We start from the raw sequence: 72,089 nt of genomic DNA, 5'->3' as shown, positions 1-72,089 counted from the left end.
AATTGCAGAACAGTGTTTTCGCCGCAAATTTACTGTCCCCTAGTATTACTAAATCGCCTGCGAGAGTTAAGCAAGTGAATTTGATGTCAGCTTCAGTCCGACCGACTTGAGTAGGCTTTCAGAGATTTTGTTTTTGATTCTTTTTCCGATTCCCTAACTACGTTATATAGGATGAGATCGAAGAGGATTGGTGACTGTGCATCTACTAGGCGACAATCGGTTTTAATTCCAAAGAGCTCCGATAATCGACTTTATGTCTGCGAGTGCTTGGTTTATGAGGCTTACTGTCTTTGGGTCTAAGCCCTCCTCTCCTAGGACGTCAAAGAGAATCGGTAAATCTGGACTTTTATTATTATTGTTACATCAAAACAATGTATATATTCTACTGTTATTGTTACCCCCCCCCCCCCCCAGAGTTGCGCTTGCAAATACGTCCTCAATTACCTGATGGCTGTATTCCTGTCTCTGTCTTCCTCTACAGTTTTTACCCTCTACAGTTCCTTCTAGTACCATGGAGGTTATTACCTGGGGTCTTAACAGATGTCCTATCATCCTCATTGGTTTCCATATGTCCCATCCCTTGCCGATTCTAGGTAGAACCTCCTCATTCCTTGCCTTAGCAGGCCATCTAATTTTTAAAATTCTTCTGTAGCAACACACCCCAAAAGCTTTGATTCTCATCTGTTTCCGTTTTCCCACAGTCCGTGTCTCACTACCATACAGTACTGCAGCCGGTCGTTGTGGCCGAGCGGTTCGAGGCGCTTCAGTCTGGAACCGCGCGACCGCTACGGTCGCAGGTTCGAATCCTGCCTCAGGCATGGATGTGTGTGATGTCCTTAGGTTAGTTAGGTTTAAGTAGTTCTACGTCTAGGGGACTGATGATCTCAGATGTTAAGTCCCATAGGGTTCAAAGCCATTTTAACCATTTTTACAATACTGCGCTCCAATTTGTTCCTCAGTTAAGGCCTATATTTGAAACTAGTGGACTTCTCTCGGCCAGGAATGACCTTTTCTCCAGTGTTAGTCTGCTTTTAATGTTCTCCTTCCCCTGACCATCGTCAGCTATTTTGCTGCCTAGGTGGCAGAATTCTTTAAATTGGTCTACTTCGTGATCCCCAATTCTGATAAGTTTCTCGCTGTTCTCATTTGTGCTACTGCTCATTACTTCCGTCTTTCTTCGATTCACTCTCAGCCCACATTTTGTACTCATTAGAATCTTCATTACAGTAAGCAGTTTCTGGAACTCTTCTTCGCTCTCATTGTGGACAGCAACGTCATCAGCCAATCTTAGCTCTGATATCCTTTTACCTAGTATTTTAACGCCACTCCTGAACTTTCTTTTATATCCATCATTGCTTCTTCGATGTACAAAGACTATATCCCTTCTTATGCCATTTTTAATCTGAGCATCTCGTTCTGGGTCTGCCACTCTAATTGTATCCTGATCTTTACCTATAGCTTACCCCAATTTTTCTCAGAATTTCGAACACGTTATACAACTTGATGTAGCAGAACGTTCTTTCCAGGTCGACAAATCCTATGAATATGTCTTGATTTTTCTTTAGTCTTGCTTCCGTTATCAATCCCTAAGTCAGAACTTCCTCTCTGATCCCCTTTACCCTTTCTAAAGCCAAACTGATCGTCATCTAACACATCCTCGATCTTCTTTTCCATTCTTCTGTATATTAATCATGTCAGCAACTTGTAAGTACGAGCCGTTCAGCTTATTGTGCAATAATTTTCGCACTTGTCGGCTCCTGAAATATCCGGAATTGGGTGGATGATGTTTTTCCGAAAGCCTGATAGTATAACGCCAGTCTCATACATTCTACATAGCAACGAGAATAGTCGTTTTGTTGCCACGTCCCCCAATTATTTCAGAAATTCAGATGGGATGTTATTTATCCCTTCTGCCGTAATCGACCTTAATTCATCCAAAGCTCTTTTAAATTCTTCTTCTAACTCTGGATCTCCTGACTCTCCTGTTTCGTCTTCTATCACGTTAGCAGAGAAGTGTTTCTCCTCATAGAGGACTCCTACGTACTATTGCCACCTATCCACGCTCTCCTCTGCATTAAATAGTGGAATTCCCGTTGCATTTTTAATGTTGTGGTGACTTTTCTATATGCTGAGTCCACCCTTCCGACGAACATTTCTCTTTCAATTTCTTCATATTTTTCGTGTAGCTGAGTTCCTACACTTCCCATTTCTTCCAAAAAAATTCAAAAACACAAAAATTACTTTAACGGAACAGAAGAAGAGTTGAAATTACACAAGTTTTAGGCCGTAGTGCTAAATACAGCAAACGACACTAAAGCTTCCGCAACCCAAGCTCTGTAAAACATGTCGGCGCAAGAGACCAACCTACGACAGTGATCAGATGCTCGCTGAGCATGTTTACGTTTGATGATACTGTCTGCGTCTTTATACACTCCGAAGATGTCTGCAGTATTGCGAAAGAGAAATGTTAGGCATTCGACTAACAAAAATTGCCAAGGATTAGTTATGATAACCAGACAGACGCTAGACTTCTACTTCTCCTGAAACCACTCTACTTTGTAGTTTGATCAGTAATTCTGGATGAAGTTGGATTCCAATTAACATTTGCACTCTTGTCACTTATATAATCAAAATTTCCACTATGGAGAATGGGGCAAATCATCTTTGTGTGTGTGTTTTTTTAACCTCGGTAAACTTCACAATTCTCATTCAAATACATTTTCCTTTAACAACTTCATCAGTTTATCTTACCAAGAAGAATTTAAATGCTAGTGCCGACTTGTTGATTAGAAAACCTTCGGTTTTCTTAAATACCAGATTAGGTCCTTAATTATGGGTATATTGCATCCCCCATCCCTAACTTCCAACAATTAATTTCGTGTTATAAACTTTAAAATGCAGTATAACATCTAAAGCTACAAAACCAACATCTTAAGGTGAACGTGGCATAGTTTATTTTTATAGCGTTGCTTTAGTATCAGAATGATATCTTACATTAGAACAAATCTTACATTAGAAAAGTGACCAACTGATGTACATTATGTCAAAAAAGAAGAAAAATTTAGAAGGTAAATGTAATAATTTCTGGAGATAAATTTCTGGAGGAAAGACAAAAGAACTGAAATGTGTCGGCAACGAAGTCAGGTATATAGATTTCCATATTACTCTAATGAACAAGGAACAAGATACATTACATACGATACATAATGGAAACAAAAGAATCATTGGAAAGTTAACTACTTACTGCAGATGGAAGAGACTGCTTTAAATCTGTTGTTATCAAAAGTAATCCTGTGCTTTCTATAAACCACTGAAGACGTTATTAAAAGTAATCCTGTGCTTTATATAAACCGCTGAAGACACGTCATTACAATATTAATAACGTTTATAATTTCACAAATAATTGCGAACGTTACCAGATGCCATGAAACATTAGTCTCATCGTGTTTATTAGAAACAGACTTTATTTAAGGAGGTGAATTTGAAAAATAATGGATCTTTGCTGGGAAAGACAGAGAGATATTCCATTTAAATGGCTCCGAGGACTACATAGCAGCTAAACCATTATGGTCGAAGTTGTTTGGCCTACATTTTCCACACTATATACACAGGGGTGACAAAATCCATGAGATACTTCGTAGTATCGTGCCGGTCTTCCTTTTCTCCGGCAGAGTGCAGCAACTCCACAAGACATGAACTCAGCAATTCGTCAGAAGCGCCCTGCAGAAATAGTGAGCCATGTTGCCTCTACAGCTATCCGTAACTGCGAAAGTGTTGCGCTTGTAGGATTTTGTGAATGAATTGACCTCTAGATTATGTTCCATAAATGTTGAATGGGATTCTTGTCAGGCCGTCTGGATGGCCTAATCACCCGCTCAAACCGTCCAGAATGTTCTTCAAAACCATCATTAACAACTGCGGCCCGGTAACGTGGCACATTGTCATCCATAACAATTTCATCCTTGTTTGGGAACGTGAAATCCACGAATGGCTTCAAATGGTCTTCACGCAGCCGAACACAACCATTTCCAGTCAATGATTGGTTCACTCAATAGGACCCACTTAATTCCAAGTGAACGCAGCCCACACCATTACTGAGCCACCATTAGCTTGCAGAATGCCTTGTTGGCAACTTGAGTCCATGGCTTCTTGGTGTCTGCACCACGCTTGAACCCTACCATCCGGTCCTACCAAATCGGGAAATCGGGACTCTTCTGACCAGGCAACGGTTTTGCAGTCGTCTAGGATCCAACCCAGACGGTCACGGACCCAAGGGGGGCGCTGCAGGCGATAATGCGCTGTTGGCAAAGGAACTCGTTTCGGTCGGCTGGTCCCATAACCCATTAAAGCCAAATTTCGCTGCAGGTTCATCGTACCTCCAATATTGATTTCTGCTGTTATTTCACGCAGTGTTGCTTCTCTGTTAACACCGACAACTGGTACACTCTTGAAATCGTGGATTACTGAATGCTGAATTCCCTAACGGTTTTCGGACTGGATTGTCCCACGCATCTAGATCCAACTACCATTCCGCTTTCAGAGTGTGTTAATAATCGCCGTGAGCCCATAATCACGTCGGAAACCTTTTCACGTGAATGACCTGAGTACAAACGACTGCCCTTTTACACCTTGTGCGCAATATACTACCATCATCTATATATGTGCACATCTCGTGATTTTTGTCGCTTTAGTGACTGCACCATAGGTACGGAAGGAGGATCGGCAAAACGTTGTATAATTATGATCGTAAATTGGTAGTATATATCTCATAGTGTGGAGCAGTGTCGGAGAAATGTTTTTAAAAAGCAGTTTCATTAACAAGACATAGTTATCGATGCACAAGTAGAATACAGAATAAACGTCCAGTATTAGCAATGAACACTGGCACCTGTGATTGCCAATAATGCCTGTATCTTCATTGTGTGAAGCACACACGGTAAAAGTACAATCCGTTGCAGGTGGCGCACTACTGCGGAAGGCGTCGGTACTACAGGGACGCATAGTTAACGGTGTCGAAGCGGAACCTGGGGAGTTTCCTTATCAAGTGAGTACTGATACCTAAATAGCCATAAAAATGCTTTACAGTGTAAACTACAAGTGCTGAAACGAGGATATTTCGATCATGTTTCGATTGCAGAAGATAATTGTTGCTATTGGTAATTACTTTGCTGCAGTACAACTCCCTAGTAACACTACTATCTAATAATGAATCTCTCTTTTACTCAGAAAGGAGTAATACATATTTGAAGTACCTGCATCTGTACACCTTTCGCAGCAAAATCTGTTTGGAACTTCAATATTGGCCGCTATGTCGATATGTTCTGTCCGACCCGATAACTGAGTGGTCAGCGCGGTGATCTATCCCGCCAAGGGGCCCGGGTTCGATTCCCGGCTGGGTTGGAGATTTTTCTCCGCTCAGGAACTGGGTGTTTTTGTTGTCCCCATTATCATTTCATCATCACCGGTGGAAGGCAACGGGAAACCACCGCTTCAATCACTTCCCTAGACACTCATGCAGTGGACCACTCTGACGAGGCTTCCACCATGACAAGACCTGCCGTAAGGCAGGACACAAAGTCTTTTTTAGATATCCTCTGAAGATGACAAACTAATGTATGTAGGAAAATAACTGGAAACAATTGACAGAGACTAAGGTTTAATACATTCCAACAATGATAAAATAGAATCCAAGGGGATAGGAATTTTTCCTTTGCTTATAGATGTTTGTCACTGTTAGTGATACAGACAGAGCTTCTGTTGTGAATTTTCAGGCTTTCCCAATGCATCTGTTACAATACATTTCAGAATATTTCGTTGGCACGAATCTTCGACATCCTCAGGTGGTGGTATATCTGCAACGCGCTGCATTCCATCGGAAATTTTCTGCCTTTCGTCCCATGGTCTAGGCAGGATATCTCTGAATGTCTTTAAGAAGACGATGGGGTGTGTGGATTTCTTTTCAGGCGAGTATACCCGAAACTGGGATACTTCAACAAGCTTTCTTCTAGAAGTATCGCCACTATGGTGGTTGTTCCCTGCACTCCGGATGGGAACTTACGGGCCCTACTTCATTTCAGAATGTTCGGGGATAATGATCACCCGACACATACAAGCTGCTGCAGGCGCGTCGCGATGTGGCGGTTTCTTATTCACCATAACCTCACGGTTCAAGTCTGTGACCTGAGCTGACACATGATCACGCCACTCAGAAATGTAATGTCAGTACATGATTTATGTCTGCAAGCTCATATGGAATGGCTTTCGAGTGTTGTTGTTGTGGTCTTCAGTCCTAAGACTGGTTTGATGCAGTTCTCCATCCTACTCTATCCTGTGCAAGCTTCTTCATCTCCCAGTACCCACAGCACCCTACATCCTCCTGAATCTGCTTAGTATATTCATCACTTGGTCTCCCTCTACGATTTTTACCCTCCACGCTGCCCTCCAATACTGAATTGGTGATCCCTCGATGTCTCAGAACATGTCCTACCAACCGATCCCTTCTTCTAGTCAAGTTGTGCCACAAGCTCCTCTTCTCCCCAATTCTACTCAATACCTCCTCATTAGTTATGTGATCTACCCATTTAATCTTCAGCATTCCTCTGTAGCACCACATTTCGAAAGCTTCTATTCTCTTCTTGTCTAAACTATTTACTGTCCACGTTTCACTTCCATACATGGCTACGCTCGATACAAAAACTTTCAGAAATGACTTCCTGACATCTAAATCTATACTCGATGTTAACAAATTTTTCTTCTTCAGAAACTCTTTCCCTGCCATTGCCAGTCTACATTTTATATCCTCTCTACTTCGACCAACATCAGTTATTTTGCTCCCCAAATAGCAAAACTCCTTTACTACTTTAAGCGTCTCATTTCCTAATCTAATACCCTCAGCATCACCCGACTTAATTCGGCTACATTCCATTATCCTCCTTTCAAGACACTATCTATTCCGTTCAACTGCTCTTCCAAATCCTTTGCGGGGGATAGGCTACAACCCTGTCTCACTCGAGTGTTGTCTCTGTACAATATCTCTCAACTAGGCAGTTAACTTCTCGTTACTGTCTTCGTATTTTTCTTCCAACCATTTGGTAAATTCGTGGGAAAATACTTCGCCTTGAGGGTCTAACGGTCAAGTACTAAACTCTCAACTCTCAGAAACATCTGGGATACATTGGTTTCTATCGTACACTACGCTATCTGCAGTGACTGTATATCGCTTGTTAATGTCTGTACTGCCTCCGGCATGCCTTCGTAAGTTTTCCTCAGTTCCAAAATTTCGGCAGAAATACTTGACAAACCGATATCAATGCGAAAGACTTGTCCTTGTCACGCTCAGAAATAGTAGTATTAATTTGCTCGGAAATCCGCGTGGCCATCTCCTGACCGTGTTCGACAAAGATCGTATTAATTTGCGCAAAAAATTTTGTCAAGTTCTGCCAGGATAACTGTCCAGTTGGGCTGACATTCGTGTAGTGCTCTCTTCGTCACGTTCGACAAGAGTGCTATGAATTTGCGCGGAAAACTGTTCACGTGCTCACTCTTAGTCACGCTTATTGATCGTTATCACAATTTTCTTAAATAACACTGTGAATGGAGCTGTATTTTCACTTATTTAAGAAATTTCCTCAGTATATAGTCCTTGTGGGTTTGATTCTATTTCAGAAATACCAGCGTTCGCTTATTGCTACCGGATTGCCAGTACTGCCAGCATGGGCATCAGATTCAATATTCATTTGATTTTCTGGATCCATAGGTACTTCTTTCCCTATTTTGGTCATTAAATATCAAATTTGCTTGCAACTGCATTATGTTTTGATCCAATTACAAATGTTGCAATTATACACAGCAGTAATTATACCTAATTGCTGTTGAACAAGATGGACCCGCCAGGTTAGCCGAGAAGCGCTAACGCGTTGCTTCCAGGACTCGCGTAGGCGCGCCGGCCCTGGATCGAATCCGCCCGGCGGATTAACGAGGAGGGCCAGTGTGCCAGCCAGCCTGAATGTGGTTTTTAGGCGGTTTCCCACATAGGCGGTTTAGGTGAATACCGGGATGGTCCCCACGTCCCGCCTCAGTTACACGACTCGCAGACATTTGAATCACATTCGCACTATTTCGTGATTTACACTAAACGGAGACAGCTGGGGTACACTGATTCTATCCCGGGGGGTACAGGGTGGCGGCAGGAAGGGCATCTGGCCACCCATTCAAATTGAGCTTGCCAAATCCGATTGTAACCATGCCGACCCTGCGAACTGCAGCACATGGCACAAGTGACAGAAAGAAAGAAGAAAGCAGTTGAACAAGATGGATACCAGTTTTAAACAGCAGAAAGTCATCTATGGGCCATTTTGTCTGCATGCTGCTAATAGGCTGCCATCTCGGTCACAATCTTCTACAACACTAAAGTCATAGAATTTAATGTCTTTCTGCACAGAACATAGAATCACTGAATTTCGGTTATGAAATGCTCAATGAGATATTTAGTGAAAGAAAAGATTGCAATGCGCGAAATGCAAGCAGTAGGCAAGGGTATCCTTTGCCTTCTAATTTTTCTCTTTTCTTTCGTGATGTATTACAGCTTCCTGATACTAAGAGTAGTGAACAAAATTACTTGTTTAAGTATTTTTCTTATTTTTCCAACACAGGTTTCTTCTTTCAGATATTGTCAATTATTGCTCCAACGTATATTTTCTAAGATGAAACAGAAAAGACATGTGATGTAGTCACAAACAATAATAGAAATTTATAGACTTTTTTTCGAGCTTCAAGTTTTGGACACCAGATGACGCAGTACTACTTGTCTCACAATTAGAGTTAATTAAAGTTAATGGTTTCTCAAAGGAGTGGAATGAATTCAACAATTAGCTAATGGTACAATATAAAACAATGAACAGCAGCGAAATGGAGTCAGCCCCTATTGATGATGGATAATTTTACAAAGAAGAGCACATTGTGGTGCGTCACTGGAAAGCTCCTTGCTGTTATACAGTTCACCTTACAGAAACCCACCATCGTGTGGTTTACTTGCAGATCGCCGTGGTATTATCCTACTGAGTAGGCTGCCAGACGTCTATGTTCGGAAACGGAAACCAATCAGATCCTATCAGATTGAATTGCAAAACATTGTCTACAGCCTAGAAATGATCGTAACAAATATTCAGGGGGGGGGGGGGGGGGGGCTTCGAACACTTAAATCAAAAGTAATTAACTAATGGATATAAATTATGTCCGATCGTTTGTGTCCGAACACTACGCTGCCAACCTCGCTTCCGCTATTCTGTAACATGTGGAAATTACAACATAAACGATTTAGACAAAAGATAGTGGCCTGAATCAGTGACAGAGCCGACACGACAAAATGTTTACTGATCAAATATGACGACAACTAAGAAACTTATGTCTGCTCAGCTCGAGCTCAAAGCGGCAAAATGCGATAACAAAAGCAAGAGATAAAAGAGCAGCGCTCCTTAACTTATTATCAATGGACTTGCATTGACCACTTACATCTTCTCTAAGTTTCGACATGTTAAATGCAATCTTCCATTAATCACAATCGTGTCTTCTCTAGAAACAAGAACTGGTTTTCTAATTATGCATTATTACATTACATTAGCAGTTCAGAGAATAAAAACTGGGAGAAAAATGAGTCATCATATGAAACATTTTAAGTTTCACTATTATCAAATGCTTGAAAATATTACCATCACTAAAATCAAATGATATTTCCGTACATTTCAAACAAGTTTCACATAAACTTATAACATTACCCACACTTTTCCTCTGTTTTCTTTCGCTGCCTGCAGAATTATAAAACCAGTAAGAATTCTGTTCCTTAAAATACTCACTAATTGTTAAGTTATTTTCCTCTAATTTGAGAATCATTTTGTCAGGCAATTCGTAAAATTTAATGAAAAAAAGAAGAAAGATCTTAATAACGCATTCTATAGAACCACCACTTTGGAAACACTGTGAAGGTAATCTGAACGCTCTTTAACTTTTGACGTATCTTGAAAGTGTGTCAGAGTCATCCAACAGTTTTTGTGCTACTTTTCCCAAAGAAAGGTGAGTATTAACAGTGATCATTAGTTTGAAACATTACATTTGCTGTGTCTACATAAACAATATCACAAGAGATTTTAGAATAGTTATGGATCACTTTATGTGGTGTTACTTCATCATTGCTCAATAACACTACCATCTATTCATTAGTAAATTCGGTATTCTGCAGTATGAGGAGGGAAATATAATAGGACACATAGAGTAAGGATAGTGACTGTTATAAAATTGGAATATGTCTGTCATGAATAGCTTTCATTAAATCGGTGTTCAATTTCTATATCCATTTCAAAAAATCACAGCAGAAAAAATAAGCTTTCCTTCACATAATAATTACCACGCACACTACATGGACTAGGCATTACTGTAAGTAGTCCCATAATTCACAACACTTCTTTTTCCAGCCCTTACATTTCTCTACTACACCACGTCCAGCTTGTAACTGACTGCTTTTCTAAGTCCACTGCAAAGGTAGTTAATTTGTACTTATTAATGCATCACATCTGGACTATACACTAATGATTACATTCCCAACTAGTACATGGTTAACAATACTGCTAAGAAAACTTAGCCACGTGGGGTAGCCGCGAGGTCGGAAGCGGCTTGTTACATTCGCAAATTTCAAACAAAACTTATTCCTTTAAACGTGGAATCTGTAAAGTACTTAGAAACATATTAAAAAGGTATTCAGTAGTACTCTTTTTCCAGACACGGAACACACGTTATGCCTCCTTTGATTTCTTCCTCACATGATATACATTATATATTCATAGCTCATCAACATTATGAACTCCTTTCATCTCTACTGTTCATTGATAATTACCCTACAGACCTTTTTTTTTGTGGTTACTCTACGAGATCTCCTGATTCATTAAACTTGTGAAAGTATTTCTTTAAATGTTTATTATTCTTGGAATTCTATCCACGCACCATTACAAACTCACCACCTTGGAATCCCATCCACCATTCAAGTGTTGAGTCGGAGGCTGATATCTCACTGTTAAACACTTCATTCTGCCAGCCATTACCTTTGCTATCGTAAGAGGTTTTAAAGTTTAATTTCACCTTTCCTCCTCTAGACACCAATCTTACAAATCTGCATTACTGTCATTACTATAAATACCTTTAATGTCCTGAGTGCCGCGCGGAGTGTCAGCGCGGCTAGAGGCACCGTGTCACTAAATCGTGCGGTCCCTCCCGCCGGAGGTTCGAGTCCTCCCTCGGGCATGGGTGTGAGCGTTGTCCTTAGCGTTAAGTTGGTTTAAGTAGTGTGTAAGTCTAGGGACCGATGACCTCAGCAGTTTGGTCCCTTAGCAATGCACACACTTTGTTTTGTCCTTAGTAATTACTTCCAAGTCATCTCTCAGAGCATTAAACTTATTTTCATGTTGGTGTTCGCACTGCGTTTCCATTTCGGTATGTCCACACTGATGCCAGTTAAGTCATTAACTAGGAATTCAGTTTACAGTTTTTAAGATCCACACTTACCTTGCATTTTAACATTTCAGATTCATATCTCAAGTCTTTAATTTTGTACGCAAAATTAAATTTTAGTGCTTGGTACTCTGTGAGTTTCAATTTTTTTCAATTGAATTGCCATGTTCGTTCAAAACAAGGTCACCATTTCTGCTATTTCAGCTTTATGTTCGTCTCTGACCTGAGTTTTTTTCCCTGTGATTCCTCGATTTGTCTCTCCATTTTTGATCGTCTGCCTAAATATCCAACAGCCTATTAACAACTTTTTTAACTTACTGTTTTGTTGCTCAAATTTACGATCTAAATCTGTCTTCAATCAGTTTTCAGATGACCAGATCTACAACTCTGCTGATCAATTTTACATTCTAAATACTGTAAGAATTCCATTAAAACTTTATCTCCATATACCTCACTTTAGAAAATTGTACACTATAAATCTTTTCTCCACAACTATTTTGAAGGTGCAGCTAACGGAAGTGGTAAAGGCTGCCAGTCGTGCTTCCAAGATGAAAGCACAGCTGACCATTTGCAGCATAGTGGAAAGGACCGATTGCGCACCTCTGGTACAGAGCCGACTGAACGGCCTAAATCAGAAGCTCAGCCGGTTCTGCGACCGTGAAGGCTGCAGATTTCTCGACTTGCGACAAAAGGGTGGTTGGGTTTCCGGTTCCGCTGAATAGGTCGGGTGTCCACTGTATGGCTGCGTGGCATGGACTGGGCGGTTTTTATAGGTTAGAGGGTCTCGGGAAAACCGCAGAAGGGCTTCAGCCACCAAGGGTGCAGGCCAAAAACAGGAAGAACGTAGATACAGGAAACATCGGTATAACAGTTGTAAATTGTCGTAGCTGTGTTGGGAAAGTTCCAGAGCTCCAAGCGCTAATATAAAGCACTGATGCTCAAATCGTTATAGGCACTGAAAGCTGGCTAAAGCCGGATATAAGCTCAGCCGAAATTTTTGCGAAGAACCTAACGGTGTTGCGAAAGGATAGGCTAAACACGGTTGCCGGTGGCGTATTTGTTGCTGTTAGAAGCAGTTTATCTTGTCGCGAAATTACAGTAGATAGTTTCTGTCAGTTAGTATGGGCAGATGTCAATGTTGGCAACCGTAATAAAATAATAATTGGATACTTTTACCGGCCTCCCAATTCAGATAACACAGTTGCTAAAAGGTTCAAAGAAAACTTGAGAGTTTGATTTCAAACACATACCCGACTCATATGATTATAGTTGGTGGTGACTTTAATTTACCCTCGATATGTTGGCGAAAATTCATGTTTAATTCCGGAGGTACGCATAAAAAATCATTCGATATTGTGCTACATGCATTCTCTGAAAATTATTTCTAGTGATTAGTTCATGAGCCCACGCGAATAGTAAACGCATGTGAAAACACACTTGGCCTCTTAGCTACAAACAATCCTGAGTTAACAAGGAGCATCAAAACGGATACAGGGATTAGTGAACACAGGGTTGTCGTAGCGAGATTGAATATTGTAAGCACCAAATGCTCCAAAAATAAAGAAATATACCTATTCAAAAAATCAGATAAAAATTCACTTGACGCCTTCCTGAGAGACAATCTCCACTCCTTACAAATTAATAATATAAGTGTAGACCAGATGTGGCTTTAATTCAAAGAAACAGTATCGACAGCAATTGAGAGATTTCTACCAAATAAATTAACAAAGGACGGAGCTGATCTTCCTTGGTATACAAAATGGGTCAGAACAGTGTTGCAGAAACCACGAAACAAACATGCCAAATTTAAACACACGCAAAATCCCCAAGATTGGCGATCTTTTACAGAAGCTCGAAATTTAGCGCGGACTTCAATGCGAGATGATTATAATAGTTTCCACAATGAAACTTTTTTCTTGAAACCTGGAAGAAAATCTAAAGAGATTCCGGTCTTATGTGAAATATGTTAGCGGCAAGAAACAATCAATGCCTTCTCTGTACGATAGCAATGGAGATACTATCGAAGACAGTGCTGCCAAAGCACAGTTTCTTAACACAGCCTTCCGAAATGCCTTCACAAAAGAAGCCGAAGGTAATATTCCAGAATTCAAACCAAGAACAGCTGCCAACATGGGTAACGTAGGATTAAATATCCCCAGAGTAGTGAAGCAACTTAAATCACTTAATAAAAGCAAGTCTTCTGGTCCAGACTGTATACCAATCAGGTTCCTTTCGGAGTATGCTGATGCATTAGCTCCATACTTAACAATCATATACAACCGTTCGCTCGACGAAAGATCCGTGCACAAAGACTGGGAAGTTGCACAGGTCACACCAATATTCAAGAAAGGTAGGAGTAATCCACTTAATTACAGGCCCATATCATTAACGTCGATATGCAGCAGGATCTTGGAACATATACTGTGTTAGAACACTATGAATTATCTCGAAGAAAACTGTCTGTTGACTCAGACTCAACATGGATTTAGAAAACATCGTTCTTGTTAAACACAACTAGCTCTTTATTCGCATGAAGTGTTAAGTGCTATTGGAAAGGGATTTCAGATCGATTCCGAATTTCTGGATTTCGGGAAGGCTTTTGACACTGTAACACACAAGTGGCTTGTAGTGAAATTGCGTGCTGATGGAATATCGTCTTAGTTACGTGACTGGATTTGTGATTTCCTGTCAGAGAGGTCACAGTACGTAGTAACTGACGGAAGGTCATCGAGTAAAACTGAAGTGATTTCTGGCGTTCCCCAAGGTTGTGTTGTAGGCCCTTTGCTGACCCTTATCTATATTAACGATTTGGGAGACAATCTGAGCAGCCGTCGTGGGCTGTTTGCAGATGACGCTGACGTTAATCGACTAATAAAGTCATCAGAAGATCAAAAGAAATTGCGAAACGATATGGATTATAAACCATGTGGCAAGAGTGGGAAGAGTGAGGATGAGATGGTGAGACTGGAACAAGCCCTAGGCCTAATCCTGGAGTGGCACGAGAAGAAAAAGGAGATTATCATCATTTTGCTACAATATGTTAAAACTCATCTTTTTACCAAAGTTCAGATTGGCTGAATATGAAGCCAAACTGACTGAAGATAGGTGAAATCATCAAATGCATTTTTAAATGTTTAGATAAATGCTGGACGCTAATTCATCAACCTCTTCACTTGCATCCAGATCAAAAAAAAAAAAAAAAGAAATCATCACCAAATAACTGCCACAAACACAGCACTCGCACTGGCCAAGACATTCACAGCAGAGCACTGGGAAAACTAGTCAACGTTCATTGGTTGTCAGAGGATGACGTCATCACTGATGCGCAGAACTAGCCTAAACTCGATCACTATCGTTCATGGCTCCAACAATAGTGATACAAGAAGTTTCCCCCTCCACATACCGTAAAGTGCTTGCGGAGTGTAGCTGTAGATGCTGAAGGTAACGGTGACGGTACGGCCTGTACAGTTCGACGCTGTTTCCGATGTTCGGAGCCACTACAGCTCTTTGTGTTTCAGGTGTCGCTGCAGAAGAACGCAACACACTGGTGCGGCGCCACCATCTTGAACCAAGACTGGGCACTCACTGCAGCTCACTGTGTCGAAGTGTGAGTATCTTTCTATGTGAAATATACGAAATAGTGGAAAATTTTGCGCCTTAATGTGTACTAACGCTCCCTGAGACGAGATTCAGCACTGAACACAGTTGGGCGATGCACAGCACTATTTAAAATTGTGGCTCGATACAGTCATACTGGAACTGAGCTGTACACTTCTGCTTTCACTCGCAGAAGCTGCACTTGCTGCAAGAAATAGTTGTGTAACCTGTGCTCCTTCAGTCTGGTAATCCAAACATTCGCATGTAATGCGAATTTTGTAAATTAAAACGGGTTGTAACGAAATAACAATGATGAAACAGGTGTTGTATTTCGCAGAACAACTGATGTACTTTACAAGGCACTAAATGGATTACGTTGAATTTACACAGTCAGTCAGAGCAATGAAGTCTTAAAAACGGTAGTTCTACAAAAATTTACTTGAACATGAAAATAAAATTATAAGAATAATCAAATGTTGTAACGTTTACTTGAATGCTAAATTATAACGATAACAGATTCTCCAAATGCTGTCTAAACATCACTGGTATGCGAAAACAGAGCCACCTTCTGTTACACTAAACGCAAAAAACTTTCTCCACCTCTTAAATACATAAAATCCTCTATGCTGTTCAGCATGCTAAAATTCTCTGAATTATTCGTCGATTCCCACACTCCATCCAGTAATTATTGTAAAATACAACCGAAATAAGTTAAAGCTCGGTACTGCACATCATGTAACGCTCGCGAAATGTTAAAGTCAGACTCAGCTCTTGGTAATGAAGTCCCACTTGGCTCAGACTTTTTCCAAATACGAACGAATATTAAAGTGCCTGTGGGGTTGCTTTCCGCCTAAAATCTGTCGCTTATACACGTCTCAAACCACTCTATCAGCTCCGCAACACGTTAACTCAAGACCGATCAATACAGACGGATCGCCAGACGCATGCTGCCCAGAATGATCACTCGACTCAGAATGACCACGAGTGACCATTCGCTGGCATTTTCAAACCTTCGGTTCCCGCTCCAAAATTCACGACGAGCTTAAAACATAGAAAATGGACCACAATTTAAAACAGACATCAGTTAGAAATACGTCGTACATGTTGAAACGAAAGGTCTTACTTTGACAGTCCCCTGCAGACCACACACGTAGGTATATACATAAAAGTTTAAGCGTAATTAGTTAAAACTTATTTTTACACAGACACGCTTACGACAAATAACAGATGAAGTCGTTGAAACATGGAAAACAATAAAGTTGGCCTTCTCAATAGATATATCTTCTCATGCTCTAGTCAGTGATGATATCAAATCATATATGCAAACTACCACTTTCAAAATGCGAGTGTTTTTAATACAGGCCGAATAAACATTCAATTAAATAAATTAGAATTTAAGTAAAACTCTACACATTTATTACATGGCTAACTAGATAGAGGCATACAGGTTGCGATGCTACATTCATTTGATATGTAACTTTGAAGAATACGTTGATGTGACATATTTATATAATTAAAAGGATATAAAATCCTTAGTAACCTGATAGATGAAATACGTAAAAATGTGTGTGTCTCAGTAATGAGAGCTAGTGTCCTAAGCTATCATCAAATACCTGGTTTCATAAGATCTCATGAAGCGTTCAACTGCTTTAATTGCAATTTTCTAATTTAATATTATTCGTTTACTGCGGGTACTTGTATAGTTTTTGTCATGTTCATAATATCTATATATGAATACATGCATTGCAGTCCCATGTATATCCTGATATGATTATTTTTGTGTTACAATGAAACTGTGAATTATTATTGAATTTCGAAATATTTCAGAGTAGTCACATTCTGCCGGCAGTTGCTTGGCTTTCTGTCACAGAACACTTGGCATCCCTTCACATTGGCCTCAGCAACTGAACCAACACAAAAGTACTACGAATTGATAACATTTACTTGGCTGATAGCTTGCCAGCATATGCGCTATGTTACCACTTTCGCACACTGGAGACAGGATGATGTGAGACCATACTCTCTGTTTCTCAACATTATTATTATTTTACCAAATTGCTGAAACAGATCAGTGTTTCCACCTACATAACAGAGAAATACTTCACCGTTCTGTTGCAGTACCACAGACTGTTCATTGTGTAGATTCTACAAGACTGTTTTATGTAGCATAACTAAATGATTGACATATATATAATTACTCTGCAATTCACAGTTGGATTTTAGCTGAGGGTACCTAAAACTAATTTCAAATTATATCTCTACTGTTCCACTCTAGAAAAGAACATGCAAAAATGTGCACTTAAATATTTTTTGCGAGCTATGGCTTTTCTTATTTTATCACCTTGTACTCGTCTTAGTGGGAGTAAACAAAATAGTCCGGCATTCGAAGGAGAAAGTTGGTGATCGTAATTATCATATTTGGGACAGTACCTCCCCTATTTCTTAATAATAGAACACGAGCTGCCCTTCTTTGAACTTTTTCGATGCCTCCGATTGTCTTATCTGGTAAGGATCCCATACTGCGAAGAAGTACGTACTATAAAAGAGAATGGACAGATGTAGTGTAAGGAGTCTAGTAGGTTTATTGCAGCTCCTGACAGCCAACCAATAAACCATGATATTTCAATTAAAGTTGTTCGTAATTGTAATTTCCAGGGATTTATTTAGTGAATCGACAACCGTGATTTATCATGTAACCGAAATTTAACAGACTTTCATATGTACACATATTGAGCACCTATTAAATTTTATTGGTCAGAATTAACTGTCAATTTTCACACCATCCACATAGCTTATCTGAATTAATTTGTAACTCATTTTGATCTTCTAATGACTTCACTAGATCATAAACGATGACATCTTTTACAGACAATCTAAAAGGGATGTTCACATCGCCTCTAAATTTTTTATATGCATTAACAAAATCAGAGGGCGTAAAATGTTCCTTGGAGAGCCACAGCTATGATTTCGTTATAATTAGATGACTCCCCATCAATTACTATGATCTGTGAGCTTGCTGACGGAACCACATCTCCATTCACACACCTGAGACGGTACTCAGTACGTGTGCAGCTGAACAGAAGCCGCTTGTAAGAAATGGTGTCAAATTCCTCCTGAAAATCTAGAAATTTGTTACCCACTTGTGATCCATTGTCAGTAGCACTCATAACCAAGTGTGAATAAAGAGCCAGTTGTGTTCCACAAGAACGATATTTTCTGAATCCGTCCTGTTCATGGGTCTACAGACGGTGTTTTTCGAGGTATTTCATAATAATGGAACACAGTTTGTAGTCTATTTCACCTTGTCCGTTAATGATTATGCATCGATTTTTAACTGATAGGAGAAAAGTACAGAAAACACGCAATGTCACTGCAGCCATAACTGGCAGGAATAACAGGCCCACAGGATCTAACTCTAAAGTGGACCTACTTGATGCTTTTACAGTTCGGTCCGGATGAGGATGGTTAGCTACCTGCATTGCCTGGTCGGCACTCTCTCTGACGTTGCGCTCCCGCTGGTGATAAATACACAGCCTTTGAATGAAATTATGCACCTCTGAATAGGATGGTTGACTAGCAAACAAATATCTAACGGATCTGGTAAAAACAAAACTATATTGTCAAGGTCATGGCTCTTCCAATTCAGTAGGTGTACATCGGTAACAGTTCCAAATCAAAGAGAAAAACATCTTGCCAGAGAATTTACCGATGCTTCACACCGTAGCTTTTACGATCTAGCGACCCCGGGCCGATACCAAATAAAATGTGCTTCATGAAGGACTTTGAAGCAGAAGCACCATGATAGTTCTAGTACGGCTTACCATCTACATTACTACCGAATTATCTACTACAGCACTGAATATATGCACAGTGACATAATAAGCAGAGTCCTACTTACCAGTACTAGTGTGAGACGCTAGGTATGGCCTGGTATAAACTATGTTCGTCTGATCTACCCAGGTGTAAAACTGTAGTGACTGACACAGGGAGAAGTATCGTTTTAAATCAGCAATTAAAGTCATTGCCCACGAGACTGTTCATAGTTATTCACTGCAGACGTCTGGTGATCTAACAAAATAGGGTAATGTGTCGCGAAGCCTGAGCTGCTATTAGCTGAAGTTCTGTCTTCAGTCAACACGCTTCGTGAACTGCCGAGAATAATTAGACGCTACCTCTATTTATAACTTTTTGGGGGATTGTGACGTCAGAAACATCACTCTTCCTTATATCCATAATTTAACTGCTGTGACAAGCCGCACCAGTAACTAAAACTTAAACTCACTGGGGAATCCTTTTATCTAAGAGTTTGCTTCAGGCCCAGAGCGAAGTCCCTACAGCTGCAGCAGAAGGGTGTCTTCTCACTAAAATTGCGTCTTACTTTTCAGTTTTAACGGAAGTATCCCTATGCCAAGTATCCAGAACGTTTCAGACGCCTCGGTTTATCCCTTCTTCGGGAGTCATGCAGCCGACTCATGCCTTCTTCCTCACAACCCTTGCGTGACAATGGTCCAACATGGCTACCAATTCCCTCCATGAATTCTGATGCGCTATTCATTTTAAATTCAAGCGACTCTTGAACGATCCATCGGATATAGATGCGGTTTGCATCAAACAACTGCAAAATTGACAAAGCATATATCTAGGGCATGATCTTGAAGGTATTCTGTACTTCAACTTAAGAATTTTTGTGATGATGTGGTCGAAAATGAATGTAATTTTGGGAAAAACATGTCCCTGCTCAACTCTGCATCCATTGCTTTTAAAATCGATATAGTCTTGGAAACTAATGCACGAATACAGACTTCATATGTAACCTTAAATTTTTTAAAGTCACCACAAAATCGTATTCTCAAAGAAGTTTTTTCACCCTGTAGTGATGGTGCATTTCGAATTTTCCCTAACTTAACTTACACTGCACAGTTTTGGTCGTATCAAGTAACACTTATCCAATTGCTATACAGATAAATAATACACACAAGATGTAATAGTGGAACGAAACGTGTGGTTGGTTGGTTTACGGTGTGATGCACTGCATATGCAATCTGTCACTTAGTGAGATATATGTCAGTTTTACCTTCCAAATAATTTTCAGTCGCCGTTCTTGAAGCTGAATGCGGTAATGGAACTGGTATGCAGTGCCACCAAACCATGCCGTGTTACTTTTTCTCCTTTTACAGTTGGGCAGGTGTTGGAAGAGAGCCCTCATATATTTCAGCTAAAGTAACGCGTGACTGCGTGTGAGATCGCTCTCTAAGTTTTCATCTATTTTTAGTTTTCAGATATATATTTTAACTGTTTTTGTGATAATATTTACTATATAAGTGACTTATTAGTGGTTTCTTCATTCACCTCTGCATTTCGTGTGTTGTGGCCTGATATTTGTGAGTGTTTCGTATCGAGCAACTTAACCTCTTACCCGTGTTTACATTCCGCGCTGACCAGTTGCAGCTGTAGCGGCGCATCGAAAGCTAAGTACTAATTAATTGTTTGTGTACAGTATTTTATTTAGGAACTTTAGTGGTCTTCAACCGGTGTTCTTGGTGTTTTCCGGTGAAATAACTTCAGAAGACATTTTTGCGAACTGCTTTCAGTTTCGTTACTGTCATTAGACGTTTGATTTTCTTTCTGTGTTAGTATTTTGTTATATTCTCATTTGTTGTTGATTAATACTTTCAATAATAGTAGTTACTTCCCTTGTAGAGCAAGTTTGTGATAATTGTAGTCAGTTTTTAACATCCTCTTATTGTAGTAGCGGAACTTAGATAAAGTTGTTTTCTTGTTTCAATAATTGTAAAATTTTACCATGAGTGAGAAGTGTGGGCTTTGCCGTAGGTTCGTGAGTAGTGGATTGCGGTGTGAGACTTGTTCGAAGTATTTTCACTGGGGGGAATGCAGTGGGGAAGCCAGTGGGCATTCTGGTGAGATCCTCTCCTGGAACTGCAGGTTATGTAGCAAGAGTAAGTTGATAGAGGAGCAGGAGCGTAAGATCTGTGCCCTTCAGGTGCAGTTGAAAAACGCACAGGAGGAGCTAGATAGGATGAGGAGGGAGAAGGGGGTTGGGGAATGGGAGCTGGCTGTTGGCAAGAGATCTGCTAGGAGAAGGAGATTTTCAGATAGTTTTACTATTGGTGTTTGTAATAGATATGACCAACTGTCAGAGTCTAGTGGAGAGGAATCTCTAGTAGCTGTAGATGTAGGAAGTATGCAGCAGACCTCAGCAGTTACGGTGGCTAGGACAGTTGCAAAGTCTAAGAGAAAGAAGAAGGTTCTGCTGTTAGGTAGTTCTCATGGTAGAGGTGTAGGCCAGCAGTTGCAGGAAGTTTTGGGGAGTGAGTACCAGGTCACCAGCATTGTGAAGCCTAATGCAGGATTGGCTCAGGTGACTTTTAACATAGGGGGGTTATGTAGGGATTTTACTAAAGAGGATCAGGTAGTGATTGTGGGTGGGGCTGGTAATAGTATTGATAGGGATGGGAAGTATGACATAGATGGTGACCTGGAAAAGATAGCCACTCAGACTGGCAACACGAATGTGCATTTCGTGGAACTGTTTCAGCGTCACGATCGGCCTCATCTTAATATAGCCGTCAGGCGTAATAACATGAGACTTGGGGGTGCGCTGATGACAGAAGGCATGAGTCACATTTCAGTGGTGTCGGTGGAGTCTATCAGTAGGACGGGTTTCACTAGACATGGCCTGCACCTCAACAGGTATGGGAAGGGGAGGTTGGCAAAACTTATAGGTGACAGCATAGGTGGGGGTGGTGGGATCACTCATGGGAAAATTCCGGTAGTTGTGGGTGTTAGAGCTGTACCTTTTTTAGATTGAAGTCAGCTGATAGGTATTCCTGCTTAAGGGAAGTCTCTCTAACAAAGAAACCACTTTCTACAAAGCTTGGGTATCCGATTAATGAGGGAATTAGTATATTTCATCAAAATATACAAGGTATTCGAGATAAAGTTAGTGAACTGCTTATAGATGTTGACTCTGAAATTATTGGTATATCTGAACACTTCTTAAATAAGGAGATAATTCAGAGGCTTCCTTTACCAGGATACAGGTTGGCTGGCAGCTTTTCTAGGAGCTCTTTGCGGTGTGGGGGAGTAGCCATGTATGTGAAAAACGGTATCCCATTTGAGTCAATTGATGTTTCAAAGTACTGCACTGAAAAGGTGTTTGAATGTTGTGCAGGTGTGGTTAAATTTAGTGGAGCTAAACTTCTTACTGTTGTTATTTATAGATCCCCAGACTCCGATTTCACAACATTTTTGCTAAAGCTAGAGGAGGTTCTTGGTTCACTTTATAGGAAATACAAAAAGTTAGTTATATGTGGTGACTTCAATATTAATTGTATAAGTGATTGTTCAAGGAAAAGGATGCTGGTAGACCTCCTTAATTCATATAATCTTATGCAAACCGTATTCTTTCCAACGAGAGTGCAAGGGAACAGTAGAACAACCATAGACAATATTTTTGTTCATTCGTCATTATTAGAAGGGCATTCTGTTAGCAAAAAGGTGAATGGCCTTTCAGATCATGATGCACAAATTTTAAGTCTAAAAGATTTTTGTGCTTCAACACATGTTAAATATAGTTACCAACTTTTTAGGAAAGCTGATCCAGTTGCTGTACAGACTTTTGTAAACCTTATCAAGGAACAAGATTGGCAAGATGTTTATAGTGCTGATACAGTAGACGATAAATATAATGCTTTCCTCAAGACTTTTCTCGTGCTCTTTGAAAGTTGCTTTCCGTTAGAACGTTTAAAACAGGGTACTAGCACAAACAGGCAGCCTGGGTGGCTGACTAAAGGGATAAGAATATCTTGTAGAACAAAGTGGCAATTATATCAAAACGTTAGAAACAGTCAAAATCTAAATGCAGCAGCCCATTACAAACAGTATTGTAAGGTGCTTAAAAAAGTTATTAGGAAGGCAAAAAGTATGTGGTATGCAGATAGAATAGCTAAGTCTCAGGATGAAATTAAAACCATATGGTCAGTCGTAAAGGAAGTGGCTGGTCTGCAGAGACAGGTCGAGGATATAGAATCAGTGCGTAGTGGGGATGTCCGTGTTGCTGATAAGTCGCATATATGTACAGTACTTAATAATCACTTTCTGAATATAGCAGGTGAACTAAATAGAAACCTAGTCCCAACAGGGAATCATATAGCGCTCTTAGAAAAAAGTGTTCCGAGACTGTTACCTGAAATGCTCCTCCATGATACTGACAAGAGGGAGATTGAGTTAATAATTAAATCACTAAAGACCAAGAACTCTCATGGATATGACGGGGTATCTAGCAGAATACTGAAGTATTGTTCCACGTATATTAGCTCAGTACTTAGCCATATCTGTAACTTTTCCTTTAGCAGTGGTCGGTTTCCTGACCGATTAAAGTACTCGGTAGTGAAGCCACTTTATAAAAAGGGAGACAGGGATAATGTTGACAATTATAGACCTATTTCTATGCCATCGGTGTTTGCTAAAGTTATCGAGAGGCTTGTATATACAAGGTTACTGCAGCATTTAAATTCACATAATTTGCTGTCAAATGTACAGTTTGGTTTTAGAAATGGCTTAACAACTGAAAATGCTATATTCTCTTTTCTCTGTGAGGTTTTGGACGGATTAAATAAAAGGTTGAGAACGTTAGGTGTTTTCTTTGATTTAACGAAGGCTTTTGACTGTGTTGACCACAAAATATTACTGCAGAAGTTGGAACATTATGGAGTAAGGGGAGTAGCTTACAATTGGTTCGCCTCCTACTTTAAGAACAGAAAGCAGAAGGTAATCCTCCGCAATATTGAGAGTGGTAATGATGTTCAGTCCCAATGGGGCACTGTTAAATGGGGCGTTCCCCAAGGGTCGGTGCTGGGGCCACTGCTGTTCCTTATTTATGTAAATGATATGCCTTCTAGTATTACAGGTGATTCAAAAATATTTCTGTTTGCTGATGACACCACCTTGGTAGTGAAGGATCTTGTGTGTAATATTGAAACATTATCAAATAATGTAGTTCATGAAGTAAGTTCGTGGCTTGTGGAAAATAATTTGATGCTAAATCACAGTAAGACTCAGTTTTTACAGTTTCTAACCCACAATTCAACAAGAACTGACATTTTAATCAGACAGAATGGGCATGTTATAAGCGAGACGGAACAGTTCAAGTTCCTAGGCGTACGGATAGATAGTAAGCTGTTGTGGAAAGCCCATGTTCAGGATCTTGTTCAGAAACTAAATGCCGCTTTATTTACCATTAGAACAGTATCTGAAATAAGTGACATTTCAACACGAAAAGTAGTATACTTCGCATATTTTCATACGCTTATGTCATATGGTATTATTTTTTGGGGTAATTCTTCTGATTCAAAAAGGGTATTTTTGGCTCAAAAACGGGCTGTTCGAGCTATGTATGGTGTAAGTTCGAAAACCTCTTGTCGACCCCTATTCAATAGTCTGGGAATTTTGACATTGCCCTCACAGTATGTATTTTCTTTAATGTCGTTTGTTGTTAGCAATATTAGCTTATTCCCAAGAGTTAGCAGCTTTCACTCAGTTAATACTAGGCAGAAATCAAATCTGCATGTGGAATGCACTTCCTTGACTCTTGTGCAGAAAGGAGTGCAGTATTCTGCTGCATCCATTTTCAATAAGCTACCACAAGAACTCAAAAATCTTAGCAGTAGCCCAAACACTTTTAAGTCTAAACTGAAGAGTTTCCTCATGGCTCACTCCTTCTATTCTGTCGAGGAGCTCCTGGAAGAGATAAAAAATTAAGCAAATTCCAGTGTTACATTCTTGATTTTCTTTATTTAAACTAACGACTTGTTTCATTTTATGTGTTTCTACAATCGTGTTATAATTTCATGTATTGACTCGTTCCATGACCATGGAGACTTCTCCTAAATGTGGTCCCACGGAACAATAAATAAATAAATAAATAAATAAAATAAATAATCAGGTTCCCGTTAAATCTTCTGGATTATAACGACAACGTTTCCACAGCACAGCTAGTTTTACATCGGCAGATGATGCCGATGGCTCATAAGCTGTAGCTCACAATAGATCGTAACAGGTTTGTGTACGCCGGTTTCCAAAATTAAAGCAGCAAACCTCTACTTCCAAATCCTGTGTCTAATTCACGTTATAATCATACAAACTGACAACAGATGTCCGTACTATCGTATTCTGGACGAACACGGTCAACGGAAAACCACGCCAACGATGATGTCAGGGCACCTGTCAATCGGAGTAGTGTTTGATAGGTAGTCCCATATCCACAATCGCTGTGTACACAGTCACAGATGGTGCAATATGGCACACAGAAGACGCCTACCAGAGCTCCTGCGGTGGAGGGCCACAGGAAGAATGGAATTAGCCAGAATATGCCCATGCATGGCAGCCCTATCACCACCATCTACCTATTCATGTGGCAATATTTGGTCGCGGTCTATACCACTTACACTTTTTCTAGGCTTTCCTATGCTTGCTCTTACTGCGAAAACTTGGGAAGCCTTTCCACCCTATTTACAACCTTCTTAATAGTCCTAGCAGAGTTCCATCGAAAGTAGCACCTGCGAAAGGGGTTCGGTCACTGCGATCCCAGTCCTGAAGGAATTCCTTGGTAAAAGGGAGGATGCCCAAATTGTATACATACTGCAGCAAGGTCACAGCTAACTTCCGTGCACGTTGGTTCGAGACTGAAATTTACAGATCAGATGCCCGAGGCAGTTTGGTACGAGCGCTACTGTGAGACTGGTACGGGAGTTGGCGTGAGATACCACTCGTTGAGAATGTAGTTTCCTTTCGTTTCGCACAATACTTGGCATTATGGAACAATTTATGAAAGCCTTACCAAAAGATGATGTCAAGTTTGTGACAAGTTAAGTTTACGCAGCTGTCAGAAGCTAATCGAATAGGAATTTTCGTCGGTCCTGACATTCGGAAACTAACGAAAGACCCAACATTCGAAGACAAAATTAAATTCACGGGAAGGTCTGCTTGTATATCCTTTAAAGAAGTTGTGAACACGTGTTTCAGCAACTACAAAGGCTCTAATTACGAGAATATGGCAAGAAAAGGAGGGAAAGTTATGGCTTAACGTACCGTCGATATCTAGGTCTTTACAGACGAACCAAGAGCTCGGAATGAGTCAAGAGTGGGCAACGAAATCGGCTGCACCCAGTCAGAGGAACCATCCTGGCATTTAGGGAAATAACTAAAAACCATTATCAGATGGCCGGACGCAGGTCTGAACCGTCGTCCTCCCGAATGCAAGTCCAGGGAGGTAACCACTGCGCCTCCCCACTCGGTGAGGAAACAGAAAGAACCGTGCTGGATAATTACAAACCACTGGGCGCCTCATTGAGCTGGAGACCGCGATTCCTGGAATCTCCCGAAGCTTTTCCCGTACAGTCTGTGTGCTGTGAGTGACAGACAGGGAAGTGGTTCCATCAAAATACTAAAGAAATGGAACTGATCTTCCAGGGCCAATGGGATGGCGCAATGACATATGGCTACTGCTGGATGCCGCGCAGAAAGTACTCTCAGGCAGTAGCCAAAAGGAAAAAAAAAGTTACAAACAGAGACATTCTTCTTAGTGCAGAAGATTAAGATAATTCATTATAATCTTTGGAGTACCTTAATTGTCAAGTTTCCTTCATAATATTTTTTAATGTACACGTTTTGTATAATTTTCTGTCTCGTTAGAATCACTTTGCGAAAAAGCCCTATGCAGCAACCGAAACCCTTTGCAATTCTGAACTTAAGGTATCAAAAATATTACGATCCTTTTAGATAGTCAAGGGAATGCAAAGTGTAAATTCCTGGAGTTGCCTGAGGCTGTCTGAGACATGGAATCGTTTGTTAGCTACCTGAGGTGGACTTTGCCAGTCCGTACAACATTGTTGCAGATAATCAGACTCGCCAAGAAGAGACGAATATTGTAGTACTACCGTTTCACGGCTCTAGTTGAACAAAATATCGTTTTACAGATTGTTCCATTTATCTGATCACCGCCTTTGCGGCGCAGTAGATGCCGGGCAGCGAGCGCAAAGTTGACCGTGAGATCAGAGCCCGGCTGGCCGGTGTGGCCGTGCGGTTCTAGGCGCGTCAGTCTGGAACCGCGAGACCGCTACGGTCGCAGGTTCGAATCCTGCCTCGGGCATGGATGTGTGTGATGTCCTTAGGTTAGTTAGGTTTAAGTAGTTCTAAGTTCTAGGGGACTGATGACCTTAGCTGTTAAGTCCCATAGAGCTCAGAGCCATTTGAACCATTTTTGAACCATCAGAGCCCGTGGCGCCCGTCTACTGCTACGGCACGACACGATAACATTTCAAATATAAGCAAATAAATTTTGTACTTACCCATGTCACGCAAGGAGATGCTGCAACTGCCTGCCATTATTTTCCACGCATTTCTGACATCTACCCAAGAAATTATTGATCACATGATGTAATTCTCACTGAGATTTTGAATTAATTGATTCACAGGTTGCCAGCCGGAATGGCCGAGCGGTTCTAGGCGCTACATTGTGGAACCGCGAAACCGATACGGTCGCAGATACGAAACCTGCCTCGGGCATGGATGTGTGTGATGTCCTTAGGTTATTTAGGTTTAAGTAGTTCTAAGTTCTAGGAGACTGATGACCTCAGAAGTTAAGTCCCATAGTGCTCAGAGCCATTTGAACCATTTGACTCACAGATGTTATTCTTGAGTTCCTGTATCGTGTGAGGATTTGTTGTGTGCACTTTGTCCTTCGGTGCACCCCACAAATAAAAAGACTTCTAACGGGCAAGGTATTGTTACTAATCACTCTTTCATCGAACATATCATGAATAGCGAACAAAGAAACATTTGCCATATGAGCCCCTGCCGAATCCTGTTCAAAAAATGCGAAACTGCGTTCTCTTTCACTCAGTTTATTTAAAAAAGTTCGCAAAATGTTTTCCACATATCTTTCACTTGTAACTGTTTCATTAAAAAAACAAAACTGGACTTACTATTCTGTCACCACTGCCGGCCGAAGTGGCCGTGCGGTTAAAGGAGCTGCAGTCTGGAACCGCAAGACCGCTACGGTCGCAGGTTCGAATCCTGCCTCGGGCATGGATGTGTGTGATGTCCTTAGGTTAGTTAGGTTTAACTAGTTCTAAGTTCTAGGGGACTAATGACCTCAGCAGTTGAGTCCCATAGTGCTCAGAGCCATTTGAACCATTCTGTCACCACTAACTGGGCACCACACCCCTATTTTCTGATAATGGAAGAGTTCTTCATGATGCACAACAGGTGTTGTGGATTGGCGAGAGAGCCAACCCACTAGGAGAGGAAGCCGAAAGGCACGCGTTTTAGCTCATGCAGGCTGGCGTGAGGTCTGGAACAAGACAAGGAAGTTAGACTTTAGCAAAAAAGGACGTAGCTGTTGGAACTTAACTTTAATCCGTAAATGGTGAACATCGCTCTTGACGGTACATGTTTTACAGCATCAATAGTAACTGGTAATGGCGCTTTGCTAGGTCGTAGCAAATGACGTAGCTGAAGGCTATGCTAACTATCGTCTCGGCAAATGAGAGCGTAATTTGTCAGTGAACCATCGCAAGCAAAGTCGGCTGTACAACTGGGCGAGTGCTAGGAAGTCTCTCTAGACCTGCCGTGTGGCGGCGCTCGGTCTGCAATCACTGATAGTGGCGACATGCGGGTCCGACGTATAATACGGACCGCAGCCGATTTAAAGGCTACCACCTAGCAAGTGTGGTGTCTGGCGCTGACACCACAACAGGTCTACCTGCGCTCCATAGTTTTGGGAATTAACATACCCTTGAAAATGGAACCAAGCTTCATCTATAAAAAAGAATGAGATAAGGATTCATTTCACCGACATGCACTTGTTTTTAAACCCGTTCGCAAAACTTAGCCCTTTGCACAGAATCACCAGGTCGAAGTTCTTGTGCTGCTGACACTTATTAGGGACCTTAGCCCAAGCAACTCAGCACCTCTTTGTACAGATGTGCACGATATTTCTGTTAGCTGTTGAAGAAGTCTAACAGGGGGAAGGCCTCAGACACGGCCAACTGATTCGGCTCAAATTTGGTAGGTCGCTTGTGTACAACCTAAAACGAGAGAATCTAAGATATTTTGGGTCAACACCCCCGCAATTTTGAGAAAATCACCCCTAAATGTTATGACGACCAATCAACTCATAATTAGATGAATCGATAGATAATTGTATATAGAACATATTTCGTCATCAAGTATGGGGTCCGCAAACGCAAACTTTTCCAGAAATCGAGAAAAGAAACTTTTACAATTGCCGCTTCTGTGTCTACAAGGTGAACGCTTTCAGCCGACAGCATCGATAGCACAACGGGCAAGGTAACTGGCTGGGGACAGGAAAACCCGGGTTGGAATATGGACGAAACCTAGCGGATGTTATTCTTTTCGTTTGTATTTTTCCATATCTCTGTTTATAGGAAAAGGGGGGTTAATAAGGTAAGTAAATCAATAAGGAATGATAACAATAAGGTAGGCAAACTAATTTTCGAAACGCCGTGAGTTAGTAAAGTATTAAACTTTTAAGCCTTGTCACATGAAAACAACTCCGAGTAAGAGTGCTGCCGATTCCTCGCGAGGGATCACAGATAGCTAACCGCGCGACAACTTGTTTACAGCGAGGCACGGGACAGAATGCACGAAGGGGAGAGTTATGTTGCCCCGCTTGCCTCTTCGTCACGTCATAGTTGCGAAACTGGAAGAGTGAAGGTGTCCAGCACGAGCCTTATAGAAGTCAGTCGGAAAGAGTTCGCTCAGAGCACTATGCGACTTAACTTCTAAGGTCATTAGTCGCCTAGAACTTAGAACTAATTAAACCTAACTAACCTAAGGACATCACACACATCCATGCCCGAGGCAGCATTCGAACCTGCGACCGTAGCGGTCGCGCGGTTCTAGACTGTAGCGCCTTTAACCACTCGGCCACCACGGCCGGCGGGAAAGAGTTGTTTTCCGTCATTAGGCTGTGCGAACCTCGAGAATACATGTAGCGATTTTTCCATCGTTAATGCGTCAAATGAAATACGTTTTGTGAATGCATACAGTGCCAGCCGTGTGATATTTATTTCTATCGCTATGTTAAAAACTTTATTTCCAGGCGTCAGAATTGTAGTGTGCTTCTGGAAACCCAGCGGTAATTGCACAACCGCACGGATGCAATAACTATTCACAGCATAATTCATAATCAACTTTCGGCACCGATTTTTCAGGCAATGATATCGTATGCGTGGTACGCATCAAAATTAATTCCCGAAAAAGATATATTTTTAAATGTAAACCAAGTTTGTTTTCCGCCAACTCTTCGGGAGGAATAGTGTAGCTGTCGAAAGATTGCATTCATTAGATGTTCTTGGTGCCGTGAGTATATTTGTTTCGAATGTTTATATGCCAAGTACCATCCATCTAGTTGTTCGAAGAAAAGTGAGGACACGTAACAGTGACTGGAAGAGCCATTGTAGAGTGACCTGGGGTAAGATTTTAATTGTTTACTATCCTAAGAGGTTTGAGAAATTTATTTGCCTACCTTTTCATTATCATTCCTTATTGATTTACTTACCTTATTAACCCTCCTTTCCCTATTAATTGAGATATGGAAAAATACAAATGAAAAGAATAACATCCGTTACGTTTCTTCCAGATTCGAACCCGGGATCTCCTATTCCCAGCCAGTTACCTTGGCCATTGCGCTATTTTTTTTTAAATTCTTTGTTGATTTCATTTTTGCTCTATTTTGTTCGTTGTATATGTTCGGGGCGGACGTCTTATGACACCCGTTCAGGTTCGTCGTTGATCCGTTCACTCAGTTTTTTTTTTTTTTTTTTTTTTTTAATTACAGAGAGTAGCTAACCCTCTGACCGAACACGCTGAGCTACCGTGCCGGCGCTATCGGCGCTGTCGGCTAATAGCGTTGACCTTGTGGTTACAGAAGCGGCAGTTTTTACCTCGACTTCTGGAAAAGTATGCGTTTGCGGACCCCATACCTGATGATGAAAAATGCTCTATTTACAATTGTCTATCAATCCCGCCAATTTCAGTCGATTGCTCGTCATAAGCTTTAGGGGTGATTTTCTCAAAAACGCGGGGGTGTTGACCCAAAATATCTTAGATTCCTTCGATTTAGGTTGTGCACAAGCGACCTGCTAAATTTGAGCCGAATCGGTTGGCCGTGTCTGAGGCCTTCCCCTTGTAAGAGATATTTAGGGGAATTTTCCAGGGGGTATCCAATGTTATCGAGACTAGCTTCTGTGAGCACTGTACGTCGTCATTTATGCTTCCTCTCTTGAACACTTCCTGTTTCACGAAATTTATTCACTAATTTGTGAGCTGCATCATGACTCGGAACTCGAATACCTGGAAACTTCTGTTCAAACAATATTCGAACAGTACGAGCGGACTGTGCGCACATACAAATCGTAAATAAACACTTGTGGAATTGAATAATTCGCTTTTGCCATGGTTGCGTTCGCAAGCTTGACTATTTCAATCGTCACGGCTGTTTCATTCCTCGAATGACACTGACCGACATGGCGCGTATCTTTGTACGACCTTCAGGCTAAAAACCCACAAAAAAATGGAGGGGGATAATGTGGTCCCCCGGGACCCATTCGACCGGCAGGCGCGGCTTCAGTGGCAATACCCCGTGCAGGCGGTTATCAGATAAATGGAACACCCTGTACTTTTTACTAGCGACTTATTCGTAATCTCATGTCTGAAACTGTTGCAGTACAAAATAGATACATTTCGTTCGAAGAACGCAGGGATCTGTTTCAGATTTAGCAGTTTATAACCACAACTGCACTAAAGAAAAATGCCATCTTGCTTGTGGTCTGCTTCCAAGTTGAGCTGTTGGTCCCCTCATAATTGGCAACGAAAATTTCTATGGTAAGAGCATAGCACCTCCAATATGGCCTTGCCTAGTAAATGTCTGTGGTGTTCTAACGAACTATCGAGTTAAAGCCCACATCAGTCTTGCGTTATTTTTGTATAACACATTTCCCTGCAATCCTGTGCATAACATAATCCTACAACACACACTGTGTGATTAAAAGTACCTGAATACCTAGCTGAAAAAGTTCGTGGCACCCTCCATCGGTAATGTTGGAATTCAATATGGTGTTGGCCCACCATTAACCTGCCTTGATGCAGATTCCACTCTCACAGGCATATGTTCAATCAGATGATGGAAGGATTCTTGGGGAGTGGCACCCCATTCTTCACGAAGTGCTGCACTGCGTAGAGGTACTGGCGTCGGTCGGTGAGGCCTGGCACGAAATCGGCGTTCCAAAACATCCCAGAGGTGTTCTATAGGATTCAGGTCAGGACTGTGCAGGCCAGTCCACTACGACGTGCATTCAAGTTCTAAGACCTCCGATTTCTTTTGTAATTAACTACTCACCCGAAATCGATGAAACTGGCGTTACTTCTCGACGTAATCGCCCTGCAGACGTACAAATTTTTCACAACGCTGACGCCATGATTCTATGGCAGCGGCGAAGGCTTCTTTAGGAGTCTGTTTTGACCACTGGAAAATCGCTGAGGCAATAGCAGCACAGCTGGTGAATGTGCGGCCACGGAGAGTGTCTTTCATTGTTGGAAAAAAGCCAAACGTCACTAGGAGCCAGGTCAGGTGAGTAGGGAGCATGAGGAATCACTTCAAAGTTGTTATCACAAAGAAACTGTTGCGTAACGTTAGCTCGATGTGCGGGTGCGTTGTCTTGGTGAAACAGCACACGCGCAGCCCTTCCCGGACGTTTTTGTAGCAGTGCAGGAAGGAATTTGTTCTTCAAAACATTTACGTAGGATGCACCTGTTACCGTAGTGCCCTTTGGAACGCAATGGGTAAGGATTACGCCCTCGCTGTCCCAGAACATGGACACCATCATTTTTTCAGCACTGGCGGTTACCCGAAATTTTTTTTGGTGGCGGTGAATCTGTGTGCTTCCATTGAGCTGACTGGCGCTTTGTTTCTGGATTGAAAAATGCCATCCACGTCTCATCCATTGTCACAACCGACGAAAAGAAAGACCCATTCGTGCTGTCGTTGCGCGTCAACATTGCTTGGCAACATGCCACACGGGCAGCCGTGTGGTCGTCCGTCAGCATTCGTGGCACCCACCTGGATGACACTTTTCGCATTTTCAGGTCGTCATGCAGGATTGTGTGCACAGAACCCACAGAAATGCCAACTCTGGAGGCGATCTGTTCAACAGTCATTCGGCGATCCCCCATAACAATTCTCTCCACTTTCTCGATCATGTCGTCAGACCGGCTTGTGTGAGCCCGAGGTTGTTTCGGTTTGTTGTCACACGATGTTCTGCCTTCATTAAACTGTCGCACCCACGAACGCACTTTCGACGCATCCATAACTCCATCACCACATGTCTCCTTCAACTGTTGAGGAATTTCAATTGGTTTCACACCACGCAAATTCAGAAAACGAATGATTGCAGGCTGTTCAAGTAAGGAAAACGTCGCAATTTTAAGTATTTAAAACAGTTCTCATTCTCGCCGCTGGCGTTAAAATTCCATCTGCCGTACGGTGCTGCCATCTCTGGAACGTATTGACAATGAACGCGGCCTCATTTTAAAACAATGTGCATGTTTCTATCTCTTTCGAGTCCGGAGAAAAAAAATCGGAGGCCTTAGAACTTGAATGCACCTCGTACAAAGATGTTATTGTTGTGTAACCACTCAGCCACAGGCTGTGAATTATGAACAGGTGCTCGATCGTGTTGAAAGATGCAGTCGCCATCCCTGAATTGCTCTTCAACAGTGGGAAGCAAGAAGGTGCTTCAAACATCAATGTAGGCCTGTGCTGTGATAGTGCCACGCAAAACAATAAGAGGTGCAAAGCCTCTCCATGAAAAGCACGTCTACACCATAACACCACTGCCTCCGAATTTTACTGGTAGCACTACACTCACTGGCAGATGACGTTACTGGGCATTCGCCATACCCACACCCTGCCATCGGATTGCCACGTTGTGTACTGAGAGTCGTCACTCCACACAACGTTTTTCCACTGTTCAGTCGTCCAATGTTTACGATCCTTACACCAAGGTGTCGTTTCGCATTTACCAGTGTGATGTGTGGCCTATGAGCAGCCGCTCGACCATGAAATCCAAGTTTTCTCACCTCCCGCCTAACTGTCATAGTACTTGCAGTGGATCCTGATGTAGTTTGGAATTCCTGTGTGATGATCTGGATAGATGTGTGCCTATTACACATTACGACCCTCTTCAACTGTCGGCGGTCTCTGTCAGTCAATAGGCGAGGTGGGCCTTTACGTTTTTGTTCTGTATGTGTACCTTCACGTTTCCACTTCCTATCACATTACGTGTACCTTCACGTTTCCACTTCCTATCACATCGGAAACAGTGGACCTAGGAATGTTTAGGAGTGTGGAAATCTCGCGTACAAACGTATGACACAAGTGACACCGAATGACCTGACCACGTTCGAAGTCCTCCCCATTCTGCTCTCTTACGATATCTAATGACTACTGAGGTCGCTGATATGGAGTACCTGGCAGTAGGTGGCAGCACAGTGCACCTAATATGAAAAGATATGTTTTTGGGGTTGTCAGGAGACTTTTGATCACGTAGTGTACCTCATTAAGCGCTGTCCAACTGAAAATAGCTCTGTCTAACTGTACCAGGTTACACCTAGTTCTCTTCTGCAAAGATGTGACGCACTCTTGGTTCTTTTTGGCAGCAGCGAGGACACGTACGAGGTGCTAGCTGGTACCAACAGCGTCACCGAAGGGGGTACCAGACACACAGTGACAGACATCAGTTCTCACGAGGGATACAACGCCAGTGATTCCTGGGTCAACGACATTGCCGTATTGAAGGTTAGTATTCCGAGTATTTTGTAATGTGGATTCATGCCGAGGGAGCTCAATGTTCGACAAAGGCTAAGCTACAATGATTCAAACATTCAGTGCACAAATGAGACGGAGGAGGGTGGAAACTAAAAGGCGACTGCGGCCTCGCAGTAGAGACAACCAACAGAAGGACGGTGTAACTAATGAGAAGAGGACCTGAGAGACAGCAGCGGACAGAGTTGGAAGCACACCAAAATAATGTTACTGACAATAATAACATCGTTACAACTTTGCTTCCAAATACGTGAGTTCATGTCTTCAGAGATCGATATCCAAAATTTATTGTTTTTACTTACTGAAATTTTCCGCTATACAAAGATTTTTCTCCAACATAAATACCCGGAAATAATTTCATATTTTACATAGGACCTTAATGCATCTCCTCAGGATGTCCTTCCAGGTGTTTTGATCTTGTATATCTTCTCTTGCGCCAAGTCTTCTCACTGTCAATCGTACAGGTGGCCATAGGGTATCCTCTTATTTCCCTCTGGTTCCCATTCCAGAATCATTTTCTGAATTCTGGCTTCCTCCATCCAGCTTACATGCCTGTACCATTCCATCAATCCATCACGTCATGTATTCTTTCTCTTACTTCCATTTTCTTTATTATTTCGTCGTTTCTTACTTTCTCTTTTCTAGAAATCTTGCTGATCTTCTCAGAAGTCCACTTCTACTACTTGCAGTTTTTTTTTTAGGTGTTTCAGATTTGTAGTCCAAGTCTCTGCTCCATAAATAACTACGCTCTCTAGTATCGATTTATATATGATTTTTTTGGTTCGGTTTACTATATTCTTGGTTCATAAGATTGAGTTGCGCACCCCAATTATCTTTCTTCCACTGCTGATTCTTTTACTAATTTCTACCTCAGATTTTCCCTGCAACTCTAAAATTGATCCCAAATAGCAGAAAGTACTGTCCTTCTTAATTTTCTTTCCGTCTATGCGTAAGTCATCTGGGTCGTTAGTGAGGTATTCTGTTTCCTGGTAATTAATCCCCAGTTTCTGTATTCCATTGCTAATTGGTTACACATAGAATTTGCATCTTCCCCGTCTTATGCTATAACTTACCAAAAACTATCCACAAAATAATGTCACATCGAGAGACTCCGTATTGCAAGTACCTAGGTGAAATCATCAACTCTACTGAGAGGGAAAATTCACCTATAGAAACTCAAGAGAGGCTACGGAAGAACACACTGTATCTGTGACAAAAAATATCTTTCGACCCACCCAGATATCAAGTATTGCAATACTGTCATCAGACGAGGAGACCTGTATGCGAACGAAGATCTCAAAGCGAAAGAAAATCTCTATGCGAACAAAAATCTCATGCTTCAGACAAAAAGCGACACCGAAAATATCCTAAAGAAAGGAACACAGAATTACGAGAAACATTTTCGGCCCAAACAAGAGAAAAATGTGAATCTTCAGGTTTTGGCGGCGCAAAGACTGTTCCATTAAGTTTCGGGTGTGCAGCCGCAAGAAATCTCCTTCTTATTCTAATATTTCGGCTGTATAACGTTCAGCCATCTTCAGAGTGAGCCGCAAGACTGCCGCTCCAGTGCTCGCTTCGTCCCTTTATACTGTTGTACCGCGCGACTGCTCATGCGGCCACAGATGCCAATGCGCCAGAGACATCTGAACTCCCTCCACGATCAAATAAAGTTCACAATGGAAATTGAAAAGGAGGGGTGCCTTCCATTCTTGGATGTTTTGGTTCGGCGCAGAGAGGATGGCACTTTGGGACATGAAGTGTATAGGAAGCCGACGCACACCGATCTGTATTTACGTGCAAATAGCTGCCACCATCCTGCCCAGACAATGAGTGTTCTCCGAACTTTGACTCACAGAGCGCGTATTATTTCTGACGAAAGCAGTCTGCAAGATGAACTTTACCACTTACAAAGAGTGTTTGAAGACAATGGGTACTCTCCACAACAAATACAGAGGGCACTGAAAATGAAACCGAAAGAGGCCACAAAGAAAGCAGAAGAAGATGAAACCTTTAAATCGATGGCCTTCCTGCCATATGTGGGTAGCCTCTCATCAAAAATAGGACGCATTCTCGGCAGACACAAAGTAAAAGTGATTTTTCGTCCTCCACCTAAGACAGCTGCACTCGTGGGCTCCGTCAAAGATGATTTACTGCTCCGAAAATCTGGAGTTTACAAAATTCCATGTGAATTTGGCCTTTCTTACATCGGACAAACAACTCGTACTGCCCAAGAAAGATGTACAGAACACCAGAGGTACATACGACTTTTACAACCTAACAAGTCTGCAGTGGCAGAGCACTGTAATGATAATGGTCACAGTATGTTGTATGACAACGTCGAAATTTTGGCAACTACATCATCCTTTTGGGACTCGATAGTAAAGGAGGCAATTGAAATTCGCTTGACGACGAACTTAATTAATAGAGATAGTGGTTTCAATCTTGATAAATCATGGAATCCGGCACTTGCTGTAATAAACTCGCAAAGACATCGTCACAGTGCAGCTCACAATGATATATCGATATGCCAACAAAGATCAACTGCGGAGTCATAGATACAACTCGCGCATTATGCACGTCTCTGCTGCAGACCAACGTCTCTGGCGCATTTGCATCTGTGGCCGGATGCGCAGTCGCGCGGTACAACAGTATAAAGGGAGCGGCAGTCTTGCGGCTCACTCTGAAGATGGCTGAACGTTATACAGCCGAAATATTAGAAGAAGAAGAAGGAGATTTCTTGCGGCTGCACACCCGAAACTTAATGGAACAACAGAAAAATGGTCTAACCTCATGGAACATTTTCGAAAAATGAGATTAAAATTGGTGGCCACATCCAATGATTCTCATCGCCAGGACTTAAAGCTTTAACATAAACTGAACGACTGAAATTTAGTTCTGGACTCAGAAGAATTAGGAAGAGCACAGATAAATTTCTTGGATATTTTAGTCAGAAACTCATGTATGCACAAAAAACTGACAAACAGAAAGTGTGTCCAGAGAACTAAACAATGAAGATAGGAACAAAATGGACTGAAGGAATTATAGAGACTTGTGGCTATTTGGAGTCCCATCAACAAAATACGAACCAATGATACGCTTCTTGAAAACCCGCACCACACGTTGCCAGACAAAAGTCTTGTTATTACTATTCTCTCGGCCAGCAGGGGTTTTTCAGCGGACCAATAGTGCGTATTATGAAGGCTGATTTGTCCATGATTGGTGGACGTGCGTTATCCTGTTAGGTTGTCTCTTTATTAGTTTTAGCTTCCGCTTCTAGTGCGCAACATTAACTCAACACCGGTGAAGTTTCGAACCGTTCTGGCAGATGGCACAGCCGTAGTACAGCGTCAAAATGGCGTCTACACACGACTCACGTGACAAGCAGCGCGCTGTTGTTGAATTCTTGTATGCAGAAAAAGAAACCGTGGTGAACATCCATAAACGTTTGAGTGCAGTGAATGGCGATGCTGCACTTGATAACCCAGGAAATGCAGAAACAAAGCTCCATGATCAGCCATGCTCGGGAGTTCCTGTCACAGGCACTGCTCCAGACATGCTAAATCGTGCAGATGCCATTATTCGTGCCGACCGGCGCATCACAACTCTACAATTGGCTCTACAGTCATTGGTCAGCATTGGAAGTTCGTCTGAAATGATCGAGACTCTCGGATATTCAAAGAAGCGCTCACGATGGGTTCGACGAATGGTCACAGTGGACCACAAGATTTAAAGAGAGGCCATTTAATCTGAACTTTTGGAGCGTTTAGAGGCCGACGGACAGGCCTTTCTGTCACGGATCGTTACGGGGGATGAATACTGTTTCAATAACACGAGCACGCTGAGGATATTTCGCAAACGCGTCGGTATTTGTACAAAATCGATGCAATAAAATGAGAAAGAACCTAATCTTCGTGGTTAAAGATATTCTTTCTTTGAAGACATTCTTGTCTGACAGAGAAGTGTCCTAAGAGAACTATCTCGTTAATTTTCTTTTATGCTATATAAATGGCTGAGACTAAGTTACTATTTAAATTTGTTGCAAATATGTGGGTATTTTCTATGCCTTGTTTTACAAGATGACCAACGTGGTTTGAATATTTTCTCCCATTTTACATGTTTCATGTTTAATTTGCAAATTATTGACAATGAGAACTTACTCCTGAGGCCGGTCGCTGTGGCCGAGCGGTTCTGGGCGCTTCAGTCCGGAACCACGCGACTGCTACGGTCGCAGGTTCGAATCCTGCCTTGGGCATGGATGTGTGTGCTGTCCTTAGGTTAGTTAGGTTTAAGTAGTTCTAAGTTCTAGCGGACTGATGACTTCAGATGTTAAGTCGCATAGTGCTCAGAGCCATTTTTTTCACTCCTGAGTGAGCGCTCTTATTTGTACATAACATCGAATATTACAGAACATACTTCTATTAAGTTAACAAGGACGTCGCAGGATCTTCCGAAAAAGAGAAAAAAATACAAACATAAATTGCAAGGCGCGAACCAGCAATCACATGTCTTTCACATCACAATTGCACAACCACTAGACAATGATGATGTTGCGGAATTTTTGAGTCGATGCTGTAGCTTACACCTCGCACACGTGTAAGCGTTACGAGTGTACTACTCGCGTACTAACTCTCACTGCCTCGCGGGGCAGCGCAAATTTCAGTTATTTTGCTGCCAAGACAGCAAACCTCAACTAATACTTTTAGTGTCTCGTTATTTAACTCCGCAGCTCATGGTCTTGTGGTGGCGTTCTCGCTTCTCGCGCCCGGGTTCGATTCCCGGGGTCGCATCGTCCCCTACGCTCCTCGGAGCATGTGACCTCATCATCTCATTATTTGATTAATTTTTTCTGGCTCATTCGTAACTTGATCGAGACCATACAATGAATTATAGTAATGAATATCGAATATATATCAAGTAAGTTTACGGATCGGTAAAGTATATTTTATACAGACTCTCGGCGCTTGAGCACGACATTTTCGTTAAAGGTCCGTTCATGTATTTTTAACCGCGTTTCTTCTGTCTGTGTTTTCACTAAAATCGGACTTCGTTATCAAATAGCATCCGAAGATGACGGTGGATCGAGCTGGACGACTTTTTGTTTAAAAGTACAGAACCTTTTGCCATGCCAAGTCACCCAACAATCTTACAATGACTAAAGGCACAAAATAAAACTTACATAGGTTAATAATAATATTAATACATCCTGAAATAAAAACACAATTAAATTACTGCACTTACATTGTGACTTGAATTACGTGTGCCGTTTGGTTGCAACTCGTGAATATATAAATAAAATAATGTAGAATTAATGGCGGTGTGTCACATACGCCCGACCTGGATAAGGCCTAGAAAACAAAAGGTGCCTCTTAACCATCTGACGATCAAAAATCTTCAAATGTTTCCAGCGGCTGCATACAATATTTATACAGCCGTCGACTATATCTATGGCTCAAATTAATTCTTTTTTTATTACTTTTAATTATGTTTTCTGTTAAGAAAAGCTCAGCATGTAAATGTGCCTTTAAAATTACCTAGTTTAATTTAGTTCGACTAAATTCAGTTACCTTTGTTAAAAAAAAAACCCTTATGAACTAAGTAATGTTCATGCCTCCGCAGGTATCTCCAGCTTTTCCAATTGATGGCGTCACGGTGGCGCCAATTCAGCTCCCGGAGCAGGGAGAGGAGGTTCCAGACAGCGCCACCGCCACGGTCGTCGGGTGGGGAAAACTGTGGGTAAGAACCCTCCACCTAATTTCTAATTTCTGCAATCAGTTTCACATAAAGACCAACACCTTCCACACTTAAACTGGCACTTCGAGCTTGAGCTGTATTCTCCTGTATTCTCTATCTGCATACAAGCAGATAGATTTAAGGAAGTCGTTCGACATTGTACCACATTTCCGAATAATGACCAAGATTCAATCAGTCTGAGGTCTTCTTAGATACGTTTTCGGATCTAGAAACGTTTGACTAATAAAACCCAGCACTATGTACTGGGCGCCGAATGTTCAACGGAAACGGGTGTGATACAAGGAGGCGTAATAGGACCGTTATGCTCTCAGCATTCGGAAACTATTTATTAAACAAGGTCAGCAATGATATCAGACTGTTCACTGACAGTGGCGTTGTCTACAGAAAAATGTTGTCATTGGCCGATAGCACGAAAATGCAGATAGAAGGTATAACACTTCGGCTACAGTTAGATTAGCAGCAGACCGTACTCCTGTGAGAGGTTTTTAAATTGACCCATGATTCGAACCCAGATTCTATTAGTTATAAATAAACTGCAGTTACATAAAAGAGAACCTTCGCCAGCCTAATTATGCAAAGTACTAACACTGTTCACGAAGAAAGTTAACTATTGGGATTGACTTTACCTTGTACAGAAACTCTGTTTTGAAAATAAAGTAGAAGACAGTAGTATACTTTAGGAAGCAATGCAATAGTAGTTGGGCATGAACAACAGTACAGGAACATTAATCGTTTTTCCAACAACTGCCTCTGATTGACACTTACACTCTGTATAACAAAGCAGCAAATAAGTGTTCATTACTATTTTTTTTTTTTTGACATTGATATATCAGCTGCAGCAGGATCAGTGGCGACGATTGAAAATGGGTGCCACATTGGAAGTCGGATCCAGGATTCCCTTCTTACTAGGCAATTACGCTAATCACTGCTTCACCCATAGACAGTGGACATCGCAGTTGCGCAGAGTATCTAGGTACGCCTCCTGGCCGACCCACATACTCACCTAACGCCACCTGTTCATAGTCCCTGTCCGTGTTCCCCGTGCTCTGCTTTGAGATTCCCACAGGAGGTCAGACGTTATTGTGCTGAAAGTTATTTGCTCTGACTCGTTCGTTCATGAGCATTAAAATCTTTGGCCGCCTTTTACTCAAAACCGAGTTTACTGTCCTCTTATGTCATGAAAAGATTGAACTAAAATTACTATTACAAACAGTATGTCTCAGTGCACACATTTACGTAAGGACAAAACTAACTAGCGTCCACTGTACAAGAAATAAAATCAAAACTGTTACTCAAAGACAACTACCAAAATCAAACTGTGCACTGCTCAAAAAAATTGAAACACTGGAATTACGTAGCAATACTGTGAAACGCCCACTGTTGACTGCCCCATTAAAAATCTAAATTACATAGAAAATGCTTAGAATTAGCGCAATGGAAACTTGAGATGAGAAACGAAAGAACCAGCAAAAATACGAAAAGAATCTTACCTTAAAAATTACGGCATATTCAGCAGCAACAGCACAGCATGAAAAAATCGCGCCAGCTAAAATATGCTAAAGTAAATCTAAATTATCAGGAGAAAGTTTCGGATGATTATCTCATACTAAAACAAACTTCTTACTTGAAACGAAAATACTAATCCGTTCATGACAATGACAATTCTGTATTTAAATCTCTTATGTCACAAGAACATTAAACTCACACAAGCCATTGAAACTTTACTTTCTTTACAAAAGTCTTGCAAGGCAATGCTTTTAACATTATACCATTTGAAATGAATTAAACTGAAAGAACCTAAATTGAGGTGCGGAGGTGGAGTTTTATGTTGCAAGAATCGCTAACAACATCAGTAAGCGCCAGAAAAAATTATTACCTTAAGAACGTATCCATAACGCAAATCAATTTTCTCTGTTCCATAAATGATGCGTTGTAAGTTCTTCCATCAGATTAATAATTCCTAACAATTTTCTTCAGCAAAATCCTCCTCCAATATGCACTACACTCAAAACTTCTGCCAGTTTATTCCATGTCCAACAATGAACTGCTCTCTGCACTACAACAGAACCAAAGACACACAATTTCAGAGATAATGCTGTCACTGCCGTAAGTCGATTATTCCACAGATGTTACAGGCAACTGCTTCGCTCTCATAGCATGAAATTTCCACTCATTGTGAAGGTGTTGGCAGATAAATGTCCAATCCGCCTATATACGTCCAAATTTCAGGGTATTCGCACTGGACGTGGTGGATCATTGTCCATCGAGGCGAGTCGATTACGTGAATGTGTGGTGTCTGTTTCTTTTGGACATATTCACTCGTTGATTCTAAATAAAGCCCGAATGCAGCTGATATCAGTATTCCTTGTCACTTAAATAGTTTTCAGACGATTACGTTATTTTTACCAATTTTTATTTGTATTCCCAAGGATCATTCACTTCTTCATACTCTTTAGCTGAAATGGAAAGGTTGGTACTGGGATCTAGTACAGTTTGAATATTTAAATCCAGTTGCTCTTTATAGCAGAAAAATGATAGAGACTGACAAGTTCACTTCATTAATACTGTAGTTGTAATGTGAAATTTAAATCAGGCTCAATAGTTAGCTGCCGGCCGATGTGGCCGAGCGGTTCCAGGCGCTTCAGTCTGGAACCGCGCTACCGCTACGGTCGCAGGTTCGAATCCTGCCTCGGGCATGGATTTGTGTGATGTCCATAGGTTAGTTAGGTTTCAGTAGTTCTAAGTTCTATGGGACTGATGACCTCAGATATTAAGTCCCATAGTGCTCAGAGCCATTTGAACCATTTTGACTTTCAATAATTAGCCTGGGGAACCAGGACGTAATCAGTCACTAGGCTCAGATCATGGCTGAATGTTGTAGTGACAACACACTATGAGAAAAACCATTAACCATACACATATAAAATTATAAACACTGTTACTTCTAAACCAACACAACATTCAATCCTTCTGCTGGGCCTTCAAGTCTGTTACCCAGTAACTATTATGAACCATCACAGTGTTTTCAGGTTATTGCAATACTGAAATGAGATTCTAGTAGGAAGAATACTTTAAATAATCTCTTTTTGGTGGTGCTTTGGTGAAACTTTAACTATCCTTCCAAGAACATCACTTGGGGTACGTCAGACATAATTATGAACTGTGGCATTCCACAATGTTTATTAATTGTAGTGGAAGAAATTTCCTGGCAGCTTAAAACTGTGTGCCAGATTGAGATTCGAACTCGGAAATTTTATCTTTCCCAGACAAGTGCTCTACATGTTGAAGTAAAGTTGTGGGGACGGATCGTCAATGATGCTGGGCAGCTCATCAGTAGAGCACTTGCCCGTGAATGACAAAGGTCCCGAGTCTGAGTCCCAGTCTGGCGCACAGTTTCAATCTGCCGGGAAATTTCTTATGAGTGAGTACAGTGCAGAGTGAAAATTTCATTCCGTAGTGAAAGACAGTTGTTTCTCAGTTCAATAAAATCACAGCACTTGGATTGGGCCACAGTCTACATAAATGACTCAGGTTAAAATACGTGTGCACAACACGAAGTTTAAAGTACACAAACTTATTAATGAATAAAAAAACCGCCTAACTGGTTCATGCAGTTGTATAGTACTGAACTGATCCTTTGAAATGAAATTAGCGGCAGTGCACATCTCCGCTGGCTATTCCAAAAAATGGCTGCGAAGGTATCCGTGCCTCTCACTGTGTAACAAACTCTGAAAATTCTCTTCTTAAATCTGATTTTCGTTGTTGAGAGCTAACCAAAGTATCTCTTCAATAGTAAGCCAAATTAATTCCATAGTGACGGCTATATTATATAATCTTGTTGCTCTAATTGCTTCGTTCAGTTCACAAGATGGGAACACTTTGCCAGCTAACCACCACCTGATTCTTGCCACTTTCCAATTACCGCTAAGCCGGTTTCACTGCACAGGGACTTCCTCGAAGTTTTACACATTACAAGCCTTAATGCCCTATGCATGAACCAATACTACAAGTAAAGTTGTAAAATTTATGTTTTTGTAGAACATAACTTTTGAAATTACATCCATGGAGTAAATGGACATAAATAATGAATGAAACATTTACCTAGATTATACTAATGAATGGTGTCTGTCCTTTCCGATATGTCGAAAAGAACGAACACATGCATTCATAATTGATTCGCCAGACTCAGTGTGAATACACAATTATGTCCAACCTCCTGTGGGAATCTTACAGTAGCGAGTATGGATGACATGGACGGCGACTGTGGATAGGTGGTGATAGGAGGGAATGTGGGTCGGCCGAGTGGTGTGTCAATATACTCCGCGCAGTTGCGATAAACCTTGAGTCTTGGTGTCGCAGCGGTTAAAGTACCTGCCTCGTAAGCAGACGATCCCGGGTTCAAAACCCAGTTTGGCACATTTTCCATTCGTCACCATTTATGTTGCATAAAGTCCTGATACAGCTGATGTCCATAGTCCCTTTCCTTATTACTGCCATCCTCCTTCAATTTACATAGTATACATGGATGGAAACAGAAACTCCACTTGGTAGAAATAATCGCAGTTCTGATTAGATACATACAAATATAAGATAATGCACATAACAAAGAACTGAAACCGAGGATAATCGATTTCAAGATTGGTGATAAGTGTCTGGAGTTTATTTCACCATTTAAACTTCTAGGCGCGCAGTCCGGAGCCGTGCGGCTGCTGCGGTCGCAGGTTCGAATCCTGCCTCGGGCATGGATGTGTGTACTGTCCTTAGGTTAGTTAGGTTTACGTAGTTCTAAGTTCTAGGGGACTGATGACCACAGCAGTTGAGTCCCATAGTGCTCAGAGCCATTTGAACCATTTTTGAACCATTTAAACATTCATGACTAATACTAATAAGGGAACCTCCCCATTGCACTCCCCCCCCCCCCCCCTCAGATTTAGTTATAAGTTGGCACAGGGATAGGCCTTGAAAAGATGAACACAAATCAATCGAGCAAACAGGAAGAAGTTGTGTGGAACTATGAAAAAAATAAGCAAAATATACAAACTGAGTAGTCCATGCGCAAGGTAGCCAACATCTAGGAAAAGGTCAGCTTACGAGCGCCGTGGTCCCGTGGTTAGCGTGAGCAGGTGCGGCACGAGAGGTCTTTGGTTCAAATCTTCTCTCGAGTGAAAAGTTCAATTTTTTATTTTCAGACAATTATTAAATTAAGTTCAGGCACTCACACATAATCAACTTCGCTCTCCAAAATTCCACGACATGTTTAGATTTGCTTGGACATACCCAGGATTTGACGGTCTACACAAGGAAACATTTGAAAACGTAAAAAACATATGTTTTGACAGAGTACAGGGAAAACTGTGCGACTGTGAAACTGTTGCATTCATTTGTTGCAGTTTATGTGACAAACTCTTATGTTTTCATCACTTTTTTGGGAGTGATTATCACATCCACAAGAAAACCTAAATCGGGTAAGGTAGAAGAATCTTTTTACCCATTCGCCAAGTGTGCAAGTTAGGTGGGTCGACACCATATTCCTGTCATGTGGCGCACATGCCGTCACCAGTGTCGTATAGAATATATCAGACGTGTTTTCCTGTGGAGGAATCGGTTGACCTACGACCTTGCGATCTAATGTTTTCGGTTCCTACTGGAGAGGCACGTCCTTTCGTCTACTAATCGCACGGTTTTGCGGTGCGGTCGCAAAACACAGACACTAAACTTATTACAGTGAACAGAGACGTCAATGAATGAACGGGCAGATCGTAACTTTGCGAAAATAAAGAAAGTAAAATTTTTACCTGAGGGAGGACTTGAACCAAGGACCTCTCGTTCCGCATTTGCTCACTCTAACCACGGGACCACGCCGCTCCTCTATACACATTGTCCTTGATGTTGCATATGTTGCACATGGACTACTCAGTTTGTATATTTTCTTCATTTTTTCATAGTTCCACAAAACTTCTTCCTGTTTTGTCGATTGATCTGTGTTCAATTTTTCAAGGCCTATCCACTGCGTCAATTTATAACTAAATCTGAGGGGGGTGCGATGGGGAGGTTCCCTTGTAAGAAGCAATATGAGATGAGAAGAGAAACCAATAATGGGAATGGCACGTAGGAGACAGGTTTGTTGCAAGGATGCTGAGAAAGAGCGTTGCTGCTGTGAAACAAAACGCGTGGAGAACGCCAGTGCGACCCAATCTAGGCTACTGTTGCAGTGTCAGTCGTCTTTGTGAAGCAGGCATGACAACAGATATCGAATGAATTCGGAGATGCACTGCTAGGATTGTTAACAGCTCGGTACACACCATGTGGAAGTGTGACAGAGGTGCTCGGGTAACTTGACTGTGTCTTTTGGAAGGAAGATGACGTAGTTCTCGCAAATCTGTGTTGCGATGATTTAGAGAACCAGCTTTCGAGTAAGACTGTGCGACCATTTTACTGCCGCAGTCGTGTATCTTACGCAGGGACCCTGAGAATGAGGCAAGAGAGCAAGATGCGTACACAGGCACGTAGACAGCCGTTTTATTTTTTAATAGAAAATCACTAATATTGGTACAGAGTACTGTCTGCCATTCACGGTTCAGTGGTTCGTGAAGTATATATGTTGATAAAGACGTACACTGTCAAAGTGTGGTTGCTAATTTGAGCCATCTGATTGGAAACTCAGGTATTTCCACATATGTTAAATTTTGAGCAACAACAAAAGCTATGGAATAAGTGAATAAAATATTTCTTATTTCACCCAAACACGTTTTAGCGCTCGCTGTGTTCATTTCACTGTTTCATTTACTTTTTTTTCTGAGAACTGTTAGTACGTGTTAGCAGCTTGTGGAGGTTACATGAATTTCGGTTTGTAGCCGTTTAGATGCACAAAGGACAGATGATTAGGCGTCAAATATTCCGTTAATTTACAAATACAGGTAAACAGACATGTCAAGGTTTGCCGCTTGTACGCCTATGTTAAGCTGAAAACTGCGCCTAGAGTACTAATTTGGGAGAAAGCATTGTCATACCATTATTCACGTAAATCACAGGACGACATTAGTTATTCATGTTGGCAGTTTTATATCTCCCATCTATTCTGCAGCATGTCATCTACAAATAACCAATTTTTTTTTCTTTTCTGTTTTTCACTTACTTCAGACATGAAGTTGAGTATTAAATTGCATTATTTAGTGATTTACTTTGGGTTTTTTGAGTCTGTTGTTTTGATACTCTTATTTTTATAAATTTGACATAAAGAGATCCATGAGGCAGGCGAAGATTACTACAATTATCAGTAGTCTGCGAATGTTTGTTTCACACACAACTGAAGACACTGTTTCTACGTGCAGCAATGGCTCCTGCATATCTAAGGATCGGTAAATTTCGAAACACATCATGTGAGCAATGAAGTGATTCCTTACCTGATCTTTGACTTTTACCATTGCGATCCAGTTAGCCTGAATGTAGAACTACTGATTATTACTCTTATTTTAGATCTTTTGAAACACTAACTTGTTTTGATATTGTTTTATTTATTTATTTTTTTGCATGTATTTAATGCACTTAATTAAAAAATACCAGATTTGTCACCATTGTATGTACGTGTTGTTGTAGTTATATTATGCTCATTTGTTTCTCTGCCTGCTTGTTTGGAGAGTGACGTACAATTAACGCAACGGTCACCGTCTTGCATACGGTTAAAGTCTGCCAGGAAGTTTCACAACAAAGAAGCACACTGACGAAAAAAAAGCTGCTACACCAAGAAGGAGTTCTGCAACATAAGGGAAAGTTGGTAGGTGTTTTTCTGCATCTGAAAGACAACGTCTATTCAGATTACGAGCCGGTCGTGTAAGAGTGGCGCTCGTAGTGTCACTACGAAGATGCAAATGAAGTTTGCTTTTCATACGAGCTGGAACGGTCGTGAATGTTGGTTAACTTTGGGACTGGGCGTGGTGAGTGGACGATAGTCAAGAATGCCTTTAAGGCGACAAAGAGCCCCATTGTCAACACCTCACTGAGTCTGAACGAGGTTGTGTAACAGAGCTACGAGAAGGTAGATGGCCGGCCCGTGTGGCCGTGCGGTTCTAGGGGCTTCAGTCTGGAACCGCGTGACCGCCGCGGTCGCAGGTTGGAATCCTGCCTCGGGCATGGATGTGTGTGATGTCCTTAGATTAGTTAGGTTTAGGTAGTTCTAATTTCTAGGGGACTGATGGCCACAGATGTTAAGTCCCATAGTGCTCAGAGCCATTTGAAGGTAGATATTCCTTTTGTGATAATGCAGAAAGACTTGGCAGAAATGTACCCACTGTACGTGACTGGTGGCAGCGGTGGTAACGAGAATGTACGGTCTCAAGAACACCCATCCCGGACGGTCACGTAGTACTACCGAGTGAGAAGACCTTTTCGTTCGGCGTATGACGCTGGCGCATCACACCGCACCTGAAACAATAATTTGAGCAGCATTTGGCACCACGGTGACACAACGAACTGTTACAAATCAATTACGTAAAGAATAGCTCTGAGCCAGACGTCTTGTAGTACGCATTCCACTGACCACAAAGCATGGGCATTTGCGACTTCAGTAGTGTTAACTGAGAGCTCATTGGAGGGCGTGGTGGTGGTCTGTTGTATTTTCTTATGAAATCCGGTTCTGCTTCGGTGGCAATGATGGCCGTGTGTTAATTGGGAGAAGGCCAATTGAGGACCTGCAACCAATCTGCCTGCATGCTAGACAGACCGGCCTACACCCGGAGCTGTGGTTTGGAGTGCGATTTCGTAAGACGGCGAGAGCGCTCTCGTGTATATCTCGCGCACCCAGACTGCAAATATGTACATCGCTCTGGTGACTCCAGCTATTGTGCTGCCATTTGTAAACAGCATTCCGGGGGGGGTGTCTTCCAGCAGGACAACACTCGCCCACATAGGGCTGTTGTAAACCAACATTCTCTACAGAGTGTCGACATGCTGCATTGGCCTCCTCGATCACCAGATCTGTCTTTGATGGAGCACATAAGGAACATCATTGGACTACAACTGCAGCGTTATCCACAAACAGCATTAACCGTCCTTGTGTTGACCCTCCACGGGCATCAGGTACGAAACTTCAATACACAAACTGGCATACGTTACCTGTACAGCACAATGCACGCACGTTTGCATTCAACAATCTGACGGTTACACTGGTTATTGATGTACCAACATTCCACATTGGCACATCTCAAGCTTACGTTAACGGGCGATCTTGCAACATAAACCACTTAATATGTTACCTGGATAAGCTTACATTAAACTGAGATATTGTAACATAACTTAAATATGTCTCTGGACTGAAAACCACAACAACAACAGATAAATATATTCCATAAATTTCTTTACATTAATTATTTTTTGGTATCGCAATATTTTTCCATCAGCGTAATTACTACCGTCAGACACATCATTATGAGTGTCCCTCAGTCATTTGAATACATGTGAATAGGTCACATAGGCAGCATCTTTGTAATAGGTATAAGTCGTAACTCAGATGTACAAAAATGATTTGGTCCATTCCATGTGCAGGAATTAGGAAAGGATGTAGATTTAAAATACTTTGATTAAAACCGGATCATGATGCCCCTGTGGTTGGGAACCAGTGCCACAGAAAAAGCGGCCAGCCTCTGATGTTCAGATGTTGCTGTCAAATCATCTACCCTAAGTAGACGGATACCGTTGTAACCACTCCTAACGATGAAATGTTACACATTCGTAGCTTATTCGAGAACCTCATCTTCGTAAGCTTACTCACTGTGAAATATAAAGCAGGTGGAAATCTCACAAGCAACTAATATCGAAGTAAAATTGTGAGTAAGTGATCGCGCACTGCAGAAAATGGAACTCAGCGGCACCCAAATACTATTTTTGATTCTAATAGTTTGACAGGTACAACAGGAGCTTGCGTTGCATGCTTAGATATGTCAAGCTTCTAGTTACACCTTTGAGATGGTTCTTACATATGATTCCTTGTGTTTGTGTCATGGGTCCTGTAGAAAGAACGTGGTGCAGATATACAGGGCGTTCAAGATAGACTGCTCAGTGTTTACGGATGACAGGAATGAACATTAGAAACAAAAAAGTGTAGTAAACATGGGCTCTAAAACGAATACTTTGAGAGCTACGAGTAATTCTTGATCTTCGATACTGTGAAACAAACCTCATCTACTGCAAGCCCTTTCTTTCCATATTTTGGGATGTGGTAGTGTGGACCAAAACAAGAAAAAATTTCCCGTAAACATGTGCTCTAAAATGCATACCTTAAAAGTTACGAGCACTTGTTCCTTTGAAGACTTGTGTTTCAAAGTAGCGAAAATGAACAAGTGCTCATAACTTTTAAGGTATATATTTTAGAGCACATGTTTACTGGACATTTTTTTTTGTTTTGGTCCATACTACCGCTTCCCAAAATACTGAAAGCAACGAGTTTACAGTAGAAGAGATTTGATTTTCGGTATCGAAGATACAGAATTGCTCATGGCTCAGAAGGTATGAGTTTTAGAGCTCGTATTTACTTACCTACAAGGTCTACAACTTCGCTTCTGCCTTTTTTTTCTCGAAGTTCGAGACTTTATTGTGAAAAACTTACAAAAAATTTACGATTCAAGGTATTGGCCTGGGTTGGCCACTGTTTTCTCCTAGCCTTAGGGCAGCATACGAATCCAGCAGTGTATAAACTCTACATCTTTTCAGGGGAACAATGAATCGATCCAATTTTGCACTTGTTCATATGACCGGAAGTGCTAGTCAGCTTGGACGTGCGTCATAGATCGAGAAAGCTGGCAGTCAGAGGGTGGAATATCTAGAGAATACAGCGGATGGGGTAGATCTTTCCATTGCGACGTTTCAAAGTATGTTTTGACTGGATCTTCAGCTTGGAATCGTGCACTGTCGTGTTGCAAAATCATTTTTTCATGTGTATCGCTGTAGCGCGGCCGTTTGTCTTTCAGTGCTCGGCTCAAACACATCAGTTGCTTTCGATAACGACCTCCTGTGATTGTTCCCGTCGCTTGCAGTAGCATCGAAAGCTTTCTCTCTTTCACAACCGCGCCGGTCTTAAACGTCAAAACCACCATTCTTGAAGCATGGAAACTATTCTCTGCGAAGGTCTGTCACTAACAGGCATCTCATCATAGGTCTTACCCAGATTTTTATGAGCCTCAGCCGCAGATTTCTTCATATCAAAGCAGAAAATTGAAACCTCCCGCAGATGACCAGAATTGGGCTCGTAAGTTGACGTATTCAGTCATGAATAACTTTATGATGCAATCAAAAATCGACTGATATTTTGATGGCATTATGTCATCAAATGTCTAAGTTTACTGTATGACACTTAAGTCGAACGACTTGTACTACTTCTTTCCACTACTACCGTCTATTGCAAAACGGCGGAAGAGTAGTTGTAAACGTTATATTTTGTTTCGAATAATCATTCCTGTCACACCCCTGAATACTGTGTTTCCTCCTGGAACACTCTGTATTCAACGTCGAAGATTCGTATGACCTGTGGTTTATTATTGAAGACACCATTAAAGTACTCGACATCTAGGCTACGGATACCGTTATAAATGTAGTTCTTGTAGACCGAAGAAGGATTTAGTTAGTCGTAATTTTCTGAAAGGAATCTGAGAAAGATTAGAAAACGAGGGCAATGTAATTTGGATGGCCGGAATCAAGTTTGAACCTGCTGTATCGAGTGTGAACCCGCTGTATCGAGTGTGAACCCGCTCTGTCCTCCCACAGGGAAACACCTCAATACTATTACAACTCTCTTGATGTCAACTAATTTACATTGCTTCTTAAATTAATTGACATTTGACAGCGATGGGGGATCCCAACAATAAACCAATGGGAGCTGTACAGGCATCGTTGGCTCACACTCCGTTGCCACTTCCACTCCTCAAAGCATCGCACATTGCAGTTCTCAAGCAGAACACTTTCTAGGTGCGCAAAGTTTCGCCTATGACAAGGAAAAACACTTAACTCGAGCAGTACATCTACATCTTCATCTACATCCATACTCCGCAAGCCACCTGACGGTGTGTGGCGGAGGGTACCCTGAGTACCTCTATCGGTTCTCCCTTCTATTCCAGTCTCGTATTGTTCGTGGAAAGAAGGATTGTCGGTATGCTTCTGTGTGGGCTCTAATCTCTCTGATTTTATCCTCATGGTCTCTTCGCGAGATATACGTAGAAGGGAGCAATATACTGCTTGACTCTTCGGTGAAGGTATGTTCTCGAAACTTTAACAAAAGCCCGTACCGAGCTACTGAGCGTCTCTCCTGCAGAGTCTTCCACTGGAGTTTATCTATCATCTCCGTAACGCTTTCGCGATTACTAAATGATCCTGTAACGAAGCGCGCTGCTCTCCGTTGGATCTTCTCTGTCTCTTCTATCAACCCTATCTGGTACGGATCCCACACTGCTCAGCAGTATTCAAGCAGTGGGCGAACAAGCGTACTGTAACCTACTTCTTTTGTTTTCGGATTGCATTTCCTTTGTATTCTTCCAATGAATCTCAGTCTGGCATCTGCTTTACCGACGATCAACTTTATATGATCATTCCATTTTAAATCACTCCTAATGCCTACTCCCAGATAATTTATGGAATTAACTGCTTCCAGTTGCTGACCTGCTATTTTGTAGCTAAATGATAAGGGATCTATCTTTCTATGTATTCGCAGCACATTACACTTGTCTACATTGAGATTCAATTGCCATTCCCTGTACCATGCGTCAATTCGCTGCAGATCCTCCTGCATTTCAGTACAATTTTCCATTGTTACCACCTCTCGATACATCACAGCATCATCTGCAAAAAGCCTCAGTGAACTTCCGATGTCATCCACCAGGTTATTTATGTATATTGTGAATAGCAACGTTCCTATGACACTCCCCTGCGGCACACCTGAAATCACTCTTACTTCGGAAGACTTCTCTCCATTGAGAATGACATGCTGCGTTCTTTTTTTTTTTTTTTTTTTGTGGTTTTAGGGCGCACAACTTCAATGGTCATTAGCGCCCTGACTACTCTAAGAATGCACCGCGAGGCACAAGTTGACCACAACAACTAAAAGGGAAAACACGATAAAAGACAGACTGACAGGCATAGGATTAAAAAACAGCATCATCAAATGTCCTTAGCGAGGTTTGTCAAATTGATAAAACGAAGAACACGAGCAGCTGCTCGTGGGTCATCCGCTAAAATGGCATCGAAAGTATTTGGCAGGATAAGATCGAGGCGCAGTGTGTTAAGATCTGGACAGGACATTAAAATGTGTCTAACCGTCAGCAAGTGCCCACATGGGCAGAACGGCGCCGGCGCAGCCGTCAGCAGATGGCGATGGCTGAACCGGCAGTGTCCAATTCTTAACCGGGCTAAAACGACCTCCTCCCGCCGAGAAGGGCGTGAGGAGGACGTCCAAGCCACGGGAAGAGGTTTTAAGGCCCGAAGCTTGTTGTCGGTAAGTGCAGCCCAATCGGCATGCCACAGCGATAAGATGCGCCGACAAATGACCCTGCTAAAATCGGACGAAGGGACACAACAAGAAGCTGTCCGAGGCTGGAGGACCGCAGCCTTGGCCGCGGCATCTGCAGCTTCGTTCCCAGGGATACCGACATGGCCAGGAACCCACATAAAGCTAACTGGAGAACCGACGTCCACCAGCTGCTGAAGAGAGCGTTGGATCCGGTGTACGAAAGGGTGAACCGGGTACGGATCACTGAGGCTCTGGATGGCGCTCAGGGAATCTGAGCAGATGACATAAGCAGAATGTCGGTGGCGGCAGATGTAAATAACAGCCTGGTAGAGGGCAAAGAGCTCAGCTGTGAAGACCGAACAATGGCCATGGAGCTGGTATTTGAAACTTTGTGCCTCGACAATAAAGGAACACCCGACCCCGTCATTGGTCTTAGAGCCATCTGTATAAATGAAAGTCATGTTGATGAACTTCGAACGAAGTTCCAAAAAACGGGAGTGGTAGACCGAACCGGGGGTGACCGCTTTTGGGAGCGAGCTGAGGTCAAGGTGAACGCGGACCTGAGCCTGGAGCCAAGGTGGCGTGCGGCTCTCGCCCACTCGAAAGGTTGCAGGGAGTGAAAAATTAAGGTGTTGAAGGAGGCGACGAAAGCGAACTCCAGGGGGTAGCAGGGCAGAGACATACAACCCGGATTGACCGTCAAGAGAGTCGTCAAAAAAGGAACGATAAGACGGATGGTCGGGCATTGACAGTAGCCGACAGGCATACCGACAAAGCAGTATATCGCGCCGGTAGGTGAGTGGCAATTCGCCAGCGTCAGCATGAAGACTCTCTACGGGACTGGTATAAAATGCTCCGATCGCAAGTCGTAAACCCCGATGTTGTATGGAGTTGAGGCGGCGTAAGATGGATGGCCGTGCAGAGGAGTATACGAAGCTCCCATAATCCAGCTTGGAGCGGACGATCGACCGATATAGACCAAGTAGGACGGTTCGATCCGCTCCCCACGACATACCACTGAGAACACGGAGGACATTTAAAGAACGGGTACAACGGGCGGCCAAATATGACACATGTGGAGACCAGCTAAGTTTCCTGTCAAATGTAAGGCCTAAAAATTTGGTTGTCTCCACGATTGGGAGAGCAACGGGACCGAGTCGTAAGGACGGTGGGAGAAACTCTTTGTAGCGCCAGAAGTTAATACAGACCGTCTTCTCGGCAGAAAAACGGAAGCCATTGGCGACACTCCAGGAGTAAAGACAGTCAAGAGAACGCTGAAGACAGCGCTCCAGGACACGTGTACACTGCGCGCTGCAATAGATGGTAAAATCGTCCACGAAAAGGGAGCCTGATACATCAGCTGGGAGGCAATCCATTATTGGATTGATCGCGATGGCGAAGAGAGCGACGCTCAAAACTGAGCCCTGTGGCACCCCATTCTCCTGGCGAAAGGTGTCGGACAGGACAGAACCCACACGTACCCTGAACTGTCGATCCATTAAAAAGGAACGAATAAAAAGAGGGAGGCATGTATGCATGGTGCGGAGAATGCCCGCCCTCCAACAGGTGTCGTAAGCCTTCTCCAAATCAAAGAACACAGCCGCGGTCGGGCGCTTCCGCAAGAAGTTATTCATAATGAAGGTCGACAAGGTAACCAGATGGTCAACAGCAGAGCGGCGCCTACGAAATCCACATTGCACATTGGTAAGTAGGCGTCGAGACTCGAGCAGCCAAACCAATCGAGAGTTAGCCATTCGCTCCATCACTTTACAGACACAGCTGGTAAGCGAGATAGGTCGACAACTGGAAGGCAAGTGCTTGTCCTTCCCCGGCTTAGGAATCGGGACAACAATAGACTCGCGCCAGCATGCGGGAACATGTCCCTCAATCCAGATGCGATTGTATGTACGAAGAAGAAAACCTTTACCCGCAGGAGAAAGGTTCTTCAGCATCTGAATATGAATAGAATCTGGCCCTGGAGCGGAGGACCGTGATCGGCCAAGTGCGTTTTCGAGTTCCCGCATGGTGAATGGGGCATTATAACTTTCACAATTCGAGGAGCGGAAGTTAGGTGGCCTAGCCTCCTCTGCCTGTTTGCGGGGGAGGAAGGCAGGGTGGTAATGAGCGGAGCTCGAAACCTCTGCGAAAAAGCGGCCGAAGGCATTGGAGACAGCCTCAGGGGCCACAAGGACGTCATTCGCGACCTTCAAGCCAGAAACTGGTGAGTGGACCTTAGTGCCAGATAGCCGGCGCAGGCTACCCCAGACAACAGAAGAAGGAGTAAAACTGTTGAAGGTGCTTGTGAAAACAGCCCAGCTGGCTTTCTTGCTTTCTTTGATAATACGACGACACTGAGCACGTAATCGTTTATAATTGATACAATTCGCCACTGTAGGGTGGCGTTTAAATGTGCGTAAAGCACGTCGACGAGCACGTAAAGCGTCTCTACATGCTGCGGTCCACCAGGGGACCGGTACGCGACGTGGAGAAGGAGGGTGAGGGATGGAATATTCAGCAGCAGCGAGAATGACTTCCGTGAGGTGTGCGACCTGACGATCGCAGCTTGTAAAGGTTTGATCCTGAAAGGTCGCCCTGGAAGAGAAGAGCCCCCAGTCTGCCTTGGAGATGGTCCAATTAGAGAAGTACGGAGAGGGGGTATGCTGCAGGAGATGGATAACACACGGGAAGTGGTCGCTCGAATATGTATCAGAAAGTGCATACCACTCAAACCGGCGTGCAAGTTGGGGAGTACATATAGAGAGGTCTAAATGGGAATAGGTGTGAGATGTGTCCGAAAGAAAAGTAGGGGCGCCAGTATTGAGGCAGACAAGATCGAGCTGGTTGAAAAGGTCTGCTAACAAGGAGCCCCTTGGGCAGGATGCTGGAGAGCCCCAAAGGGGATGGTGGGCATTGAAGTCTCCAGTTAACAAAAATGGTGCAGGTAGCTGAGCAATAAGTTGCATCACGTCTGCCCTGGTAACGGCAGATGACGATGGAGTGTAAACGGTACAAAAGGAAAACGTAAAAGTGGGGAGAGTAATATGCTGCGTTCTGTTATCTAGGAACTCCTCAATCCAATCACACAATTGGTCTGATAGTCCATATGCTCTTACTTTGTTCATTAAACGACTGTGGGGAACTGTATCGAACGCCTTGCGGAAGTCAAGAAACACGGCATCTACCTGTGAATCCGTGTCTATGGCAGTAACTGAAGTTCATGACAGACTTCAGACATGTTTGTAGATTTCACAGAAATCTATGCCGTATGTGAATTTCATAACTTTTACGTAGTTACAGCAGGAGATAAGACTTTAAACTTCATAAAAAAGTACGTTAAATACTGATTTAAAAAATCTGAAGTTTTGCGTACCAAACGGAATGCGATACGAAATTTTGGAGCACTCAGTCGCCGAGAGAGGTATTTTGGTACTCAATGAAAGTAAAAGCTATTTCAATGAGTTCAATAGTTTTCTAGATTATGTGCTATGCTTCAAATTGTGTGTGGAAGCGAAAATTTCCTTCTTTTTCAAAAACGTTAACGTAACTCCGATCCTAATTAAAATTAGAAACAGGTACTTGAGACGTTTAAAGAAGTTATAAACATGTATTCCACTCATGAATTTCAGAAATCTTAGGTCGTTTTTGTCGGTGATAGAGATTTTAAGCTGTGCGGGATTAACCGAGTGGTGTAGGCGCCGCAGTCATGGACTGTGCGGCTGGTCCCGGCGGAGATTCGAGTCCTCCCTCGGGCATGGGTGTGTGTGTTTGTCCTTAGGATAATTTAGGTTAAATAGTGTGTTAGCTTAGGGACTGATGACCTTAGGAATTAAGTCCCATAAGATTTCACACACATTTGAACTTTTTTTTTTTTCTTGAGAGATTTTAAAGCTTTTTTGTATCGCTGTGGAGTGTGGAGCAACGTGGTGGCTCTCCGCAAAACTGCCACAACGTTCAAACTTCGAAACTAACATGTGAGATGACAACTAATTTAAATTGGACTGTAAGTCATGATGTCCTTTATTATTTACTTAAATTAAAAATTTCGCTTTGCTAATGGAAGGGATGTTATATGAAATTCGTGTAATAGATTTTCGTGCATAAATCCTAAGTTTTGAAAACTGGAACATATTACCAAGTCTCTGGTGTAAGAGAAGTCTGTTTTTTTCCACAGTACTTTGGACCGTATCCAGATGGCCTGCTCAAAGTGGATGTACGAACTTGGGCGCAATGGCTGTGCGAGTCTGTGTACGCTGACATCAACTACAGCATCTACCCTACACAGATCTGTGCAATTCTTTTCGAGGACAGGAAGTACTACGACGCCTGCAGTGTAAGTAAACGGCAAGCTTGTGGTGAAAAGTACGTATAGGCGAGGAAGGGCCATTATTCTGTATGACTGACGTTTGTAGTGTGGGGGAGAGTGTTGTGTCTGGAGGATAGTGTACCTAGGAACACATCATGTTTCCTGGTTAGTGTTTCAATGTAGCGACTGATTCTAGAGTCACTTGAAGAAATGTGTACTACAAACATCCATAAGCAGTTTCTGGGACTTCCTATTATTTTTGTTGTTTCTGCGACATGAGGTTGTGTTTTGTGTAGGTTTCGTAAATTTTATGTGTTTCACACATTTGAGCGCTCTTTAATGGATATCAAAGTTATTTGGTGGATATTGTTAATTCTTAAGTTACAGAATTCTGTGTTGGGTAAAATTCCTTGCATTTTAAAGCTAGTTACATAACATGTGAAGTCACACTTTGTCGGTTGTGAACTATTTTATATCTTGCAACAAAAGAAGATCTTCAACGACAGAACTTGATATTTGCAAAGGGATCGACGCCAGAGGTCACATTTTCCCAACCACTGCACCAGGCCCACACTCTGAGGCGCCTGTTGGTGGCAGCGGAAGGAGGCGGGAGAGAGGATACCAAGCGACAAACAGCAGATAGCTGGTGAACTGTACGCACCTGGAAAATCGGTCATGTTTGCTGTTTTACGAACGAAAGCAAAGTGTCGTGTCAGTGTGCATGCGCCATGAACAAAGCAAGACGTAGAAAGCATGAGAGGACAAGTGTGAGCAAAGGCGCATTGGTGACACGACCTGAGGAGCCAACCAAGGGCAAAATGTTGGAAGACGAATTGGGAATCCCCAATAGCAACGAGCTCGTAATTGAGACCCCCATCACCTCCAAAGAGGACGAACAGAAGACCAACGATCACATGACAACACAGCATACCATCTATGTTCTGGCTCTATCTATTTTCATCTAGTATCAGGACAGAGACTGGTGGGACTTCTTCGGCACCCTCGGAGACACTGTGAAGGGTGAAATCAGCGCCAAATGCCTTGACAATGACGCCGTACCTGATGTATGTACGAATTCTGCTCTAGCTATGAGTCTGTCAAGCCTCTTCTTGTCAAAACGATTTTTCTGGCACCAGAGAAGACGCGACCAAAGAAGAGAATGACAGCAGTCAAAGCGTTTTTCAGGGGGCTACTGTGGCTGTACAATGAAGACATAATCTGCAGACGGCTAAACTGCTGGGTTTGGAGATGTGGTCATACGGCTACATAACAGGACCAATAAGAAGAGGCAACCACTCTTGGACTTGGCTGTAGACTTAGCTGAGAACCAGCAAAAAAAGGGAGCCAAACAAGTCTGTGAGCCGAACAAGTTGAGACTCTCCTGGTGGGACTCGACACTAAGCCACGTTGCTATAAGTGCCAAGAAGAGGGCGATATGGTCAAATACTGCCGTAGTCAGCGAATGTGTGTCAAGTGCGCAGACAAGCACGCCAGTCAGGCTTGCCCACATAAGGAAGTACACCAGCCAACTTGTCTCCACTGCGGTGGGACACATGTCGCAAGCTTTTGCGGCTGCAGAGTGTGTGCAGCCCGAGACATCGCCAGTGAGATGCAATAGAGGAAGGAGACATCCCAGGACAGCTCGGCAGACACTGACCACACCAAGAAGTGCTATAGGAAGTGAAAACGGCCCAAGAGCAGACTGGAGGCGAGGTGGAAGTGTACTCCCTTCCCACGCGGTCGGATGCGCCCCCCCCCCCCCCCCCCCTGGTAACTGCGCGAAATAGAGTGGAGGCAGTCGACCAGACTCCTGAGAAGTCAAAGTCGCTGTAGCCTCGCACCAACAGTCTGCAAGAAGGACGACCCACGGTACAACATCGACGACGCCCTACACGAGGCTTTAGGATTATGCTCAACAAGGATATGGAAGTGGTCTTCCTCCTGTTGAGAGAGGCTTACCATCGCCACTCACATGTGGAGACATGAGCAGCATACACAGGTGCACAAACTTGCCTCGCTGCAGCCCTCCATCACTACAACACCAAGAGATGCAGATTCCCCTGCTGGACGTGAAGAAGCATCAGCTTGAGACATGAGATAGGATGAAAGAGATGGTGAGCAACTGTGCAACACAAAAGCCGGAAGTCAACAGAAAAGACAGCACCTCAGTTACCGAAACCGAGAAACTGATCAAGTAGTGCAAACTATTTAATTCATCAACAGCTATGACTGTTTAATAGACACAGAATGGCAGAAGATTCAATCCCAAACGAAGAGGAACAGGGTTACAAGCGGCAGCGTAAGAGGAGCTGGTCTATGAATAGCAACATAGCTGGCTGCCACTACAAGGAGGAGGGCAACGCCCAGCAGCGTAAATCCACAACAAGTAGGTGACTTTGCTGAAGCAAGCTGATGACCCTTAAAAACTGGAGCGCTACAAAACCAACAAAACATGGTCAAAACACCACAGCACCCCAACAGGTGGAAACCCCAACAGTTATAGCCAAGGTTTTCGGAGGCTTCCCCTTGGCTTTAAGTCGAATGACAGAAGTATCCATTGCAACTCCTCCTACAGTCTCAATTGGGAGACAGTAGTGAGTATAACCCCACCTCCTCTCAAATATATATTAAAAATGAAGAAATTCCTCCAGCTGTGTTTAAGGTGTAGATTTTATTAGTTTCAACGATGTAACAACGTCATCTTCAGGTACGTACACTTCTTGACGTCAGCTGTGTGCAGCTGATACTAGAAGTCAGTGGTGAGATACGGACATGTTCCGTGTGGAAGGTGGTTAGTAACTGACTTCTAGTCAACTTCTGACGTCAACAAGTTAGTAACAACCTTCCACACGAAGCACGTCCGTATCTCACCACTGACTTCTAGTATCAGCCGCACGCAGTTGACGTCAAAAATGTATGGGCCTGAAGATGACGTTGTTACAACGTTGAAATTAGTTGCCAAAATAAAATCGACACCTTAAATACAGCTGGAAGAATTTCTTCATTTTTAATATAAATTTGTACCAGCTGACGTCCCACGGTCCTTCATTTCAACTATGGATGTACGTAGAGCCTCTCAAATACTCCTACTGGCGTCACCGCAAACAAAATAAAGATGGAAACAGAACAACCTTATTTAAGACATTCGCCGTGAAAATGTGGATTTGGATACACTAGTAAGGCGTCCTCCATAAGAGGAAGGAATGAAATGTGCCAGAAAAAAAGTCTGTATCACCCAGAGTCTCACACTGGCAATGCTAGCACTCGCTTCGCTCGATCGTCGGTGCAAGGGCCGCCTAAGGCTGTATCTCTTTTTGAGAAACAAAAGCGGAATTGTTGTCTTGCCGGTGGAGAGGGTTGTCAGTGGTGGTGTCATCACCAACATAGTCACCGTCAGTGTCGTCACCGGTGCAGCGTGTGCCGACCCTGTGTACCATAGGCAACTGCGTTTGGCACTAGCTGACACATGCACACGAAGTGGGTGCTATAGCATATTAAGTTACTCTGATCCAGAAAATTGTCGCTGAAAGCAGTCTGTAGTGTTTTTACGAACGGAGCTCGCTATGCCTGACAATGAGAGCCCTGGACAATGCCGACAAAAACTAGTTCAAGAAGACTTGGTACAGATAGATGTGTCCTATATGATCACAACCCACTTGGTCATCTCCAGAGATGTAGAAAAAGTCCCGTGAGACCAACAATCCTGTACTCGTCTCAGACAAATCCACCAACTGCGGTAACACTCTGCATCCAGTCCTCTTGGTGAAGTATCCAGGAGATAAGTCGTGGGAAAAACTACAAGGTGCCGTCACATAAATCGCATGAGGAGATTACTGCGCAAAGGCATTGAACGTTGACTTCGAAGGAGCGCATGATGTGGTCACGAAGTTCCTGACTGTACACTTCGTAGCTGAGACTGCACCCAGGGACCCCAGATGGCGTGAGACTGTGATGGAGACTAAATGCGACTTTTCCTTGCTCGTAATGACATGGGAAGTTACTGAGCTGCTGAGCAATCTCGGGTTCTATGGAGTGGCAGGCTTTCGCAAGGCGACAGACAGGAACCAGTCACTGGTCTAACTGCTAGCTGTTTGTAGGCCTAATCTGGCACAGAGAGAACAAAGACATAGTGCTTGTCTGGAGGCTGACGCGATTCAAGCTTGAAGTTCCCCAGGCAAGGAAAGAACTGTAGAATGTTTCACTGCCATGAGCTAGGCCACTTGGTGAAGTACAGCCGACACGCTGAGGCATGTGTCAAGTGCACGCAAGCACATGACTCATGCATCTGGTGCCACCCACACGTTGCTGCACTGGTATGTGTCAGCTGTGGCAGCAAACAAACGTCCATGTTTCACAGCTGCCCACCTGTTAGTGCTGTGAAAAGAAGCCAAGATGAAGGCGTGAAAAGAAGACCCACACGACTGGCACTCCGTCTCTGCTCCACTACGAAGACTATGAGTGCTCGCTACATAAGCAGACGAAGCCAATGACTCCATGGAACACACAGCCCTCAGCGAGAGGACGGCAGAAACAATCTACATCTACATCTACATTTATACTCCGCAAGCCACCCAACGGTGTGTGGCGGAGGTCACTTTATGTGCCACTGTCATTACCTCCCTTTCCTGTTCCAATAAGACTGCTGTTGGAGAAGCTCAAATCTGCCCTGATGGCAGCGTGGAGGAAACACTCCATCTGATGTGTCCCATCACCACTGTGGCTTCACCACCCCCTGCTACCATTACAAGATGTGAGAAGTTGCAAATATGAGAAGAATGCGGGGAGCAATGTCAGGCCTTGCAAAATTGCTCCGAGCTGATGAGGCTGCTACATAGCCTCCAATGGACGCCTCTACACCAGTCCATGCCAAAAGGTCAACAGGAGAGTCATTGTGAGACGCTTCCAGTGATGCCCATGCCGCAAAGCCACAACTCTTCTCATGTGCGTCCAGACACAGAGGGGTAGTGTTAAAAAAATGTGCCATTCAAACGCAGCCTATGACACTAGAGAACAGGGAAACGGTGGGTCCCATAAATGTTCAGCTCCAGGCAGGTCTTCCCTCAGGAGAGGGTGAAGGATGCCACATCCAAGTCACCTGCTTCCTCAGTCAAACCACACTGAGAGGCTGGGATGAACCACAGCATCAAGAAAAAGTAATACAGGGCGAGATGGATAACATCTGCAGATTCTACGATTCTGGAGGCTGACCTGCACGCCATGATACCCCAAAAGCGAAAGAAAAAAGCAAGTATAGAACACTACCTAGAGACAGCTGGCTGGCGAACTTCCATGTTCGAAGACAATCACAGCCATGTCCCCCAAAAACAAATAAATTGTGTCCCAATAACCCATCTAAAACCAACTTAGACACCAGGACATGGGGCACTGGCGAAACCGATAGTCCCATTCAACAGCACATAAAAAAATCACTTACTTACTAGGAACCCCTGAAGATGGCAAGAAACTAGCTTGCTGAAATATCGCACCCTTTGGACGACAGCACCCACCCATATACCTGAGAACTGTTCAAAATTGAAAATGTAACAGCAACAGTCTAGGCCATATAAAACACTTTATTTTAAGGAACTGTGATCGGTTTCGATCAATGTCCGATCATCCTCACATTGTGACATTCTGATTGCTGGAGTTGGTGGCGCGACCCACATGACTGGCTGGTGTAAAGAGCACCTGTTCCATAATAACGATGGATTATAGGAGGAAATTGAGTATTTAAATATCGCGTTTTGTTTGGTATCTTTAATCCTCCTCCACTTTTCAGTTAGATGGGTAAATACACTGGTGGAAAAAAAATTACTACACCTGGAAACACGATGACGATTTTGATCTGATGTCAGCATATACCGTCTGGGGAGGGGGGGGGGGGGTAGCAGATGTACTGATAATGGTTTCATCGTTGTCCACTAACAAAGTGGTATAGTTACCAGAGGCCACCTATGTCTACGCTGTAATAGGGAATGCTCACAGCCAGAAGACTCATTATAGTGTAAACGTGTGAAACCAGCAGGCAACCATGTTCGGGAGACACACTCGTGCTTCCTGCAGCCATCTGAGCGAGTTTGTAAGGGGTCAAATTGTGGCCTACCGAGTGGCAGGATGGTTCCTTCGGAGAACTGCCACCCAGTTGGACATGCTGCATCAGTAGCGCAACTATGCTGTTATCAATGGTCGCGTGAACATTTTCACACCTGTAGACGCGGTTCTGGATGTCCACGCAGCACAGACGAGAAACGGCGAAATGTAAGGACAGATGCCACTTAACAGACAAAAGGGCTTGTGAGCCCATAGCGTCAGCACGAACTGTTGCGAAGTGGTTATTAGCAGAGAGACTATGGACATGCACACCTCTAACCTGGCTTCCACTATCGCCTCATCATCGATGTACTCGGTTCAGCTGGTACCCTCAGAATATTATATGGCGCGCTGTCATCTTCAGTGATGAAAGCAAATACTGCCTGCAAACAATTGGTGGTCGTTCGTGTGTATGACATGGACGTGGTGAGAGCTGTCTCGTAGAGCGCATTCATCTAAGACACACTGGCCCCACCCTAGATCTTACGGCCTGGGATGCAATAAGCTGCACCTCTTGTTCACTTTTGGTGTTTCTAGTGGGGACGCCAGCCAGTGCTCGGTAATGCAGAATGTTGTTAAACCCGTTCTTTTGCGATTCGTGCAAAAGGAAGGTGATGGGTTCTTCCAAGAGGTTAATGCTCGCCCACACCCTCCCTGTGAAAATCAGTGTACCCTACAAGGTGAGCAGCAATTTACTTCCCCAGCACGATCTCCGTATTTGTCTCTAATCGAGCACATATTGGATATGATGGCACGAGAAGTTCCCCAGACAAGGAAAGAACTGTAGAATGTTTCACTGCCATGTGACTCGACAACCAACAACTCCTACAGAACAAAGTGTGACTCGTCAACCAACAACTCCTACAGAACAAAGTGTGACTCGTCAACCAACAACTCCTACAGAACAAAGTGAACATGTCGAGAGTGCGTGACAGGATGTATCCCAGGACAGTGTTGGCCATCTGTATGACCGAATGGATGTTAGAGTCAGCATTTGTATTGCCACTGTGGAAACTACACCATGTTCTAATATGGGGGGTTCAGCATGGATCAATACCTGATACCTCAGAACCACGCCATACATTTTTTTTTTTTTTTTTGTCATGAGTCTACTGACTGGTTTGATGCGGCCCGTCACGAATTCCTTTCCTGTGCTAACCTCTTCATCTCAGAGTAGCACTTGCAACCTACGTCGTCAATTATTTGCTTGACGTATTCCAGTCTCTGTCTTCCTCTACAGTTTTTGCCCTCTACAGCTCCCTCTAGTACCATGGAAGTCATTCCCTCATGTCTTAGCAGATGTCCTATCATCCTGTCCCTTCTCCTTATCAGTGTTTTCCACATATTCCTTTCCTCTCCGATTCTGCATAGAACCTCCTCATTCCTTACCTTATCAGTCCACTTAATTTTCGACATTCGTCTATAGCACCACATCACATCTCAAATGCTTCGATTCTCTTCTGTTCCGGTTTTCCCACAGTCCATGTTTCACTACCATACAATGCTGTACTCCAGACGTACATCCTCAGAAATTTCTTCCTCAAATTAAGGCCGGTATTTGATATTAGTAGACTTCTATTGGCCAGAAATGCCTTTTTTGCCATAGCGAGTCTGCTTTTGATGTCCTCCTTGCTCAGTGCGTCATTGGTTATTTCACTGCCTAGGTAGCAGAATTCCTTAGCTTCATTGACTTCGTGACCATCAATCCTGATGTTAAGTTTCTCGTTGTTCTCATTTCTACTACTTCTCATTACCTTCGTCTTTCTCCGATTTACTCTCAAACCATACTGTGTACTCATTAGACTGTTCATTCCGTTCAGCAGATCATTTAATTCTTCTTCACTTTCACTCAGGATAGCAATGTCATCAGCGAATCGTATCATTGATATCCTTTCACCTTGTATTTTTATTCCACTTCTGAACCTTTCTTTTATTTCCATCATTGCTTCCTCTATGTACAGATTGAAGAGTAGGGGCGAAAGGCTACAGCCTTGTCTTACACCCTTCTTAATACGAGCTCTTCGTTCTTGATCGTCCACTCTTATTATTCCCTCTTGTTTGTTGTACATATTGTATATGACCCGTCTCTTCATATAGCTTACCCCAACTTTTTTCAGAATCTCGAACAGCTTGCACCATTTTATATTGTCGAACGCTTTTTCCAGGTCGACAAATCCTATGAAAGTGTCCTGATTTTTCTTTAGCCTTGCTTCCATTATTAGCCGTAACGTTAGAATTGCCTCTCTCGTCCCTTTACTTTTCCTAAAGCCAAACTGATCGTCACCTAGCGCATTCTCAATTTTCTTTTCCATTCTTCTGTATATTATTCTTGTAAGCAGCTTCGATGCATGAGCTGTTAAGCTGATTGTGCGATAATTCTCACACTTGTCAGCTCTTGCCGTCTTCGGAATTGTGTGGATGATGCTTTTCCGAAAGTCAGATGTTATGTCGCCAGACTCATATATTCTACATACCAACGTGAATAGTCGTTTTGTTGCCACTTCCCCCAATGATTTTAGAAATTCTGATGGAATGTTATCTATCCCTTCTGCCTTATTTGACCGTAAGTCCTCCAAAGCTCTTTTAAATTCCGATTCTAATACTGGATCCCCTATCTCTTCTAAATCGACTCTTGTTTCTTCTTCTATCACATCAGACAAATCTTCACCCTCATAGAGGTTTTCAATGTATTCTTTCCACTTATCTGCTCTCTCCTCTGCATTTAACAGTGGAATTCCCGTTGCACTCTTAATGTTACCACCGTTGCTTTTAATGTCACCAAAGCTTGTTTTGACTTTCCTGTATGCTGAGTCTGTCCTTCCGACAGTCATATCTTTTTCGATGTCTTCACATTTTTCCTGCAGCCATTTCGTCTTAGCTTCCCTGCACTTCCTGTTTATTTCATTCCTCAGCGACTTGTATTTCTGTATTCCTGATTTTCCCGGAACATGTTTGTACCTCCTCCATACATACTGTTCGAAAAATGAATCTTGAGTGAACTGTATACCTCTAAAAGTTTGTACTAATTTTATTTTTGCTGGCAGTGTATGTAAAGATATGAGAAATATTACAATGTATGAATGCTCTTTATATAACAGTATAATTAATTACATTTATGCTTTATAGTCATTGGAGAAATACGTTTCAGTATGCGTTACTAATACATAATAAAATCTAAAACAGGCTATTAACTTGGAACTTTGAGTTTCATCTTTCCTTTCAAACGTGGCAAACGAAAATGTCAGTATATATGAAATCGAAGTATAATCAGGCGATGTAAATATCATCAATTGATTTGAAAAATGAATTTATGCAGAAGTAAGCTCAAATTTCTTTCAGGAATGTGTAGATTACCAGTTTTATTCGAGTCACTAATGTTAGATACTTATAATTATTGGACTATTCTATGTTTCGACTGTAATAATTATCTTGACTGAAATACTGAGATTTATGTTTAGGGATGTGAATAACATTTGATCCCAATCACTAAAATTTTTACATTGACTGGAAATAAATGTGTATTACGTTAAGTATGGTCAGACTATACCTTTTTAAAACATAATTTTTTAAACATGCTTAGGTAACTTTATCAGGTTATCTTTGCAGGGTGATGAACATGCTTAGGTAACTTTATCAGGTTATCTTTGCAGGGTGATGGAGGGGGTCCGCTGCTCTACGAAGGAAAGGTTGTGGGGCTGGTGTCTTGGGGACACTACTGTGGCGAGCCTCCCTACCCCTCAGTCTACACACGTGTCTCCAGCTATGTGGACTGGATAACTGAGAGGACAAATGGCTCACAGCTGTATCACTAGCGACTTAGGATTTGTACTTGTTGCAGTTCTTAAATACTGATTAATATTATGTTGCAGGTTATTTTATAACAATATGTAAGTAGGCTGTTTAGGTTTTTTTATTGGTAACGCCACCTCTGTATGAAAAATCACTGGCTGTGCTGTGTGCAGTCTGTGGGTAGTTTGCATTGTTGTCTGCCATTGTAGTGTTGGGCAGCGGCAGCTGGTTGTGAACAGCGCGTAGCGTTGCGCAGTTGGAGGTGAGCCGCCAGCAGTGGTGGATGTGGGGAGAGAGATGGCAGAGTTTTGAAATTTGTCATGAACTGCTATATTTATATATGATGATATCAAGGTAAATACATTGTTTGTTCTCTATTAATATCTTTCATTTGCTAACTATCCCTATCAGTAGTTAGTGCCTTCAGTAGTTTGAATCTTTTATTTAGCTGGCAGTAGTGGCGCTCGCTGTATTGCAGTAGCTTGAGCAGCGAAGATTTTTGTGAGGTAAGTGATTTGTGAAAGGTATAGTTTAATGTTAGTCAGGGCCATTCTTTTGTAGGGAATTTTGAAAGTCAGATTGCGTTGCGCTAACAAAATATTGTGTGTCAGTTTAAGGACAGTCATGTATAATTCTTCAAAGGGGACGTTTCATATGCCGACCCTTAGCCGAGGATACCTCACTGGAATCTTCTGATTTTTTTCTTGTAGTTTGTGTAATTAGTGTAGCTATTGTTTATTGCTAGCGCGTAATTGTAGAGAGAATCTCCTTTGTAGTTGCAGTCTTTCATTGTTGTACAGTAAAACAGTTGTGGCATGCATGTAGATTTGCACCAAGTATTTCGCAGCTGCAATTATCTAGATATTATTTTCAGTGCTATGTTAATGGGTTCTCTTATTTTTGCTCTTCAAATTGTGTATTTCTGTGTTGTCGTGTGAAATATTGTGACAATAATGGCGTGTGAAAAACGTAATACTAGGCTCCAAAGTAAACTGAGAAATGACAGTGAAAATGAAAGCAGTGTGTTAGCGCCACCGAGTAATGAATTAACTGATGTTCAACGTAGTAATTTGGTAATTGTGCATAGGGAAATGGAGCGGGCTGCAAACAATGGTGTAGACATTGAAACAGGTAGTGAACAGGGAAGCATTATCGATCGATCGCTCGGCAACAGCTCGCCTCAGGAATCCGAAATGACAGGACACAATTTCGCAAATACTGTAGATTCAGGTTTTGGGTCATCACCGTTTTCTCAAATAAGTCAAGACACATTTTCTACTTGTCAAAATGTGAATGTTGCCGGTGCAAATGCACTGCCGAAAAGCGCAGAGAAACAGATTCCAGACACTAATACATTATTATTGCAATTAATGCAACAAATGGAACAAAATCAGAGACAAATGGGACAAAATCTTAAAAAGTTAGACACAGTGGAACAAAATCTTAAAAAGTTAGACACAATGGAACAAAATCAGAGACAAACACAGCAAAAGCTTCAAAAGTTAGACACAATGGAACAACACCAGAGACAAACACAGCAACAGTTAGACGCAATGGAACAAAATCTTCACACCACGCTTGAACAAACACGTGAAGATTTAACTACTGAGTTACATAACATCGAATCGAAATGTCAAAAAGTCTGTAATGACGTAAAAACACAAATTTGTGAGCATTTCCAACCTATTTTTTCGCGTCATGAAAATGCATTACAGAATCATGAAGCAGCCATAAAAGAACTGCAAACTATTGTTCATGAAAATCACAACACCTTGCAAGCTAAAATTGACTCAGTTGCATCTACCGATTCGGTTACGCAACTTGCAAAAACTCAGGAAAACTTAAAGGACACAGTAGATACGATTTCAACACAAATGGACACTGAAACTTGGTTCAGAAAAACACACTGAGGAAATAAGTACACTATCGGAGAAAGTAGCCGAACTTTCGGATCAGGTCACTAATCTATCTACGAAGGTAGATGATAATCTGAATGACACAGAAGAGTGCAAACAAATTAGGAAATTCAAACAAAATCAGAATCAGATTAATACGCAACACCAAAGAGAAATCCGGGAAGTACAAGATCAGCTGACACAGTTAATACAAGAATTACGTATTTCAGAGGATACTCGTGCCCCAATACGGGAAGAGGGACACAGAAATACGGAACAGCCACAAAATAATAACACAGGGCATTTCGGAAGTTATGAAAGAAATTGGCAATGTGCACCGAATTTTGAGATGGAACGGCCGACACGACCTAACAATGACCGATATGCGACTCGCCGACATGATGATTTTGACTATAAGCTGTTCATTACTACACGTAAATTCAAAACATTTAAGAATTCTGGCAACGACATTCATCCACAAGCATGGCTCCATCAATTCTCGCATTGTTTTCCTCCCAACTGGTCGTTAGAACACAGATTAGAATTTATGTGTGGCTACTTGGAGAATGAACCAGCTGTAAGAATGCGATTGGTAATTCACGATTGCCACAGTGAAGGAGAGTTTTACCATGCCTTCCTCTCAGCATATTGGTCTCAAGCCACACAAGACCGAGTAAAACATAGCATCATAATGATGAAACGTTTCGAACAATCTGAATTTTCCAGTCTTATGAAATATTTTGAAGACATGTTGCATAAGAATCAGTATCTTTCAAACCCATACAGCAACTCAGAACTCATCCGCATTTGCTTAATCAAACTGCCTGAACATTTACGACATATTATTTTGGCAGGACGTTGCAAAGACGACATTGAAGCATTTAAGGGACTCTTACAAGAATTAGAAATTGACACTGACAATCGCGGAACGCGAAACCAGGAACACAACAATTACAGGTCACATCCGTCGCAATTCCGCGATGAAAGAAGTAATAACTTGACACGACAAGGCTATTCTCACAACACAAATCGTGACCAAAACAGACACCACCCGTATGACAACCGTTGGCAGAGTAGTAATAACTACAGGGAAAGATCACCTCTCCGTGGTAATGACTATCACAGATATGGGAACCAAAATAAATACTATCAAGGGAGACAGAATAACTTTAGACGCAACGGATCAGCGCGCAGTTACGATTCAGGGAGAAATTCTCCACCGACAAGAAAGAAACTACGGAATATACCGACATGACGACAGACGATATATTCGTAACGACAGACCTGAATTGCATCAGAACTGGCGGGATTCAAACAGAGCAGGGCACTTTTGACAACGTGAATTTGTAGAAGTTAGGTCTCCTAATCCCAATAACAACGCGCGCCAACAAAGAGACAGACAATGACTCGCACCGCAGGCAGCCGCTTGCGCTGGCTGGCTCAGAGAAAAATAACATAGACGCTAACCTTGAGAAAAATTCCAGTATTCTTTACCGACGTATACCGCATGACAATTGCATTCAAGTTCAAACTCTGAGTACTATGAAGAGTAAAGGTTTACACCAGATTTCACATGTAAAACCGTTTATTGAAAGATAATCTTCTTTTTAGCTTTGTCATTGCCATAAAACTTTTCACTTTACATTACTAGTATGCTTGTCAGACTTAGAATCTGTTAACATGCAACAATGTTTGAAGTTAAATATCCAGTCAAGAACCAAGAGAACTTATTGAAACAGAAATGACGAATGC

At 42.4% G+C, this 72,089-nt stretch overlaps 1 protein-coding gene across 1 annotated transcript; it reads left to right on the top strand.

Annotated features, from left to right (window-relative positions):
* Positions 1–14,406: 14,406 nt before the first annotated feature.
* LOC124597583 (trypsin-like) lies at positions 14,407–68,465 on the top strand. Its single transcript, XM_047135946.1, has 6 exons — positions 14,407–14,454; positions 15,015–15,103; positions 34,855–34,993; positions 40,637–40,753; positions 58,432–58,590; positions 68,304–68,465. The coding sequence occupies exons 1-6, from the start codon at positions 14,407–14,409 to the stop codon at positions 68,463–68,465; spliced, it is 714 nt and encodes a 237-aa protein (XP_046991902.1).
* Positions 68,466–72,089: the final 3,624 nt, after the last annotated feature.

This window comes from Schistocerca americana, chromosome 1 (assembly GCF_021461395.2).
Source record: "Schistocerca americana isolate TAMUIC-IGC-003095 chromosome 1, iqSchAmer2.1, whole genome shotgun sequence".
In the NCBI taxonomy this organism is placed as follows: domain Eukaryota; kingdom Metazoa; phylum Arthropoda; class Insecta; order Orthoptera; family Acrididae; genus Schistocerca; species Schistocerca americana.
This window is presented reverse-complemented; position numbering and strand designations above follow the sequence as displayed.

Excerpts from the sequence above, each read along its gene's own strand:
- LOC124597583 (XM_047135946.1), top strand. The coding sequence starts at position 14,407 with ATGGATTATAAACCATGTGGCAAGAGTGGGAAGAGTGAGGATGAGATG. Across the intron at positions 15,104-34,854 it reads GCAGCTCACTGTGTCGAAGT|CAGCGAGGACACGTACGAGG; the intron begins GTGAGTATCTTT and ends TCTTTTTGGCAG. Across the intron at positions 34,994-40,636 it reads ACGACATTGCCGTATTGAAG|GTATCTCCAGCTTTTCCAAT; the intron begins GTTAGTATTCCG and ends ATGCCTCCGCAG.